Below are 72,089 nucleotides of genomic sequence, written 5' to 3'. Positions count from 1 at the left end.
TAACTTCACTGGGGAAATTGGAGCCCAGCCAGGACAGGTACATTATTGAAGATCACACAGCAAATTAGTGGCAGAATTAGAACTCAAACTCATGTTTCTTCACATCAAAGGCAGATCACATGGCCCCATAAAACAAATTGTAGATCCCTTTCCCTAAGGAAGACTCAAACATGGCTTGGTTGAGTGTGATCATCCCAGTTCTCTAGAGTTCATTTAAATGACCTCAGTGTTTATAGGTCCCCATGAATCACAGGGTTATGGGGAAAATCCATCAGTCAGTTTAAATGGTTCCACCTCATTCAAGCCCAGTATTACAGCTTTGTTATTGAGCGTGGAGACACAGCATTGACTTGATATAGCCTTTGAAAACATAGAATAAGAGAAAGATAGTTGGTTTTGTCACCAAAGAAATGCAACAAAATGTTGCAAAATTATAGATTCAGCTGCAGAGCAAATATATCACAATGTACCTGAATGTATTATTTTGAAGTTGGAATTTCAGTCTTTCAAGGACAGTGACAAGCTAACTTGATGATATGTTTCTGCATTGTCCTAAATATTGATACTGTTGGTACTGGGTGTCTGTCCTATGTCTCCTCCCTTGGGTGACCCCAATTCTATTCAGCACAATTTTTGAGCTGGCAGATAAAGCCCTCTTACAATTTCTATGAAAATGATTGAAAATGATGGAGCTTGAGTGAAACCTAATGGGTCCATTGGGTGATTAATGGACTCAAATGCCACATACTGGAGTTTGACTCCACAACCCTAGTCTCTAGTAGGAAGTTTTCCCTAGCACTACCTGACTCTGAAGTTAATAAAAAAGCTCACATGACTAATTTAGTCACAGTAGCCCATGGAAGCAAATGCATCAATGCAGACAACTCATTAGGCATGGATCAGAATGAGAAGGTTGGAGAATTCTGGGCTTTGTGTTTATGCTGTAAACACAAGCCTGCTATTGCTGCTTTCAGGACCAAGTGGAATAGCTACGCTGCTCCTTTGGAAAGATGAAAAGAGTTCCTTTTTTAGCACTGGGAGAGCTTCCACTAAAGGGACACAAGCCTGGGCAGGTTCTAACAAGTTGGAAAAACATGTAGTACACTTTCCTATAACTGGACATGTGAGTTCCTAAAAACCACTCTGCTATGCAAATTTATGCACTAAAAACCACAGGACTTATGGAGGAAATGGGGCTAAGGGGCACAATGCTCCTGATCAGTGAAATTCTTTTAAAAAGGAACTAATAAAAATGGCAATACAGTTTGTATAGATGCAAATAGTTAAAAAGACATATACTGCAATAAATGATGATGCTGTCAGTGGCCTTGGGTTGCTGTTCAGTCTGCGCTCAGGTTCTCAGAGGGTAAGACTGGCAAAATTGAGGGCCTCAGTGGGCAGTGGTAGGAGATGAGGGATTGGGTAGGGGCAGGTCAGTCTTCCCCAATCCACAGCTCCTACTCTGCCACAAGTTTACTTGTGGAAGTCAGAAGGGTTGCCACTTGTGTATTCTTCTGAAGTGGTATTATCCCACTTTGAGGAACAATGCTCTCGGTGTACTTAGGTTAATTGTTTGAGGTGTGTGCATGGGTGTGCTTTGTGCTTGGATCAGCTGCATACAGTGTTCTGTTTCTCACGGATGAAAGCAAACATAAATAAAAGCAAAATATGCTAAAATTGTCCCCTAATATCAGTCACATTGGAAAAAAATGTGCATTTTCAGAGTAAGTGTTACAGCAGACTTGACTACATAGGCCTAGCGATAGGCTTTGTAAGTCTAGGGTCAACAGAACTGAATATAAAACGTATTATTGCCAGAAGGTTAGCCATGAGTTGAATAATCCTGTGGCCTTGGCTACCTGGGAAACAGGAAAGAATGTGAAATGTGCCTCAGTTCTATGTGGCCCCTATACTTTGGTAGCAGCAGTGCCAATGTGGAAGAAAACAGGGGAGAGAATACTAAGACTTTCTTATTCTTGTACTGTATCTATCTATATATGTACATGTGATCTCCCTCAATGGAACATAAGCTTCTTGAGTTTCACTTTGTCTCTGTATCCTCAGCATAGTGCCTGGCACATAGAAAGTACTTAAAAATGTTTATTGATTGATTTGCGAGCTACAAACTTCATTTTTACTGTTAGTACTCCTGATGGACAATCCTTGTTTAGTAGCACAGTACTGGAGCATCTGAACCACATTCACATTGGCATTTCTACCAGAAGACATAAGGAAGTTGGATCTAATTGATTGAAGAATGGCTAAATAAATTATGGTACATAAATATATTGTATTGTACCTCCATCATAAGAAACAATAAATATGAAGACTATAGAGAAACATGAAAAAGCTGGAAATAACTGATGCAAAGTGAAGGAAGCACAATCATGAAAACAATGTAAACAAATGACTACAACAACATATTGGAAAAAAAACAACCAGAATGTGTTGAATGTGAATTATGATACTCAAATAGCTCCTAGAAGAGATATTAGAATGTATCTCCCTTCCTTCTTTATGGTAATAAGGAATTATAGGTGGTGAACCCCGAAAATAATGATGTACTTGATTTATGTGTTGGTTCTTTTTGCTGATGACATGCTACCTGTTTTTTTCTTTCTCACCTTAGTTAAATGAGTATCCAGAGAAGGAACAGACCAAGAAAAGACCTTGTAAATTTCATAAGATTGGAAGATCCATCAGAAAGAGGTAGGTCCCCTCAGCAACCTGTATCGGTAAAGAGACCACTGGAGCTGGTAATGGCAATAACTGCTTCTGATAAGGAGCCAGCCTTGGCAAGTGACCTGCTTGACCTGAGCCCCAAAGTAGATTGATCTGTCAGGCTAGATGTTATGTCCTGCATGGAGATAGTCAGGCTGAGCTAGAGAGTGACTCTTGCATGGGTGATACCATACCAGGTGGAGATTTCATTGATAGGAGAAAAGCACTTCCAGAGCTTTTCCAGAGCAAGGTATCCCTAGGCTCCATATTTTTTCTACATATGTGCTTCAGTACATTTGTGCTTTAATATTGATCCCACTCTGCCCAGGAACCAAGTGCATCACAGTGGATAGTGTGCTCCCAATGGGACTTCTGTCCTTGCTATACCTTCTCAGTAAACTTCTCTTTGTAAAAACTAATTGATGTCACACTGGTGAGAGCTTGAATAAGGATAATTGAAGCCACAATTTACCCTGGGAAACTTGAAGTCAGTCTCCCAGTGGGAACCTAAGTGGCCAATGTGAATGGGGGTTCAGAGAGTGAGCCTAGAATAGGTACTGCTGTAGGTGAAAGCTTTGCCTGGATTAAATTTGGAACCCTTCTCATTCATGGGGACCCACTGGAGAGATTCTCCATACAGGACTCTCACTATTGCATACTCTAGTTTCAAGGATTTGTTACAGGAAAAAAAATGAGCATTTTTCTCTTTTGTTTTAGACCACAGTCAGACAATGTGTTTTCCACTGTGTTCTCTTTACAAGTAGGATCAGTTTCTTTGAGATAATTTTTGATCGTTTGAATGCTTGTGTACTAAAACCTCTTGTATCATTGTACTCATTTGTTTAAGATCACCTGATTATTTAATTGTATATAGTTCATAAATATTCATTTGTTTTCTTTTTTACATGTAAGCAGACATAGATTGCTTGCATTAGTGTAGGATTCTTATGGACTGCAGTTCATTAGAAATATTGAATAATCAACCCTAAGTTCATTATACCTTTTGCAGCCTTATATATGTTTAGGGTTTAACTCATCTTTTTTCTTTCTCGTAAAACTGAACCTGTTTGTCATATTGTTGGGCAAGTGTGGAATTCCATTGGGATGTCTGTGCAGTGGCAGGAATCCATTGAACAAATTTTAGGCACTCTGATACAGGGACCCAGAAGAAATTTTCCCAGATTTTTAAGGGAGGTCACCTGTGGTAGAGGGATTCCTGGAAAATATTTGATGTGTTCTGTGTAGAAAGAGACACCTAGAGATTTTTGTCAGACCACAGTTGGATAGTCCTATGTGTTGAGGGAATCATAGAAGAATTTTTACCCAAGACTGCTTGTTTTGTCATCTGAGGGTAAGGTGCCCCCATCCCTACTTGGTAGATTGCATCAATAGTCTGAACTTGAAAACCACCAAGGAAGAGAAGGAGATTGTCTACCCAAACATTTTGTGTTCATGCCAAATTCTAACTCAGCATTTAATAAGTTGTCAATTCTTTCAACTACTGAACCAACCTGAAGAGAACATCATAAATGTTCTGTACAACCAACCAGGAAGGGTGAATCTGAGAATGCTCTAGGACTGATCCCTCAGTCACCAATTCCTCTTTTATAAGAGATAGCTCTCTGGATGGGGAATGGAAATGATATATTGGGAAATGAATGTGATATAAAAATAAAAGACAGTAGTGAATTTTTTGAAGAATTATATTTTTTTAGAAAGAAGTTGGGACTAAATAGAAAGTGTTCACCATACTCATGGAACATATGCAGAATCCAAATGAAAAAGTCTCTTGGTGCTCCTATTTGCTCATAATATTGTGTTAATTGCATTGAATCTTGGAAAAGTATAAATCCTCCTTGATGAATTTCATAGTGATTTGAAAGGAACAGGCCTAACCATATACACTAAGCAAACTAGGCAGGTGAAGAATATGAATTTTGTAGATTATAGCCTGCAGTTTTCCAGGAAGCCCAAGGAGTTTGTACATCCATCCATACATCTATCTATCTATCTATCTATCTATCTATCTATCTGTCTACCTATCTGTCTATTCATCCATCTATCTGTCTATCTAGCCATTTCTCTCTCTCCATATCTATCTCTCTTTATCTCTATATCTATGTATCTATATTGGACAGCCCTGCAGATGGGTCCAGAAATAAGAAGATCAGGCTAGATTGCTTTGAAGAGATTGTGCGGTGCTCTTCACAAGTCTAAGCGGCCAGCTGCCACTGAACCCATCTTTTAAAGCCAATATTCTCTCTGTGATGCTAGATTGTTGAGAATTACAACTGTAGGTGGTCCAAAGAAGAATGAAATTATTTTAGCAATGGTAACTTTCATGCAGGGAATGGTGTAAAAGACAATGATGAGTACATGTATGACTACAGCTATAGCTAACATTTATATAGCACTTACTACATGCCAGACTCTGTGCCAAGTGCTTTACAATTATAATCTCATTTGATCCTTACAACAACCTGGGGGGTAGGTGCTATAATTATCCCCTTTTTACAGATGTGAAAACTGAGGCAAACAGAGATTAAATTATTTGCCTAGTGTCACACAGCTACTAAGTGTCTGAGGCAGGATTTGAACTCAGATCTTCCTGACTCTAGAGCTAGCACTCTGTCCACTGAACATTTAGCTGCCCCAAAAGGAGGTAGATGGAGCATAGAGTGAGAATGAAGGATAAATGGTGGATTGCTGGAGGGTTCTACTTATAACAATGAAAGATTTGGAGGATCCTTGATAGGATCTTGGTGGCAAGATATGGCATGGGCCCAGAAGGGAAGGAGATACTGGGATGTGCCTCAGTGGTAGAAGTACCCACATTGACAAGAGCCATCTATGACTCCACATATTCCAGGGCCTTGGCACTTACTGCTGGGGGAAACCTCTGAATTCTATTCTGCTTCTGTGTCTTCATTTGTGACTCTTATAAATACTATAAACAACTCCCACTAGAAAGATATTTTTCATGCCCAAAGTAGAAATAATACATGCAATAGTTAATTGTCTATAGTCACCTTGATGAAAAAAAGAAGAAAATATTTTGACTATCAAAAGAGTACTTTAAAGGGTAATCATGGAGCTTAATTAACATTCCTAAAATTACCAGCAGATCCCCAGATGAAAGTGAAGTACAACGTGCAATTCTTTATATTAATGATCCCCATTCTAATGAGGTAATTAAGGGGGTTATCAGCACTCTCTAAATTTATGGTACAATGCATGGATAGGATTTTTAAAGCATATTTAAAAGTACAAGCTATTACCAAGTCTGTTTTCTAATTATGAAATATTTCTATGTCTGATGTCATAGATCATATAATTTACAACTCCTCCAGGATTACTGATTTGGCCTGGAATTTGGTAGAAAACAAGACTTTGACCTCTCTAGATATTGAGCTTCAGATCTTGATTTCATGTTGTCAGTGTAGCTGGTCCTGGATACACCAAGTACATCTCTATCTGAGCTATGAATTTGCTGCAGAAAGATGGCACTGCCTCACCCTGGCACATACAAAACGTCACCACGTTGAAGGAGGAAATAAATCACTTTAATCCTAAATCCTACCAAACATCAAAATTAGAGCTAAAGGACTGATAAAATCTCAGTACTAGAAGGATCCTTAGAAGATCACTGAGTCCTAATTAGGACTCATAATTGAGAGTGGGGGGGGGGAAGAGGAAATGTACATGACTAACTTTAAAACAAAGTATAATGTGAAACTGTATAAGGTAGACATGGTGGCATATGCCTGTAATCCCAGCTGATGATGAAGGTGAAGCAGAATGGATTGCTTGTGCTCTGGAGCTCTGAGCTAAAGTAAAGGTAAAGCTGATCAGATGTTTACACTAAGTCTGGCATGAGTATGGGGAGCCATGGAAGGTGCCAAGGGCAAGGGCTACCAGGCCAGGGAGAGAGAGAGAGAGGGAGAGAGAGAGAGAGAGAGAGAGAGAGAGAGAGAGAGAGGGAGGGAGGGAGAGAGAGAGAGACAGAGAGAGAGAGAGAGAGAGACAGAGAGAGAGAGACAGAGAGAGAGAGGAAGGAAGGAAGGAAGGAAGGAAGGAAGAAAAAAAACTATATGAGATAGACATTTAGATATTGTTATAGGAATTCAAAGAAAGGCAAGACCTTCACAACTTGGGAGGTTGGAGGTGACCAGAGAAGATAACAAAAGGAGTAAGCTTCCGATACGATGTAGTGAAGTCCCTGAGAGCAGGGATAGTTTCATATTTTGTCTTCATTATCTCCCAAGCATAGTGCCTGACACATAGTAAATACTTAATAAATGTTCACTTAATAAATGAATGAATGAATGAGGAGCATGCTTGTAGAATTTCAACTGGTGGAGAGGGAAAGAGAGAAGGGAGGAAATTCCAGCAAAAGCATGAGTCAAGGCAGTGCAGGATATGTTTGCAGATGGCATGTGGCTTGCTTTGATTTGAGTATTGGATATTTGAAGGGGAGTATTGATACATAAGGCTGAAAGGGGAGGTCACAGTCATGGTCACATTGATGGAGGCTTACATTTTGCTAATACTGTGGGAGACAGGGAATAGAAAGAGCTCTGGATCTGCAACTAAAGGATGTGGATTTGAATCCTGTCTGCCATTTACTACTAGTGTGCCTGGACAAGTCATTTGACTTCTCTGGGTTTCAGTTTCTTCCTTGGTAAAGTGAGGGTCTTGGAGCAGATGACCTCTAAGGCTGCTAGCTCCAAAGCTAAGATCTTCTCGTAGTCGTTGGTGAGTTATTGCAGTTTTAAGCAGGAGAAAGATGTAGTCAGCCTTGTACATTAAGCACATTCCTATTCCTCGGTCAGAGAAGGATGGCTGAGGAGAGACTGGAGCGGGGAAAGACTAGAGGCAAGGGGATCTCTCAGCTTGGAAGCTATCGAAGAAATCCAGATGACCCCTACTGAGGACCTAGCATAGGTCTATGAGAGGAAATGGGAAGGGGGTGGGTGACAGAATTTGGTGGCTGAGTGGATGTCGAGAGGTGGCACAGAGACAGAGAACTCAAAGATGTTTTGAGCTGAAAACCTAGGAAAATTACAGTGCACTGCATTGAGATCAAAGGGCTGAAGCAAGTGAAATCTTAGGGGAAAAAGGCATAACTGCAGTTATAGTCAACTCATTAAATGTTTCTACAATGACACACTTTGACAGCTGGATAATTGTAACATATCTTGATTAGAGAGTGAATCTTTGTGCATCTAAATTTTCCGTAATGGTTCTTTCTGTCTGATATTTGTTACAAAACTGAAGGAAAACATGGCATATCTTGTAATAAATGTAGTCTGCTTAATCCCCAGCAATCATACCCTCATCATTAATAAATTAAATAGTGAAGGTATCAGATCATGTTCAATGAATCAAAGAGAATGCTACCTCTTGGCTTACCTAAATAGGCCAGAATGCACGACCCTCGGATAATCTCACAGCCCCAGTATTTTGTTCACTCCAGTAAGATGATAAGAGTTGATATTTTCTACACACCTTTATGGTTTACAAAGTGCTTCACATAGACCGCAAGGTCATAAATTTAGACCTAGAAAGAATCTAAATGGTCATATAGTCCAATGACCCCCATTTTACACATGAAAAAACTAAATCCCAGAGAAATGAAGGGATTTGGTCAAGGACACATAAGTAGTAAAAGACAGAGGCAAGACTGAAACTGAGGCCTTGTGCTTCCAAATCCAGTGCACTTTCCTCTGTATCTTAGAATAACCTCATGAAATAGATACTATGCATCTAGCTATACTCATTTTCCAGGTAAGAAAGCTGAGGCTCAGAAGGTTCAATGACTTACCCAGGGTTGAAGTTCTCAGGTGTCAGTTAGGATTCAAATCCAGCTCTTCCCTGACTCCAAATTCTATGTTCTTTCTTTTATATCATGTGGCTTCCCCAAGAATATTATGGACTCCAGGGCCTCATACATGGCTTCCTGAGGAGCAAGCAGAGCTAACTATAAAGAATAAAAAAGGATCCTCAGGAGTAGAGGAGCAAGCTCTATGGATGTCCTGATTTTTACAAAGATTCTTAAACTAGAAATATCATCAAGGGAGAAACCACATTTAACCACAGTTATATGTTCAAGTATTTGTTGCATTCAGTGATGAAAAAAAGGCAAACTACTTCAATAACAACTGAGTTTTATTTTTTTAAAAATCAGTCATCAGGCTAGTTGGGAAAAAGGGCAGTGTCAGAGAAGTTTTTGCTAAGTCGACTTATTCTTTGACTGAATCAACAGAAAGAGTAGGGTTTTGTCTCCTTTACGGCCAATTTTAACAACCAAACTAGATCAAGCTACTGGCCCAATCCATTTAATGTCAAAATCAGTCATTAAGTTGATAAAAAAATGAGTACCGGATAAGGGTTGGCTATGGTATCGGTTTAAATCCCAACAAATCAAATTCTTCACATGACGAAATAGTTCTTGGAGGTTTTACAGAAAACTATGTTGCCATAATCTGTAATTTAATCAGTGAGTTCTTTCCACCAAAGCAGAGCACAAGTAGTCTATAACATAGTAGGCAAGTCTTAAGAAGTTGTCTGAGGCTCAGAGACGTTAACTGACTTCTCACAGGGTTATACAGCTAGTAAATATCCAAGGTGGGATTTGAATCCAGCTCATCCTAACTCCCAGTCCAGTGCTTTAGTCTCACTGCCTCTTGTGTTTCCAAATACGTTCTAAAAAAAAGGGGTGGGGATAAAGAAGAATATGAACTCTTCTGCAGCAGGAAAGCTCATAGGCAAAAAAGACAACCACAGTAAAATAGAATAAAAAATGTCACTCCAGGGGCTTTTAACAAGCAGAAGAGAATATTAGAAATGAAAAGGTCCTCAAGCCATAGTCGGGCCAATTTTATCAGTGGGCAAACGTGATGTCATTTCAAGAAAGAAAAAGAGAAAAAAAGTCATCTGGGTATTTAGAAATTAATATGGACCTAAGAAAAAAGAGATAAATCAACTTCCAAAGAATAGCCAGTATAAGGAAAAATTAACATTTGCAAATGATAAAGTGTAGGTGATGAATTGCAGTAGCTAACAATTGCTCAAAGACCTGCCAAACACTAGTACACTATTGGTAGAATTGTAAATTTGTCTAGTTGTTCTGGAAGACAGTTTAGAATCCTGGGAGAAATCATTAAATAGTATGCCCTTTGGGACAGAGACCCCACTCCTAGGTGTATATCCAAAGGAGGCCAAAAGCAGACAGAAAGTTCGAATACAGTATTCTCAGCAGCCCTCTGTTGTAGCAAAGAACTGGAAGCAAAACGGTTGCCCATCGATTGGGAAATATCTAAGCAGTAGCACATAAGTGTGGTGGAAGATTATGGTTCTGAAAGAAATGGAGAGTATGAGGAATTAAAAGAAACTTGGGAAGACTTGTATGTAGCAAATAACATAAGTGATGACAATGGTTACAAACAGTTGAATTCTCATGAATTGTTATGAACAATCTCACCTCTGGAGAGCTGATAATGGCAGACACATCCCTACCTTCCTTAGAGGGTTTGAGCGGGGAGTACTATGGATGTGGAATGTGCTATGTATCTTCTGACATGGCTATTATTATTGGTTGACTTTGTTTAAAAGATTCTTTTCTTTATTATAGTGACAAGTTCAATGGGAATGGGGTAGGGTTACAGGAAAATAAGTGGTGTAGAAACCTAAGAAGCCAACGGACATTTAGAAACAGGTAAAAATTGAGCTGTAGTGGGCAGAAGTGTTCAGCATTGCTGTGTCACATCAAGAGCACCAGACTGGGAGTCAAAGTACCTAGATTAGAATCCCATGTTTGACCCAGGCTAGGTATGTGACCTTGGACAAGTCACTTCCCCACTGTAAGCCAAAATTTCTTCATCTGTAAAAATGAGGTTGTTGATCAGTGGGTCACATTCAATGGTCAGCAAACCCGTCGGAGTCGGCATTGATGATCCAAGGAGTTCATGCTAAAAATTCTTTAATGATTCCTTAAGAAGTAAGCAGTTACCCAATTCTGTTACAAATATACCATTCCTCCTTGACTACAAGCATGTGTATGTGTGAAGCATCATGAGTTTGTTTCTCAGTGATTCAAAACCATAATGACCACAAACACAAAGATGTTGGTGCTCAGGCAGCGATCCTATCAATCTCTGAATGCTTCTGGCTAAGAGCAATGTGTCTCTTCAGTTTATCAACCTATCATCAATTGTTTCTCATTTTAAGTCTCATTTTAATTTAATTGAAACCCCCTACAAGGATTCAACATTTCAGCTCAAACTGATGATCAGACACATGTGTGTACCCCCATTTGTGTTCTTTACGCTGTATCAGCATATCTCCTTTTACTCTCTAATGGCACCTCAACAGCTGTGTAATCACATGATCAAGATGTGACAAATAGTTGTATTTTTGCAGAGCAAAGGTCAGGTAGTTTGAAAACAATATCATTGGACACACACCTCACTGGCATCTTGAAACCCTCACCATCATGGACCATCACAAACTTCTGCAGAAAGAAACCTTATATTGCCTCTCATTGCAATAGTAAGGTTATTTGATAAATAACCTTCTGTTTATATTACTATTCTTTTATGGGGTGGATTTTTAAATGAACTTCTGTTTATATTACTCTTCTTTTATGGGGTGGATTTTTAAATGAACTAATTGACAACACTGAGCAGTCATTCAGTAGAATTTCTATGAGGCGAAGCCAGTGTGCCAGTGATAGAAGAGACAGAAGTCATATCTGAAGAATTCTTTACTTGCAAAGATTAGTTTACATATAAATTTTGTTAAAAATTAAGCAATATATGCAATTGAACTTTAAGTACATTTGTCACTTAACATAACGCTCGTCATTACTAAGGAGAGAATAAATATTTTATATTAACTGTTTTTGTCAGTTGGTTAAGTTGCTGAAAATCAAAATAATTAATTACCAACACTCAGCAAGACAGTTTGTAAAATTCTACTATTATACTATTTGCTATAGTAAAATTCTACTATTGTAAGTGAACAGTTTTACTTTTTGGTTTTAAATGAAAATCCAGAAATAAACTTGGTGTGGAATCAGATTTAAGACCACGTTTATCTGGTGTTAGGCCAAAGTATTATACATTTTTGTTCAGATAAAAAGTCCAACATCAAAATTAAATGTATACATGAATATTATATTATGTTAAACATATTTCAAGTTGTAACTTATTTCATCAAAGGTTTCAACAATATTTTTTCAGTGAAATTTTTAGGATAAAGAAATTTAATAGGATGACTTACAGATAATAGATAAGCTTATAAGGTCTCACTGGATTACTTTTAATTCTTACAGAATGTCCCACATAAAATATTTGTGACTATTTTATAATTAGTAATATAATTTTATATTTCATTTTCATAACTATAGTTAGAATAAAAGATTATATTTTATAATTAAATTATATAATATAAATTTTAATTTGGAGCTTTGGCGGGGGGAGGAGTTATCATTGCAATTATTGTAAGTACTTAATGAAAAAATTTAAAAGAATGAGTAACATATTAAATTACCCTGAGGGTTCCCAACACATTTTTTGCTGTTGTTGTTGAAAAGGGTTCTCAGAACAAAAAGCGTTAGGAACCACTGGCCTAGATGATCTCTTATAACTAGTTTCAGGAGATTGTTAGGTATAAGTCCTGCATCATGGATAGCAAACAGGATTCAGAGTCGGGAAGACCTAGGTTCACCTACTGTCTTTGTGACCTTGGGCAAGTGGGTTAACTTCCCAGTGCCCCCAGGGAGCTATCTAAACCTATAAGTTAAAAAATGGTTGCTGATCTGCATTGATATGAAGAGTTTCCATTTGGGGAATTCTGTACACTGATGACATCTCAAGTCTAGGTATAAAAATAATAATATAGAAATAAAAGAGGTATGATAGATTTATGTGAAATTATTAACTCCCAGAGGAGAAAAAGTAACCTGAGAAGAAATTTCATAGTAATTAATTTGACATGCTTAAGATGTTAATAAATGCAAACTTTGTGATTCTCTGGCCTGTAAAAAAACAAAAAGCAAAAAACTTGCAATGATTTAGGAGTTACCAACTGACCTGAGGTTGGACAGGGTGAGGGTGGAGGTCACATAATGAAGTTCCCAGATTATTTGGGTGGGGGCAATAAACCAGAACAAGAAGTGAGAAGTCCCCTAAAGTGTACCTGGTCCCTTTGTCCATGGAGGAAGCCTCTGTCATGGAGTTTGCTCTCCTTGATTCTTCTGACAGTCTCTACAATGTCACTTTCCCTGTATCCCATACTGCCTTTAGCTGTCAGCAGATGTTACTAGGCCATGGCCATTGTAGCCTCCTGTCATGGTCCTTTCCACCCTTCTGTTTTCATTGGGCTCATGGCTCCTGAAGTTGTCCTTAGTTCTCAGAAGATAGCAGTCATTCCCTTTCCCAGGGGATCAGCTCTTACTTTGTACGTAAATTCCCTTAACATAAGGTGTCACACAAAAAGGGTCTTTCAGAGCTGAGAAGGGTTGATTCCCTCATACTTTCATAAATGGGACTTCATTTCACAGTGTAATTTTTCTTAGTCTCACTCTTTTCTCTTGTCTTAATGCCTGGGTGGTGTGCCCTTCAGCACACACATTAACACTTCCAGTGGTTCTAGTAGCTCTCCCTGCCCCAAACTCTCCTCCATAATAAGTTTGTTATTGTTGTTTAGTTGTTTTGATCATGTCTTATTCTTTGTAACCCCATTTGGGATTTTCTTGCCAAAGATACTGAAGTGGTTTGCCATTTTCTTCTCTAGCTCATTTTACAGATGAGAAAACTGAGGCAAACAAGGTTAAGTGACTTGCCAAGGTCACACAGCCCAAGACCATATCTGAGCTCAGGTCTTCCTAACTCCAGGGCTAGTGCTCTATTCACTGTGCCAGAGAGCAGCTGCCATTACCACTTTTTCACCTAGGGCATCTGGGCAGAGTTATTCAAATTGCCCAAGGCTGCTTTCCAGTATATCTAGAGGAAGAGGAGGGAGTTATATATTCCCCAGCATTACTATGTATCAGGGAGAGAGACAACGATGTATAGTCCCCACTGCATGACAATAGCATACATTTCCATAATTCTCTCCAAAGTTTACAAAGTGCTTTGTTTCATTTTGTCTCACAATCACTATGGGAGGGAAGGAATGGAAATATTATTATCCCCACTTGATAGATAAAGAAACTGAGTCTCAGAGAAGTCAACACCTTGCACATGTTCACATAGCTAGTAAATGTAAAAGCCAGGATTCAAATCTCTGTTGTCCTGAAGATTACAGCAGTTCAGAAAAAAACAGAACGAAATAAACCTTGGTGTAGTGTAGCCAAGTGATTTTGGAAAATAACAGGTAATAGAAAACTTGCAAAATGATGCCAGTTCTTACCATCCTGAAGTGTGAGGCTAGTAATTAGCAGGATGACTCCTGTGGCTACTTTTCTTTGTGGAGCTTATCGGAATAAAGCCCTTTCATTTTCTTCAAAGGGTTCTCTGCATTTGGATGAGTTACATGAGTAGTAAGCAAGATGAGAAAGAGGTCTCTTGCATTTATTACAAAAGCTTTTTTTTTTCAAATGGTGAAAGAGCTTTAAGGGTAGTGAGGGAAGAGAAGGCAATAAGTCTATTTGCTGCCTGTCATCATGCGTTGGCTCTAATGTAGGCATTCACAAGACCATTTGGGTCCACATTCCTCCCGAATGATCACGCAGAAGTGGCAAGCATGACATGTTGATCCTAGGCTATCTATCCCTTTTGCCTATACAATAAATTACCAATTCCTTAGGTTAGCGAGCAAAGCGTTCCACAATGTGATGCTAGCCAACCTTATCTCATGCTGTTCCCCCTCAGCCTGTGACAAACTGGAATACTCACCCTTTCCTTAATGCATCCTTCCCTTTCCCACCTTGAGGCATTTCATAACCTCAGTCATTATCCTAGGATGCCCTCCCTGCCGCACCCTCCCCTCTATCTGTTGACCTGTTGATATCCTGCCCATCCTGGCAACCTTCTCTGATTAGGCCCTCTCTCCAGCCATTTAGAAGTGAGCTCTCCCTCCTCCAACCCCTCAGAGCCATTTCTAATTTTCTTATGCAGTTATTTATTTCATATTATACTTGCTTTATGGATACATATTTGATTTCATATTATGATTATGTTATAGGTTATGAGCCTGTTGAAAGTAGGGCCTATGTCTTTCTTTGTAGCTCTCCCTGCATATAGCAGTGTCTCGTACATAGTAGGTTCTCAAAAAACATCTCTTGAATCAAGGTGAATTGCTATTAATGAACCAGAGGAAGCATATGGACTCTTCAAGGGGCAGCACTTTGTGAGGTAAGGACAGCTAGGTGGCAGAGCTGGATAAAGTGGTAGCACAGTGGATAGACTACTTGGTCTGGAGTCAGGGAGACTCATCTTCCCTAGTTCAAATCCAGCCTCAGACATTTTCGAGCTGTATGACCCTGGGCAAGTCACTTCACCCTGTTTGCCTCAGTTTCCTTATCTCTCAAATGAGCTGGAGAAGGAAATGAAATGGCAAACCACTCCAGTATCTTTTCCAGGAAAACCCCAAAGGTGGTCACAGAGAGTCAGACAGGACCAAAACGAATGAAGAACAGCAACAACATTGGGAGGTGGCTCAATCAAGGAAGGCCTAAACATTGGAGAAATAAATAAAATCATCTATAAATGCACTAGAAAAGGACCATCAGCTACTATTCTCAGGGAAGTACTAGAAACAAAAGAAACAATTCAGGTCTTTAGTGATTGGTGTCATAGTTCCATGGCACTGTTCAAAAAGTAGGGTGTCTGTTTTCTAAAGATATATCACTTGTGACCAGGCTTGAAGTAGGCTCTATGGAACTGACATACCAGGCCTAAGCCAGAGAGCCTGAGGCTGCTAGATGGTACACTGGACAGAGCCCTGGGCCTGGATTCAGGAAGACCCAAGCTGAAATATGTCCTCAGAAGTTTACTAGCTGTATCACCCTGGATAAGTCACTTCTCTCTCCCTCAGTTTCCTGAACTGTAAAATGAGGATAATAATAGCAGTCTCCCTCTCACTGTTGTGAGGATTAAATAACATAATATTTGTAAAGTGCTTAGCAAAGTACCTGGCACCTAGTAGACACTTAAAAAATGCTTATTTCCTTCGTCCTTCCATCCTTCCTTCCTTCTTTTATTCCTTTCTTCCTCCCACCCTGCCTTTCTTCCTTCCTTCCTTCTTGCTTCCCTTCCTCCCTTCCTTTTTCCCTTCCTCCTTCCCTTTCTTCCTTCCATCCATCCATCCTTCCTTTCTTCTCATATATTGTATACCATCCCTATGTTCCCGTGACCTTTCCACATATCTATCAAAGTGTCCTGTGTCCCTTGTTCAAAATTCAGCAAACACATATTAACTTCCTTCTATGGGCTAAGCATCGACCCAGGCCCCAGGAGACACAGGCAAAGATCAAACAATCCCTGACTTCAAGGAGATTGCATTCTACTGAAATAAAATAAGAGTACATAAGTAAGTGAACATGAAATACAATAAATGCAAAGTAATCTTTCCTTACTGTGCACTGCCTCCTTGTCCCCCATTCACTCCTTCGTTTATACTTAACAGTGAGCTATTGAGATTCTTCTGTTTTAAGATATGGTTTCCAAAAGTTTTGTTTGAACCAAGACAACTCCCATGTCCACAACATTCCTCACAAACTGTATTAAGTATGCTCCAGTGGGGGGCCATTTCTCTCCAAAATGACGGGATTGACTAGCATTCACGCTAGCTGAATAAGCCACGTCAGGGTGAGCTGGGCAAAACCTGTAGTGATCCATAATATAAAAACCTCTGGGGGAAAAATGGACAAAACCGAGGAGAAAAAGTATTTGGAAATCGCTCCTGAGGCCTGTGGGCTCTTCATTGGACTCCTCATTCATTATAGTGCTGTCTACAAATTTAGAGAAAAGTAGCCCCAGTCAGGGAAGCCAAATATCGTAGCATATGGCTGGTGTCAGGAGATGGAAAATTCCACTAGGAAGGCTGTTCGTTGTGAAGATAACCGGGCACAAAGGGATATGGTCCAAATTGCATAATACCTGCTCCTTACAATCTACAAATTGGGACCTACTGGGACAGGGATAGAAGTTGATTCAGTCCAGCAGCCAGTTGCTTTGTCTGTACAAATTCCAAGCAGCCGGTTTGGCTGCTGTTGTCCCTGAAATGACAAGGCTGTCAGCCCAGTAGAGCATCCCTACACATCGGATTTCCCTAAAAACTAGTGAGAGGAATGTTTCCACCAGGACCACTGTTGAGGACAAAAATGATGGTCTGATCTAAAGGTGAATATTTGATAGGGAGCAGGGGACCTGAGAGAAATTGGAATTTGTCTGAGTCCAGGGAGTTCTCTATGTGTGCATCAATCACTTATGTTTCTATATGACTTCACAGTTTTTAAGGTACTTACACTTACTTCTCATGTGACTCTCAGAGGAGATTTTCTTTTCTCAAGAAGCATTTATTAAGCACTTACTATGTGTCACCCACTGTGCAAAGAAAAAAGTAAGAGTTGCTCTCCTCAAAGGAGAGAAATCTAGCTGGGGGAGGGGAGCAGAAGTATGCATTTAGAGCATTTAGTACATTATTTTGTATGTAAGTAGGTACTCTGTAAAGATCTATTCAGTTGAAATGAATCCCTACTATGGCACAAGAAACATTTATAGGTATAAACAAAATAGATACAGGATCATTTGGGGAGAGGAAGACACATTCCCAGCTTGTTGTGGGGAGGGCACATCCAATGGAGGCAAGAATGAATGAAAGCAAAATCCGTTATAATGGGTGCCTTTATTAGGTGTTTAAGGTGTGCCAAGCACTGGTGAGAGTTGTACAGTCGGGGAATTATGGGATCATAGACAGAGAGCTGGACAAGATCTTAAAAGCTATCAATTCTTAGCCTCAGAGGGGTTAGGTGACATGCTCAGTGGGATACAGCTGGTTGGTCACCTGCTGACTAGCTCCCACCAGCAGGCCCTGAGAGTGGCAGCCTCCACCCCCCAGTCATGCTTTAAGCTCATTTCTAACAACTATCATCTGGGGGAGCAACTCCATTGGGAAAGGGGGCAGCCATCTTCACCAAATGCCCCACACAGTGCAGGCAAGCTAGCCTGCTGGAAGGGAGAGATAGGAGGTAGCAAGTACCAGGCAAGGCAAACCACCACCATCACTTGACCACTATTTCTCCTCAGCCTCTGATGGGGATGGGCCAGGACCCTGACCCCAGGAGCCTTGGCACTAATGATAGTTCCATCCTGGTGTCCCTAGACACCATCTTGAGAAGCAACCCCTAGGGAGATGCAGCCTGGCAGCTTTTCCTGAAGAGGCTAAAACCACAGCTAATGAAGACCCAGCAAAGAAAGGTCTTGCCACCAAAATGCTTGGCACGGTCAATTGGTTCAGTCTCAGAAACTGAAATGATTAGGGAAAGTGACATTAAGGAAGAGGTATTGCCATCTGCTTTGCTAAGGCACCCTAAGGACCATAGGACATTTCCGACTCATTTGCCCCTAAAATACTTCATGTGTGTTGTGTCCCATGTTGGAATGTGAGCTCCTTGAGGGCAAAGACTGTCTGACTTTTCTTTTCGTATCTCCAGTGATTATCATAGTGCTTTGCATACAGTAAGTGCTTAATAAATGCTTCATTCATTCAAAGTGTCAGAGACAGAATTCCTACACAGGTCTTCCTGATTCTAATTTCAGCCCTCTTATCCACTACACCATAGGATAGACAGGTTGGGATCTGTCCCACTGGAAAGAGAACACCCACACCAATGAGATCACAGGTTCCTCTGAGTGTACAAGTATTGCCTATCAAAGAAAATACAACCTCCTTGGGCTGGGGGGGTAGTCAGAGCAGGTAGTATTATCCTGCATTTTGTAGGTGAGGAAACCGAGGTTCAGAGAAGCAGTAGTGTATCATGGGAAGAGTTCTGCCTAGGAGTGAGAAGGCGTGACTGAATTCCAGCTCCATCATTTACTAGCATGTCAGTCACCTCCTCCTCTCTCAGCTTCAGTTTTCTTATCTGTGAAATGGGGATCATAATATTTGCACAGCTTTTGCTGTGCACTGGCTTTTGTGAGCACCCTATAAATGTGAGCTGTCATTAAGAAGCAAGTGGCTAGGCTAGGATTCAAACCCATATCTTGGCACTCTTTCAGCTCAACATGTTTCCCATCCACTTATTCACATTTTCTTTTTGTAGCCCTGGTAGGGAGAAAAAGTAAGACGTGAGAGAAAGTTTCCTCTTCCCTCTATCCTACTCTCTCTCTGCCAGTGCCATGGGATAGAGAAAGGAGTTATTGTTGTTTACTCGTTTTTTAGTCATTTTTGACTCATTGTGACCCCACTTGGGGTTTTCTTGGAGTGATGCTGGAGTGATTTGCTGTTTCCTTTTCTAGCTCATTTTACAGATGAGGAAACTGAGTCAAACAAGGTTAAGTGGCTTGCCAGGGTCACACAGCTAGTAAGTGTCGAAGGCTAGATTTGTGCCCCAGAAGATGCGTCTTCCTTACTTCAGCCACAGTGCTCTGTCCACCTTGCCACCTAGCTGCATTGAGAAAGGAATTAACTTTGCAGTGAGCTCATTTGGCCTGCAAGTGTGATATTATTGTGTCCTAGGCCCTCAGAGGTTCAGTCTCTGCTTGGTGAGAAGATAGCCAAATTGTAGGTGTTGCCAGGATGTATGAAATGTGTCCAGGAGTGAGAGCTGGAAAAAGGCATCCCTCCTGAACAGCAAAACCATCACGCTGGAATGTCTCAGGTTGCGATGGAAATTCAGAAATGGTTTTTAGTGTGTCAAAGTCACAGGCTGGGGGTGGTTGGGGGCAAGGAAATGCCAGTAGGGAGGGTGTGTGACTCAGTGTGCTCACTCTTTCACCCAGTTAGGAAAAGACAGAAACAATATTTTCTCTGCTAGATCAAGGCGTTTGATGACAGTCCCTTCCGACATCATTTATTTCACCATATTTACAACTACATTTTCCATTTCCTTTTACTTGCCTTAACCTTTTTTTTTCCTCTCCTCCCAATAAAAAATGCATAGAATGCCCTTTGGTTTTCTTCCCTGTCTTGTGAGTGAGTTGTGTCTGTAATGTTTTCCTGGCTTGAATTGGATGATAATGTTGGCACTTGGAAATGCTATTCATGTTTACCTCCCTGGCTAGCCTGCAGAGTTTGTAGCACTATCGAAGGCTACTGGAGAGGAGATGTTGATTAAAAAACCATCTTGGCCCTGCTGCTGGTGAGCATAGGGACAGTTCAATAGCCCAGGAAGCGAAGGAGGCCAGGCAGTCTCCCTGGTGACTGGATAATGTCTTCATGATGAAGCTCATTGTCAGTTTTCATCAAAATGAAGAAAAGGCCCCTTCCGTAATAATGATCAATGGATTCTTAAATATATAGCTTGTGTAATAGTGTGGTTCAGCAGTAAAATGAAGAGCCATTTCTGAAGAGTCTACAATGTATCAGATATGTGTAGGGGGCAGCTTGGAATAGTGGAGAGAGAGCTGACATCAGAGCCAGGAAGGCCTGGATTCAAGTGTGGCCTCTGGCACACGGTGCTTTTGTGAATCTGGGCAAATTGCTTAACCTCGCAGTGATCCGGACAACTTTCGCAGACCCAAAGTTGCAGAGAAGGTGCCAACTTGCAATTGTAGAAGGAGTTTTCTCAACTGGAACTTCTCTAGACCAGTGAAATCACAGTCTAATAATCCCTGTCCCCAGTCCCTCTTCCACAATGTGTATGGCACATAGCGGTAACTAGGCATTTTTGTACCTAGACAAGTAGCATAGCCCAAAATGCTCTCAGGTCAAGTGGCACAGGAGGAGCCCTCAGATGCTTCTGGGTAGACTGCCAATAGGCTAGAGGGAAATTCACTTGAGACTTGGATGCTGATGGGCATGCCATCTGGTAGCATCCTGTTTTAACAAATTATTCTTACTAACCAGGTGCTAAACTCAGTTGTTTCTATGCTTATCAGAGACTTTAAGTGTTTTTGGCCCTTCCTAAATTTTGGTGCCCTGGGGCAAAGCTATCCTTACCCCACCCTAGTTACAGCTCTCTCTAGGTGCTTGTGAGAAGAAGATAAACCTGAAATGGTCTCTGCTCTCAAGCTTCCAGCCTTCCTAGGGAAGAGGAAAAATGCCATTCCATCACGAACCAGACTCTTCTCGGGAAGAATAGAAAGGACATTCCATCAAGTATCCAGCCTAGTCTCCTGCCCTGGGAGAAGGGTAATAAAACCATTCCTTTAGCTCCAAGTACCTGTCTCCTGACCTGAACTACCTAAGGCCCTGGCTAAGGTCAAACCCCTATGGATAATGAACCCCTTCCCGCTCCCCTACTACCCAGTCCCTTATTTCCATTCCACTTTACTCACCTCCTCTCCATATCCCTCTCTAAAGCTACTCATTCTTTCCACTGTGTTCTCTAAAGTGCCTGCTCCATAAACAATAAACTTGCTTTCATTTTAAATCTTTACCTTTCCCACTCCTTCCATCTTCTGGCCTTCACTGAGACAGGGCTCTTTCTTGATCACATGGTATCCCTGCCCCCTTTCCCGCTCTGGCTACACCTTCATTCATTTCCCCCAACTCACAGGTAGAGGTGAGGGAGTTGAAATACCCCTTGTTCCCTATAGCAACTTCTAGATTCTCCCTCTACCCCTTACACTAAGTAACCTTTCTTTTGAGGTTCTCTCAATTCATATCTACCGATCAGAATTCTGGTAGCTGTCTACTACCCTCTAAGATGCTCTCCTTCTTTCTTTAATGAGTTAGAACCTAGCTCATAGTCTTCCTCTCCTCCTCAACTCCTGACTTTATATTAGGGGACTTCAACACACACACACACACACACTGATACTACTTCAAACATCTTAACCACCTAGTACCTCATCTTATTAATTTCTTATGATATATTCATTTACCCTACCTCAGACACACAGAGGGATAACCTTATCCTTGATCTTGCCCTCACCCATAAATGTACCGCTTTGATTTCATGAACTCTGAATCTGACCACACTCTGTTATCATTCCACCTCTTCCTTTGCCTTGTAACCCCAAATCCTATTTTCTTTCACACCATGATGTCCAACCCCTCAGTTCTTTCCTAGGTCATTATACCCACATTAGCTACACTCTCCTCCCTTCCTCATCTTGACCCTTTGGTCACCTAGTTCAATTCTCCACTGGCCTCTTCTCTTGAATCCCTTGCCACTTTATCATATCAATTAGCTTGTCCTTCAGAATCTCAGCCTTGGATCATTGCCACCATCTGTTGCCTTCATGCCTACACTGTGCTGCTGAATGAAATTGGAGAAAATCACAAAACTGTACTGACTGGGGCCACTGCAAATTTCTGTTCCACAACCTCAACTGGATCATTTTTGCAGGAAGATATCCTTTTCCACCTCCTTAATAACTCATTTTCCCACTCACCACAGTGACTCTTCCAAACCTTTTCATCCTTCCTTAGATCTCCATGTCTCAACCTCCCCTCACCCTCATATTTAAATGAAAAAAGTGAGGCCATTTGTGGAGGCCCCCTTTTTTGCTTTCTTTCATTTCCCATCACCCGTAATTTATCCTCTCTACTAGACTGTAAGCTCATTGAGAGTAGGGATTGTGTTTTGTTCATTTTTTCATCTCATATGGGCCCTTAGCCTTATACATACATAGTAGCAGTAGGAAAAACTCTTTGTTGAAAAATAAATATAAAAGAGCTTGCTACTCCCTTTCAATATTTGCATTTGATTCATAGAGTCACGGTATCCTTGGTCAGTGCCTTCATTCCCAGCCCATTTCTTCCCACTACATTTCTATAGTTTTCCTGTCTTTTCTTCCTTCCTCTTCTCTAACCCTCCCTGTTCAGAGCTACTGTAGTATACCACCCCTCCTCCATGTCCATTCTCAACTCCGTCTGGACCTCTACCTCATTGCCTGCTCATAGTTTCTTCCCTTTCTCATTCCTTCCCTTGTTCTTTTCAATTCTCTCCTTCCCTCTTTCTCCTGTTCATCTTCCTTCCTTCTGAATTTCCCTCTTGTTCCTTCTTTGATTCCTCCCGGTCTGTCTGTCTGTTTCTAACTCCCTCCCCATCTTTCCCTCTTCCTCACTCTATTTTCACTTACTAGCTTCAAGGTTTTCAGCAAAGTCACCCCTCAGTGCTCCCTCTTAGTCAGGGGGAAGGCCAGTCTGAATGAATAACAAGGCTGAGCAATAGACCAGTTCTGAAGGAATGCAGCCTTTTTTAAACATTTTTTGGCAGGGGGAAGGCAGGGCAATTGGAGTTAAGTGACTCACCCAAGGTCACTCAGCTAGTAAGTGTGTCAAATGTCTGAGGTTGGATTTGAACTCAGGTCCTCCTGACTCCAGGGCTGGTGCTCTACTCACTGCGCCACCTAGCTGCCCCAATGCAGCTTTTTTTTAATCTCCAAATGACTGCACCCGCTACGTTTATGGATAGGGAGTAAAGTGCAGGGCTGCCTAGCCTAGAGGATGCTTATATATTCTAACAAATACTATAGAGATGGTTCTGAAGATGCTTCAGCTGTAGGTCTTCACTTATGATTACTATTTCCCTGGTTCCCATCATTAATTTGCTTAGCAAACCTTTTTGAATAGATACAGATCAAATCCAATTAGATGGTAAATGGTAATAGCTTTGTTTTCTTCCCTCCAGGAAAACCCACCTAAATTCCTAAGCCATAGGGAGATTCAGGGGCTCAGCCTAGTTAAGAGGCATGGCTGCAGGATTCAGAGTCATGAGGTCTGTGTTTGAGGCCACTTACTAACCAGGTCACCTTCCCCTCTCTGCTCCTCAGTCTCTTGTTCTGTAAAATAAGGGGGTTGGACTGAGTACTCTCTTAGGTCCATTCTCTCTATAAATCAATGAGAACATTCCTCTTAAGGAAGCATTGAGAGGCCTTCTCTTTTCTTACTAATTTACTGCAACAAATGCTGGGGTATTCATCCCTTTCTCTCCTTCTCTCATTGGGATATCTGGGAAAAAGAAACTATGTCTGCCTTGTTAATGGCAACAGGTGGGGCCGGTAACAGGGAGAGACTGAAGAATGGAGAAGAAAGGGAGAGCAGAACCAGAATGGGGCAGGGTTCGGGAAAGGGGCAGTGGCAACCCATTCAAGAAGATGACTGAGAGTTTTCCCTTTGTCTTGTGCCTTTGTAAGATGGCATTGAACAAAGGAAAGAGAACGGGGAAGGGAGCAAGCATTTATTAAGTGCCTAATATATGCCTGGCAGTATGCAAAGCACTTTACAAACAATCAGAGGGCTCTTGAGATGGGCCTTCACCAGACTTGAAAAACCAGTGGACCCAGTTGCCATCCTGTAGAACCATTAGGAAAGGCAGAAAGTTGGAGGGAAAGTATGATGCCCTTTGTCCCCCTCTCCATTTTGAGAGGTGAGGGGCAATGGGGCAGACATACCTAAGTATGTGTATGTATATACACACACATATATACGCACATGGGTTATATATATGGTTTTGTATGTGTGTGTATGTGTGTATACACATATCAATGTAATTGCACCTCCTTGAGAGCAGGGCCAGTCTGTGGCCTTGATTTGTATCCCTAGCACTTAGCACAGTGCCTGGCGCTTACTAAATGTTTATTGACTGATCAATGTACTGAGTACTGATGGTAAAATCTGCCTCTTCCTCTCAGTAGAGAGGTGGTGGACCATAGGTATAATATGAGACATACATTGCTAGACACATTCAATGTGTTACTTTGTTTTGCTTAAATGTACTTCTTACCAGAAAAGGTTTTACATGAATGAGGGGAGGCTTTGGGAATCACAAATGTCATTTTAGAAAGCATCAATAAACTGTTCTTTAAAGGAAAGAAGAAAGAGGCAGAAAAAAGATAAAATATTTTGAATGGCTTTGAAGTGGAGTGAGGATTAGTTTGCATTGCCCCCTAAAACTCATTGACTAGGCAGTTACCTACTTCACTGTTGCCTTAAGCTATTTCCTTAGAGATGAAAGGTTTAGGGGTCTTGCAAATGCCTGCCCTGCCTCTCCAATTGACTTTAAATGACTTACCCAGGTTCACACAATAAGTGTCAAGTGTCTGAGGCAGGATTTGAACTCAGGTCCTCCTGACTCCAGGGCCAGTGCTCTATTCACTGTGCCACCTATCTGCCCCTTCCTTTCTCTTAAGAGGCCATCTTTCCACTGGTCTACTCAAGTCCAATCTTTAGGACCACCCAACTAGAGAAGAGGGCTTGTGCTGTTCCTACTAGCAATACTAACCTTTGAGCTATAATTTTCCAAAACCCATTGCAGCTGATTCCCCTCCACACACACTGTCCCCCACTTCCTCTTCCCCTGTTTCTATATCCCCTTAGACTCTAAGGCAAACAGGGGCTCAATCAAGTATAGGTATATTCAAAATCTGAGGCTCCTTCGTGGAAAAAACAGTGAAAGCTGTAGTAAACCTAGCCTTTACATAGCGGAGAGAGACACAACTGCTCCCCCTTTATTGAGAAAGAAGAAAAAACACAGAAAGGATTCAGTGAAAAGGAAGAAGAAATGTATTATTGCAAAAACCAGGGGCCAGGAAACACTGGGAAAAAAGACCCCTATGAGTAATCAGGTTGAGGGTGAAGAGATTTTGTCTTGAATGGAATTATCAAGAGCTGTGAGAAAGGGAAGGAGGAAGGGGGGAGAGAGACAGAGGACAGAGAGAGAGAGAGAGAGAGAGAGAGAGAGAGAGAGAGAGAGAGAGATGCATTCCTTTCATCAGGAAATGCCTATAAGCTCATCCATGGCAAAGAATTAAAAAAACACAAATCACAGCAAACAAAAGCTTGCCTTGTGCTTAGCAGAATGTTACCCACCAATAAAAGTGGGAGTGAAGCATCACCTTGTACTTTCAAGGTTTGAAAAACAATAACCCCCAAACTACCTTAAGGGCCCCTTTGGCAAGAAGGAAACATGAACTCCCAAGTTTGATAGAAAAAATTACGGACTCTAGACCCTTGCAATTCAACATCTGGACAATCACTTCAGTCAATCATCCAGATGGTTTGCCTATAAGAATGCCAAATATGTGGGTTGATTGAAATTTTGTCTGAATTGGGTGCAGGAGAATGACAGAATTCTCAAAAGGTCCTTAGAGATCATCTAGTCCACCTCCCTCTTACATTTGGCACAGGAAGAAACTGAGGCCCAGAAAGCAAAATGGATGTTTGCAGGGTCATGCAGTGATAGAGGCTGGGCTAAGGCTCTGGGTATCTACCAGATGAACACATAGATGCCTGGGGGCAGGGGAGAAGTCCTCAATTTAATAGCCACTTTAACTGTCCAAAGAAAGTTTAGTATAGTATTAGGAACTGTTTCAGGCTTGGTCGTTGTCAGCAGCATTCCTCTTTCCTTGGCAAACTGTTCTATGCTACTCCCAGCTCCATCTAGATCAGCTAAACAGAAGTAGGCAAAGAAAAGGGAAGCCAGGATACAAGCCCTGGACCAGTAGATCCTGAAGAAGGAGTGAGTGAACGGAGCACTCTGGGAGCATTCAGTAAGAAAACAAGAGGCCTACCCGAAGGTGCACTGGCCATGGAGGAATGGACAAAGGTCCAGCGATCGATGCCTCTGGGAACAGTCCATGGTATCTGCTTCCGGCAGTGTGCCCCTGCTCTTGTCCATCCAAGCAGTATTCTTAAGGGAGTCTGTCATGCTTTTCTAAAACTTCTAACACAAAGGCAACCTTGAATCACTTCTAATTCTTTTGAACTAATCTTTGGCAGTGGCTGCTTGGGAATAGAAAAGTGTTCCTCTGTTAATGCCCCTCTCTGTTGGTGTTTATTAATCATTCTTCTGGTCTTAGGTGATTGGCATGTCAGTGAACTGAGAGCTGTTTGTCCCTTGCTATGTACTGTTACCTCCATGTATGATGTTCTTAGCTATTTTGGATAGGTTAAAAGGCATGACCTATGGAAGAGAGGTCCATACCAGAGCATGGGATGTGAAATACCTAGGAAAACCACCACAAAATGTATTTCTATTGTGCCTTTGGTACAAAGGCCATGACATGTTTTGCCAGCCTTTCTGGGTGACATGGTAACTTTTATTTCACAAAGCATTGACCTATATTACATCTGAGCATATGTGTGCCGAGTGGGATGCGAAAGTCAGTTTGATTTGAATGGCAGAGCCAAAAGAGCACTGGAAAGCTAGAATACATGTGAGGTGTCTTGCTGTACCAGGAACTACTAGATAGCAAGATTCAGTGCATGCTGGCTTGGGTAGGCTAGGCTCCAAACTCCCAGACTCTAGCTTCTTGGACTCGTTCTTTGCCTGACATTCCTCAACCCTGAGGTCCAGAAGCAGGTATAAATTCCTCACATGGTGGTACAGTATAAAGAATGCTCAGTTTGGAGTTGGAGAACTGAGGTTCAAATCCCAACTCTGTTTTGGACATGGTAGCATATGCCTATGATTTCTGATACTTAGGGAGGCTAAAGCTGGCAGGTCTACTGAGCTTGGGAGTTCTGAGCTGCAGTGGAGCTAAAGCTGGTCAGTGGTCTGTGCTGAGTCTGGGGAGGGGGGAGGTTGGGACTAGGATTCCAAAGGATGGATCGGGTCCAAGCTTCCTTGCTTGTCAATGGTAGGATCAACCTTATGTATGGTCACTGCAATTCTAGCCAAGGTAAGATAGGGAGACTCAGTCTCCAAAAAATTTCCAACTCTTCCACCTGAGTCACCTTGGGTAAAGCATACTTTCTTGGGTTTCCTCATCTACAACATGAATTAAAAAAAAAAAAAAACATTTATTGAGTAATATGTGCAAAAAACTGCACTAAGTCCTAGGGAGTCAAAGAAAAAGCAAGTTAGCCCCTAACATTACAGCTAGAAATCAGATAGGAAGGCCCAGTGTTCTCCACAGTGCAGTGGCAAAGCAGATAGTAATGCATCTTGGTGTCATTTCAATTTATTAAATCATACCAGTTTCTGAAGTTGAACCATTTGATGATGCCAGGGATTTTGGTGGTGAGACCTCTTGGGGGAGGTCTTCAGTAGCTCTGGTTGCTAAGAAGGGAAGAAGCACAGCTCCTGCAGACACAGTTGCCAGGTCACAGCTCCATAAAGTTGGCACACCTGAATGATAGCTATGAGGACTCAACTGGTAGTAGGGTTGGTTGTCTGGGCTGTGACTATAGGCTTTCTAAGGTCCCTTCCAGCTCTAAGTTTATGATTCTACTTCTTTCCTCTCAGAGCTCAGATTTGTAGGTCCAACTTCCTACAAAGATATAGTTCTGGTTAAACTTCTCTTGGGGTCACACCAAACTCTGTCCTGACTCAGAATGTTCACCTTGGATCTCTGTCTTCTTTATTTCTGAATCCTCAACCTCAGGTCTGAACATTATGCTTGATTAAGTCTCAATATCTTGGACCTAATGCTGACTTCATGCCTGATCTGATTCTGAGTATCTAGCCTGTCTGCTGTTCTAATTCCTTCCTTCGTCTCCCTGGCTTAGAGGACTGATGCAGATGCCAGTCCTACTGGCTTCTGCGCCTAGTGTCATGTGTGCTAATATAGATCTTGAATTTTGTGTGAGAGGGATTATTACCCAAAGTCTAATTTGATCTCTAACCAAAGATTCAGCATGAGTCTTGATCATTGTTCAGAATCTCTGGGCTTAGGCAGTTTCCAGTATAAGTTGTAAAGGTAGTTGTCTATGAGGTGAAAAGCACCTGGAAACCTCATGAGTGTCTTCTTTATGACTGGAAACAATGCCTTTTAGTCTGCTGTTAGAGATGAATCATTTGGCAACATGGACTACAGATGTCCCTTATCCAAATGCAAATACTTCTGGATTAATGAATACATTGTGAAGGTACTGGGCGTTGAATTCAACCCACTTTTCTTGCAAACTCAAAAAATCTGAGTTGGAAAGGAATTCAGAGGCCCTTCAGGCCAACACGTGGCTGCACATGAATTAAATTCTACATTATAAGTGAGGAGTAGTCATCCAACTTTTGCTTGAGGACTGTCATTGAGCGGAGCCTACTACCTCCCACAGCATCCCATCCTACCATTGGATAACTCTAATAGTTAGAAAGGTCTTCAATTATATCAAGCCTAGGAGCATTCCACTGGTAATTCCTACCATTGTCTCTGTTATATCCACTGGGACAAAGTAGAACAAGTCTATTTCTTCCATATGATAGCCTTTTAAATACTTAAAGATAGCAACTGTGTCTGCTTTCTCTGAGTCTCCTGTTCTTCAGACTGAACATTCCTGGGTCTTGCAACTAATTATCTTTTGGTATGGACTCATATGACATGTATTCAAAGCCCTTCAGTATCTTAGCTTCCCTCTTCTGGATTCTCTCTAGCTTATCAATGTCCTTCCTAAAATGTGTTGTTGTTGTTGAGTCATTTTCAGTGGTGTCTGACTCTTCGTGACCTCATTTGAGGTTTTATTGGCAAAGATACTGGAATGGTTTCACATTTCCTTCTCCAGCTCATTTTACAGATGAGGAAACTGAGGCAAACAGGGTTAAATGACTTGCCTAGGGTCACATGACTTGTATCTGAGGTCGGACTTGAACCCAGGAAGATGCGCCTTCCTGATTCTAGGCCCAGCACTCTATCCATTGCAGCACCACCTAGGTATGATCAGTGAGTCTATTCCCTCCTCATTCCAGGACACTGTAACACAGCTTAGTGTAGTTTAAGGCCCCATTAGCTTTCTTACTTGTCATATCTCACTGTTGACTCATTGAGTGTATGTCCCACCAAAACTCGCAAATGTTTTTTTATACCAACTGCTATGTAACCACGCCTCCATGTCACATTTAACCCAATCTTTATTCAATTAGTCTGATGAACTCTTTAGAGCTTCACTCTAAAGAGTCTTCCAATGTTAACTATCCTGTTTAGTTCTGTGTCAATTGAAACTTTGATCTGTACCTTCTATCTAGCTATACCTTAATCCAATCCACTGAAAAAATGTTAAACATCACAAGGCTAGGAGCAGCTCTCCATGACACTCCATTAGCTATACCCCTCCATAATAACACAGAACAATTAATACCACTTTTGTGGCTTCATGAGAATGGAAGAGCTAGGATGATTCAGGAGATTTCAAGCCTGAGTGCTTGGGCAGATGCTGCTGCTGTCATAAGTAGAAGAAAAGGGCAGGTTCTTGGGACAAGTATTGGGTGGAAGAGTCCAGTTTTAGGTACCAACTTTGAAGTGCAGGAGGGAAATCCGGGTAAAGGTGGCCAGCAAGCACTTGGCAGTGCAGGACTGGCATGTTGGAAGAGATTCTGATTTGGGAGTATTTTTTTTCCTTAGAGGTGATCATTGAGGCTATGAACACAGCTGAGATTACCATTGAGGAAATCTAGGCCCAGAGATGTTAAGTGACCCACCTAAAGGCACATGACTAGTAAAATACTGTAGCCAAATCAAGGAAGGGGAGGATAGAACAAAAAGGCCATTGGATTTGGTGATACGAAGATCATTAGCAACCTTAGAGAAAGCAAATTCAGTAAATTAGTATCGGGAGAGACCATATTATAAGGCAGGGCTGTCCAGCCTTAGGTTTTTATTGAAACAATAGACAATATTTTTTGATTTGCCATTTTAGTGAGAGCTCTGTGGTAGCTCGGCTTTGTTTACTAAAGCATTTATGGAAATTTCTATGCTTGTAGGCAGGCAGCATAAATCGCGCTGCTGGCGGCATGGGGCTCCCGGGCCACATTTTGGACAGCCCTGTTATAAGGGATGAGGACAGCATAGTGTGTGGAAAGGACTGAGGACCTGAAGTCAAAAGAACTCATTCCATGTCCCAAAGTTTTGGTTCCTGGGTAGCTTTGGGGGAATCACTTTGGTTCTTTGGTTCTCAGTTTCCTTATCTCTAAAATAAGCAAATTGAACTAGATGAACTTCTCAGGTCCCTTCTAGCTCAGTGATTTGATTCTGTGGGTTTAGGAATGGGTATTTTGATGGGGAATGAAGGCAACAATTTTAGATTCCTCTTTCTCAAAGTTTGGCAGCAAAGATAAGGAAGAGAGGCTATAATAGACTGAAATATTAGCAGTTTCAAAGGAAAGAGATTTTTTTTTAAGTGCTAGAGTACCTCTTGGGGCCAAGGGGAAGGGAACAGTAGAGGGAAAGATTGGGGATTTGTGAGAGAGGGGATGATTGATAGAACAAAGTCATGGATAGATGAAAAAATAGATATGATCATGGACTTAAGTACAGAGGTTAACCATAGCAAGGAGGAATGCTACCTCATCCTCTGAACGGGGAAGATCGTTAACACTGTAATGTTAAAAAAATGAGAGAAGTAGAAGTATTGGTCAGGAGGAGAAAGAAGAATAACCTTAGAGTATGGGATTCTGCTCTCCTCTGGGCCAGGTACTGGGTGGGGGGGTAAGCTCACCTTGGGCTGCCATGGTCCTAATGTTACGAAAAATGAATCTGAATGGCAGGGTATTGAAGACAAAACACCTAAATTTGGGAAGCATTTTAACAAACTGCAACTAAACAGACTTACCAAGGCTTTCCTTCAAGTCTGCCTCCAGATAGAGAGGACAGCCCTTATTATAAAGTTATTTATTCATTTGACAATTTAGTATGAAAATGGATTATAAAGGATACAAATTTGTGAATTAGGACTTGAAATATAATTATTGGTACATAAAGACAGTCTGTGAATGAAAAGCTAAATTATTCTGGGTGCATCACTTGTAAATACTGTATATCTGGCTATTTCTGAAAGTAAAGTTTACTTGTTCTCTCTGTCTTTCTCTCTCCCTCTGCCCAAGAAAATCATTTGACTATATAGAGGGGAATTCAGTTCAAAATTAGAGAGAGAAATTTCTGTCCATAATTAGTAGTTGGGTTTTTTTTTGATTGTTCAGAAATAGTCTGGTGGGCCATAGACTGGAACCAGAGCCTCTGTGCTACATTAGATTCTCCTATAAATGAGGAAAATTGTGGAACTAGAGTCTCAGTTTAAATTACAGTAGAAGGGTATTACAAGAAACTAACCTTTAGATTACATTTGCCAGGCTCACGAAATAACTTCATATTTTCAATCCTGGATTCCCACAACAAATGCCAGAATGTCTTATCATTTCGGGTATGAAATTGTTACTAGACTGCCATCTTCAGTGCAGTATACAAAGTAGATTTTTCCCCTTTATAGAGTTGTTCACACATCAAAGAGTATTCTTTAGGGGAGGCTGATAGTCAAAAAGAAAATATTAAGAATCAAGGAAAGTAAGATTCCATCTGATTGTGTTTCATGTGCCTAACAACTGGCTAAACTGACTTGTTACTGAAATGATACTCTGGTGTCACACAGATGGAATCTATATATAATTGAACTATCACATATCAAGTGACTAAGCTTCAGGAAAAAAATCTCCTGTATAAAATAATGAATCTTTTTGTACAGGTTCTAGTTGAAATTAATTATAGCCTCTTGGAGTTGGAAGGGACCTTCAAGGTCATTTAGAGCAACCTTTCTTCCACATCAGGAAAACTCTACAACATTCACAGAAGTAAATCTAGCCTCTGATGGAATATTTTGAGTGACAGGAAGCTCATTACTCACATGAGATAGCCTGTACCATTATTTGAAAGTTCTACTTTATATGGACTCCAAATATGTCTCTTTATTTTTGGTAAACTTATTGTGCCCCTTGAACCTCAGAGAATGTCTCCTTTTGACATGATAGCCTTTCAGCTATTTGAAGAGAGAGACCCAAGAGAATATTTTTAGGTTGTCCCTGCTCGTGTCATCTTTAGAAAGAGACCTGTATCTTTAGATACAGATGGGCTTGGCGCATTTCGACTAGCACGTTGGAAACTGAAGGCTTGTTTCCCATATGTGTTAATTACTGTTGGTATCCAAGTGAACAGCTGGATGTGTGTATATACACATACGTGCATGGATGCATGCATGTGTGTGTGTGTGTGTGGTGTATGTGACAATTTGTGATTCAACAGCTATGATAGTGCTTCCATATTTGGAGCTTCAGTAAACCCAGTGAGCCTGAGCCCAAATGATGCACAGAAAATGGATGTGCTGTATGAGCAGGGAGTTCCACTTCCCTCCAAATACTGACATCCAAGCCTATGATAAGAGAAAGGGAAGTTCAATACTTCAATCCTTTCTGTTGTTTGAAAGGCTTTTGTCCTTTGAGAGGCTGCACTGGTGTTTCTGTGAACCCTGATGACTTGATCCAATGCACAGTGAATCTTTCTGAGTTCTACATTAGAAAATCAGTCTTTTGAATTTCCATTTTTGAGAATTTCTACGACAGCATTTCAGTAGTTTCAGGTCTGTGCCAAATGGGAGCCAATGAATATTTGATACAAGGGGAGCCCTTCTCAGAAAGGATTGTACAGCTAGAAAACTAACAACATGGTTTATGGTAACACATGGCAAAGCTTACCATCTGTCAACAAGCATACATTTCTTTAGTTATTGCAATGAATCCAAAGCTAAAAGCCCATTTCCTCTGCTAAGTTACACATGCTAAAACTTGGCATTCTATGTAAAGGAAATCTTAAGTACCATAAGAAATAGCTCCCCAACCTTGATGTTGTTTCTAATGATTTCACTACCGTCTTGTCCTATTTCGGGGTAGGCATGGCTTCCTTTGGCACTTCTTTCTAATGTTGCCTTTTCCATTGCCGTTGGTTACCTAGAAGTCATAGAAGGAATTGGGCGGGTATAACAGATGCCTTCACTATATAAATAGCCAAGAGTTTCCAAATGATCTTTCCAGAACTGGATCCACCCTTTGTAGGAGGGCAAAGAATAAGGTTCTCCATTGACTAATAAATATTCAAATAGGCAAAGATAGAGGTGCAACATGGGAGTAATGATCTTTTCAGAACTGGATCCACCCTTTGTAGGAGGGCACAGAATTAGGCTCTCCATTGACTAATAAATATTCAAATAGGAAAAGATAAAGGTACAACATGGGAGTAATGGAAAGTGAACTAGCTAGATATGGAGCCAAAAGAACCTGGCTCTACTAATTAAATACTAAATAACCCAGAGTAAGTGGCTTAACCTCTTTCAGTCTCAACTGGCTCATATAGAAAATGGGGATGCTCTTCCTTTCCCCTACCTAACTCAGAGGGTTCCTATGAGGAACCTAAGATCAAATGAGGTAATGCATGCATAGGAGTTTGTAAAGGCTTTCCTAACTATGGAAACATACCCAGAACTGGGCTAGGTCTTTTTAGATAATGGAAGTGATCAAGTTGGACTATGCTTTCTGACTTTGCTTTTTTCCTACTGCAACAGACTGAAAAATATCCATATTCTACCTGGTACCATAGGTTGTATCTGCTGTTTATAAACAGCAGAAGAGAAGAATTTCCAGCAGTGAGGACTTGGCAAGCCTGAGTCATCCTGCTATGGAACAAGGGAATCTGTGGCAAAGTACATTTGTTTCCTGGGGTTCTTCACATGAATTGGCCTCGCCAATATATCCTTGGTAATTTTCATTGATATGAAGCTTCTGAAAATTAACAGCAGCCAACAACAACAAAACAATTGTCTGAGAACCTATTGTCCCATGTTTTAGAATTCTAATATCTGTTCCAGTTTCTCTGCAGTTCCCCATCAAAATGAAATCTATGCATGATGGTCAAAGTTTCATTCTTCTATTCCCCACCCCCTAGAAAAGAACAATACTTACCCATTTCAGGACTAAGGTTCTATCCAGACCCCAAAGACAGAGGCCTTTTGAGCAATTCTACCCATCAAGCAGTTAATTCCTCAGCCACTGAGTAACGGCTTCTGCCAAAACAGCCAGACTGGTCCCTTTGTGTGGCTACAGCCCTAATTTCATCTCAGTTTAAGAAAAATAGAAGATTTGGTCATGATCCAAATTCAGCAATTGTTTCATCTGACAAGTAGACATTTTCTCTTAAGTCTCTTTAGCCATCTACTTCCCTGATCTTACACTAACACATTACTCTGCACACAGTAGGAATCTAATAAATGTAGCTGACTAACCACTTTTTAAAAAGGGAGTCTTCCATGCTGTGACTTAATACTAGTTCTCACTTTGGGGCTCTTCGGCTGAGATTGAGATGTCCTCATAAGCCTCCCCTGAATAAAGTCAACCCACACTCTCTGGTTGCCCAGGGATTGCATTAAACACTCAATTTTGTAAGCTTCTCAACATTGAATTGGAGCATGTCAGAACTAGCAGAACCTCAGAGAGATCATTTAGTTCCTAGGTGTCTAACATGTAGTCCTCAGGCCAAATGTAGCCTTCCAGACCCCAGGAAGTGTAATGGATGGAGATCAGTTACCTAGTTAGCTGGCATCCACCTGTCCATCACCAACTTTGCTTAATGGACCGCTGCTAGCTGGCAGGTTAATAGGACCAATTTGTAATTGTGAATGTGACAGCTTGGTGTGGTCTGCATGTATCTGGATGTCTGATCACATTCCTGTCACTGAAAAAGCTTGGATGGCACTGATCTGGTTCTATTCCCTCACAGATGAAGATAGAGAGGTGCATATATGACAAGTGACTTGCCCAAGGTCACACGGATGAGCAACAGAGCTGGGAGTAGAACCCCCCCGTCCTGACTTGTAGGCCAGAACTCTTATATGCTGACACCATCAATGATGATGCTAGCTGGCATTTATATAACACGGTTAGATGTGCAAATCATTTTATATATATTAGCTCATTGATCCTACTAGGACACTGAGGGTGCAGCTCATATGTGAGGAGGAACAAAACCATAGCCTAGGAGAAGAAGGAATTAATGTAAATCAAGGAAGGCCCAAGGGGCACACAGGGCCTCATTTGTATTGCATGTAAGATAGTGGCCTAGCTTAAATTAGAAAGTAAAATGGCACACAGAGGCAGGCAAATATAATTCAGGCTGAAGCATGCACTTTTGTTGGAAACTGAGGCAAAAAAAATATCACTCTTTGATCTAGATGACTTCTTTAGCACCCTAAATCATCATGCCCTTCTGTCTGGGCAGGTATAGTCCTAGATTTTTTGAATCCAAACCCAACAGAAGTTCTCCTGCACTGAGCTTCTAAATTCAAAGGTGTAGATAATTAATGAATAAATACATTCAATTGGCTATCAATGTGACCTTTATTGCCATAAACAGCATTGAGTATTGAATGGTCATTCTAGAATTCTTTCACTGAAACCCAGTATATACTATATGCTCCTCTATACAGAGCCTTAGAACTTCATTTTCAAACAAGTCCCATAAGAGGCACATGAACAATGAGCTTGCCCTAGGCTGTTAGGCCTCAGCCTGTGTGAAAGGGCTAATATGGGGAGGAATGATCCTGGAGAGGGGGTGTGGTTTCATAGATGGAGAAAAAAAAATGTAATTCCATATGTTGCAGTGAACCTTTCTCAGAGGTAATTGATATTGAAAGTGACATGATCTGTACATTCATTATATTTTCATTTGATGGAAGAGACCATGCAAGGACCATTTCAGAGTCTATATGATTAAACAAAGCAATTTTACATGTATGATATGGACTAGGATTATAAGAATGCTAAATTCATTGTATTTCTATAATTCGGCCATTTTTTACTAAGGGAAACTGCCATAGAATGTTGAGAGATTATCTGGTGAATTGGGACTGTATAGACAATTAAACTGGAATTTGGCCTTCAGAAATGTTTTTCAATAGTTTTTTTTTTTAATTGGGAGGGAATGGGGAGAGGAGAGGGACAGGTCAGGCAGAAGGTAGGGAGGGAGAAGGGCAAATGTTTTCCAAATATTCCACTTCTTTGTTTTTGCCCCTGACACCAGAATAACCAATGAAAATTGTTTCCCTCCTCAAAAAGTGGAAGTCAAGCTAGTTATTTGGTTTTAGGCACATGCACGCACACACACATGCACACACACATACACACACACAAACAATCATACACACACATACACACACACACACCAAAAAAAAAACCCACAGATTGTTTTTGTTAAATCAACATTTTCCAATGTAGTTCAAACATATTGTGCACACAAGCATAATTAACACTTAAAAAGAAATGACATTGAAACCTAGATAAAGTACAATTCTGTACAGTTAAAACAATCCTTCTAGACACTCCACATAACCTATTGTGTGTTTTGCATGAAGGCTAGGTCTACATGAGTGTGGCAGAATGGAGAACTAAAACATTACTCCGATAATTAAAGGTTAAAAAAAACTTGAATGCCTATATAATGGAGGAAAGACCATTTTGGGGGACTTATGTGCATGCTTGCAACAATTCTCCACTTGATTTCACAAATATAGACCTAGCCATAGAGTAGCTAGTTAATTCTGTTCTACACAGCCAATCTGAAATGGAAGGTGGGGCAGTTATCCAGGTGAAGCAAGCCAAATCAATTATGGTCTGACCACGGTGAATTTAATCCTTTCTGAAAATAGGACTGTCCTCCCTTCCCCACTCTCCCTTCCCAACTATATAACTGGACAGTAGGGAAACAGAGAGCCAGTACCTCAGCAACTGCTTCTTCAGGAAAGCCAGGAAGAGCAGGGAAAGCCTACAAGCCTGTGACTGAGCCGCTTGTGGCTTAAAAACATAAAGCAACAAAAAAAACTGCGACATGTTGGCTCAACCTACCCAGATTGACTCTCTCTGCTGTTTGAACTCATGATAATTGCATGACCTTTTCCTTTACGGTGGTTGTGTAGATCAGATCCCACAGTAATGCACTTTTTTCATTTCTATTTTCTTTCAGGTAATGTCCTGTACACAAATACATTCAGTTAATATCTCATGATTAATACAGATGGTTCACATTCATTCTTAGTTTCAAATGACACTGATCAACCAAGATTGAATCAGTTCATCATTTTTTCCCCCTACATTATCACCACAGTGAACTGATGGACTGGTTATCTGGATAATCTTTTCAAAACCAAATTGTATAGACAGCATTGCCATTGCTGGGTAATTGGGCTATAAAGAGTCAAGCTGGAGGCTTGTAATAAACTCAGCTAAACTCTATGATACAGTATCTGACTATATTTTTTATGTCAAATAACAATATTTGCCAATCAGCAATGATGCCAGATGTAAACCAATGGCTCCTAACCCCATCTGACAATTCTCCAAGGGGACTGCTGGTTGGTGAGAATGCAAATTGAAAATATGGTTGAAAATAAAACATTTCTTAACATAGGTTTAAGAATAAAATTGAATAAATACAGTATCTTAAGCAACATATTTTTATCCTCAAACCTCAGAGAAATAGCAATATTTTTTATAATTGCTTGATTTCTTCTGATAATGAATGGAAGGATAAATATATTTAATAAACTTTAGCTTCAAAACTGAGTGTACCAAACAATTTTATTAATTTCCCATACAAAATGGCATTTAGTAAATTCTGTCTAATACCTTGATGTTGCTGAAAGCAAACAGAGGTCATTAAAACATTTTCTTTTCAGTGACCAAATAGCATTAACTGTATTCTGTACTATAAACTAATCTAAAAATATTAATGATCAAAGCAGGGTAAAAACAATACAATTGTTTCTTTAGTTTATTTCAAAATAGTGATTATAAATACATTCTTATTATATTTCCTCCCCCAGCTCTTTGGATGCAACGACAGTAATGACAAAAAAAACCTCACTGTGCTCATTTCATACAATATCAATGTACAAATCATGCAAAAGATAAGATAGATTAATAATATCACCACCATAAATTTCTAGATGTGATGTTATATCTGAAATATCTGATAACATTAGTCATGAGGCCATGCCCTTTATAATGTATGCATCCTTATGGCTTTTAAAACAAGAGAAAAAATAAAAGGAAAAGAAGAAACAAATCTAATTAAACTGGCTTTAAATGATTTTCTGATTAAGATTTTTATTCTGTTTAATATTCAGCAAGAAAAGCTAAATTTTGACTACACATCAGCTTACACTGTACTTGAACCACTGTACTTAAATAGCTGCTTTCTGATGAAATTACACAAAAATGTACTCTTTCAAAGAAACGATTAATCTTTATTAATTTTCATAAAAAAATAATTTAAGACTTACTTGAGAATACATGGACACAATATATTTTCATAACCCTTCCATTACTGCTTATAGCGGCTCATTTCCCTTGCAACAGTTCTAAAAGAATCCATTCAAATGTTTACAGAACCAAGAAGGCCATGATTTGTCCAGCTATTCTGACAAGCTGTGGTTCTTGGGTTTTCTCCATTTGAATGCAAGTTCTACTAGAAATGTTGAACCAAAATATATGAACTACCCCTCCAAGGATTAAACTAACATCAAGATTGTATTTATACTGACAAAATATGGAGATATAGTATCTTGACAGCTTTTGCACTCAACCCAAAACTTACACCTAAGTACAATACTGTAAAATTTTCAAAAAGAACTGTGGACGGACCTGTGCAAAATAGTATACACTATATAATGTAGGCACAATGAATTTGGTTAAGGATAGCATCTCAGCCTTAACTACTAGCCTTCTAACCACCATTCAGTTACAGTCAGTACCTCCAAATAACCATGCTTCTGGAATTTCCTTTTTTATTGAATATTTTTGTTTTTGTTTTTTTAATGTCTCTCAAGAGACCAAGATACAGACAGTATGCTAGCTAGTTACAGAGAGTCTTCAGACTGTGGCAGGAAGTCTTCTCACTGCCGATCTTCTGGCAACCTTTTAGCCTGCCCGCACTGGATAAAAGGTATCATCATAAAGGCCCAGCACCCCCGAATCGCCGATGAAACTAAATTATTAGTGTTCATCATTGAAGCGTCCACTTCAGATTTCACAATCCATACTTCATCAATGATAGCATCAACTAAAACACTTCCGAGGTTTTGTTCGTTTTTGTCCCGTAAGATCTTTATGCATTTAGGAAGCCTTGACTCCATGGATGCATACATGTTTGGTAATGACATCATAAAATTTCAGATGGCATCGTGGTTGAACACCGTCTGTCACACATGTAACTTAATGCCAATTTTCAACCTTGGAATTCAATAGCTGTTTCAGGCTTTTTGTAAATGTGTATAAATTTTTCACACAAACTTTGTGTCAAGGAAACCACACACCTTAAAGTTCTAAGAGCACCACCAGCAAGGAGATGTGAAAACGGAGGAGAGGATTCTTTTCGCTCTCCTGTAAAAGATTTTTAAAACCAATTATATATATGCATATATATGTACATATATATATATACATAAATATATTTTAAATCTAGGTTGTATGCCAAACATCCTCCCAGAGCAAATGCAGAAGGCCCTGGAAATGAAGAGTTTATCGCCAAGATTGTTGTTAGAACTTCTGCCACAGTGTCATCTCAGAAGTACCACTTGAAAATCATGAAGAAAATCTGTTTACTTTCCTTGTCACTGGATTGATCAATGTATTGATTTAACAGAAGGTGGCAGAGGGCAACATTATGGAGGCAGGTCAAAGCAGAATGGCTTTCCCATTGGTACTTTGCCAAGAGGGAGAGAGTCTCTGTATCTTGCAAACACCTTCGATGAATGGGTGTTTGAGTATCTTGATCCGTTTGACTCCCACCTTATCTGCCAAAACAACCACAATGGTGTCATTTGGGGAGTCATGGGACTATAAAATACTGTGAACTGAACTGAGACCAATAAATGCATTTTATAATGTGGCCTCTACCAGCCAAGATTACCATGTTTACCGTTCCACTTGATTATCTGACATTGTTCAGAGATTGAAGGAACAGTATCCTGGTGCATATTAAGATGAAGCTATAACCTTACTCTTTACTTTTTTTGTAAATACTTGTAGTGAAAACTATTTAGATTAAGCTGTAGAACCCTGAAAAGCAAGACAACTGATGGCAAATACCAACTGTCCGAGAGATACGATACTATAAAACTAATGAATCTATTTGAAAATGCACATTTGGTAACAAATCTGAAGATAATATGCTAATTTCACAAGAATAGCACAGAACACCTTTTGTTTGTTTGTTTGTTTAAAATTATACCTGACCACATTATCCAGGATAGTTCTGTACACCTCATCTCTTACTTTCAGGTTGGTATATTTTCTCTGTTTTAATTTCTATTGAATGATAGATGCTCTGTGATCAGGAAAACAAGTCAGGCATATTAAATACATATTAAGGAGTACATATTTTGCTATTTAGTGTACAAGGTATTTCATAAATATGAATTATATTACAAAAATAGTTTCTGGTGCGCTCACATGGTAAGCATTTGGCTAATTTTGGCCAACCTTAGAGGATTGTAGCTATTTCACGTAACTGAGGACAAACTCTAGTCATAGTTTGAATTTTGAGTTGTATTTAATTCTGCATTAACATCAATGATTTCTTCAGGTCACCACAAATGCTGTATAAATCACATTGATTTTTTTCTCTTTTAAATTTTATGTATAGACAGGTATGCTTAAAGTGTTCAAATTTATTTTCATCGGTATGTAATGCATGGTATATTTTAAACAAATGTTTGCACAATTTAACATCAGTAAATCCAGTGATTTCAAGATGCAGGCCATAAAGGTTACCAATTTACAAATACTACCGAATGTTCTCTCTTTGCATGCTTTTAAAAAAACTTTTCAGAGAATCTTTAAACAGAGTTGTTACAATGCCACAAATCAAAGGATTACTCCAGTTCCACCACCACCTTAATCCACGTGCAAGATGAAGGACCCAGCTGAGGTACAAACACTGCTACCAGTTTGCTTGTGTTTGCTTTAACAAATCACAAGGAGGCGAAGGTTTTGCAATGGGGGAGGGGGTACAAAACCAATTTGCCCCTTGTTGTTAAATTCAGCGTAATATGTATATAAAGCATCCCTTTGGCAATAGAGTTTGCAGTATCCCCACAGGATTCCACAGTCTAAGTTTTATGGAGTGAAATCCATTGAAGGTCAAAATCCTTCTCTATTTGACAACTCATATGTGACTACAGTTAATCTGACACCCTTGGAAACACCTGCCTCTATGCCTATTGATAATATAGAATTTGGAAGTTAGAAGTCAACAAAAGGCACTTTCATCATTAAATAAATGTCCTCTGTAGGAAATAAGACTGCATGACCTATATTTTGTTCAAAGCTGTTTGCTCTTCAAGGACTTGTAGGTAGTCAGGAGAACTCTGAAGTTTTGCTTTTAGTTCAAAATATTCACTCTTTCTCTGCTCTACAACAATTTTACTATGATTACCTCCTATTAGTGATTTCTTATTTTTCTTGTCTTGTTGCTTTTCTGGATAGCGGATCTCAAAGCCACTGACCCCGATGCTGTTGTACTCCTTTTTGCTTTCCAGAAAATTCTGAATGAATACATTTGAATCTCGGCCAGGGAATAATTCATCCAACTCATCAATTGTGCTCAGTCTTTTCCTGGTATCCACATGGACAAGATCTTTGTCCTTCTCAGGAGCATTTCTCAGGATGACTTTCTGTCCTGGTGGCTCAGAAAACATGAAGCTTGCTTCAGACTCTTTCAAGCCACACGTGTGGCTCTTGCTCATCTGCTCAATGGTCTGCGGGATGAAGGCTTCTGCTGCAAGCCCATCCTTCTTGTTGGTCTTGTGCTCATGCTTCCTCAGCTGCAGCTGCATGGAGCTGCATTCTGGGTTTCCGAGGCCTTCGTGTTTCACGATCGGCTTCTTGTTGCGCCGGAGCACAAAGACTAGGAGGCAGAAAGCAACAAACACAGTTAAAATCAAGACCACCAGAATGCTTAAGATTAAAATGGACAAAGGGACCGGGCCTCCAGGAGGACTTCGGATGGGCCCCATTGGTGTCGTGAGGGTAATGGCAGGTATGGGGCTAGTGAAGGGAGAAGAAGGCCTGTTGAGCAGCTTTGGACACAGAATTTCATTTTTGAGGGACTTTAGCTCAATGCTGGCAAACTGTACAGGCGTTTCACATTTCAGTTCCTTCATCACAATGTCATCTTTTAGTTTCTCCAGCCACAGCTTTAGGGCCACCAAGTCACAAGTGCAGTCCCATGGGTTGCCCTCAAGGTCTATCTGGGTAAGGGACTGGAGCTGATCGAGAACCCCACTCACAGGCAGGTACATGAATTTGTTGTTCCTCAGGTTCAGCCGAGCGAGAGGAGCACCTGCAAAGATGTAAACTGGCAGGCTCTTTAAGAGGTTATTGTTCAAATACAGCAGCTGCAGGTTGGGCATGGAGTCAAAGGTGCCAGCTAAGATTTCTATGATCCAGTTGTACTCCAGATAGAGATACTGCAGGTTATACAGACCTGCAAACATTTCAGGGTACAGCCGTTCTAGCTGATTGCCATTGAGATAGAGTCTGCGGAGATTGGTGAGATTCCGGAACACCTCTCCCTTAATTGCTGTAATTTGATTGCTGCCTAAGTGGAGCAGATCTAGACCTTCAAATTCAGTGAAATCTGAGGTGTCCACATCTTTAATCTGATTGCCATTGACATGCAGCTTCTTGGCATTTAAGGGTTTGGGCATCAACTCAGCCATTGACTGTATATTTTTTTCTTGGCAATTGACACTTAAGCCTAAATCAGAAGGGTGAGTTTTACAAAAACAAGGGATTGGGCAAGGTGTCAGTGGTGGTACCCTAGTTTGATAAGATACAATTTGACTCAGATTGCGATTTGAGAGTGCTTTGCCTGCAACGATGCTAGAGATCTTTGAAGGATTGGTTGTTTTGGGGGGCTTCGTCACTAATCTTTGTAATGAGGTTTGAGTTGTATGGCCATTGGGTGTGGTATAGCCATTTTCCAGCTGAGAGGGTGGTAGGATCCGCACATCAAAATCACTCCCAGTTCCCATGGAACATAATTCTTGTTTATTGGTTTCCTTCAGAAGCCTCCCATACAAGTCACTGGGCGTTTCACAGATAGCTTCTCCTATGTAAATGTTGTATGGCATGTTCTCCAGCCATGCTTTCAAAGGCAGCAAATCACAACTGCAATTCCAAGGGTTATCTTCGAGCTGTAATTCAACGACACGGCCAATGTGTTCCAGTACACCAATGTAGGGCAGCTTCTGTATTCGATTCCCACGGATATCCAGATGGGTCAAAGATGCGAATCGGAAAATATTATCGGGAAGGAATGAAATCAGATTGTCGTTCAGAATGAGCACTTTCAGTTTATGGAGTTTATTGAAGGCTCCCCGTTCAATATACTTGATTAAATTGTAGTCGGCCTGGAGATACTCCAAGTTCTCTATGCCAAGGAAAGTGTCAGCTCTGAGAACCTTTAATTCATTGTTATTCAAGTGCAACTGTTTTAATGCACTGAGCCCCAGGAAGGCTCCTCCCTCAATGTTCTGCAATTTATTATTTCCCAGCTGCAGGGAGACTGCATGTGAAAAATTTAGAAATGTATTGGGATAGAGGACAATTAACAAATTATTTTGAAAATTGAGGTGGTAAAAATTTGACCAGGGTGGTTTCAATTGATTTGGTCTGAAGACAGAAACCTTTTCACAGTTGACATAGAGCACGTTCTCCACCGACACACAGGAGCACACATTGCAAATTTCCACCGAGGGGTCAGACTCTGCATTTGTCGAAGCAGAAATGGGGGTAGACAAAACCAGAAAGAGCCAAAGTAACATCTTCTTGCATTCAGCAAACAACTTTATGCTTCTGAATAAAGATAAAGAATCTAAAAAAAAAAGAAAACATTTTTTTCAATGGTCATTCTCTTGAAAATTCATCTGGATAGAAACTAAACCCTAGTGAATTATTAGGCAATATATGTGTGTGTATAGACACATATATGTATGTGTGTGTGTGTGTGTGTATATATACACATCTATCTACATATAGATATGTGTATGAATGCATATATATATATATAGACCCATACACACATCATATATAAAATACATATTTGAACCACAGAAATTCAATATATACTAAAAACTGACAGTGATCCCACCCAGAAAACCCAATCCAAACACCATGCATCTCTTTGACTTTCATCCTAATGATTTGTATGGAATGTACATAATGCTGTAGGGTAAAAACAGCAAATAGAAGGAAAGATTTCTAATTATGGCAAAAGCCTGGCCATTCTGTAAATATTTCCTCTCCTCGGCTTGTGCCAAAGCCTTCCTTAGCACTGACACCCGTAAAGGTCCCTAGTCTTTGAATGCTCAAGTCCAGAACCAGAACCACAAAGGAGTTCCAATCTGCGAATTTCAATCCTCTAGGTGTTAGCATGATTAGAGAGGTAGAACAGAAGGCAGAATAGTATAAGGCTTGACTGAGGGACAAAATAAAAAGGGCTAGGTTAGTGTGGAGCCCAGGGAGTTGAGAGACAGAAGTAGCAAGGGGCACAGGGCAAAGATACAAGAGCAGCAGCAACAATACCTTTCTATTTGTACAGCAGTTTAAAGTATGCAAATTGCTGTTGTATCCACCATCTATTTTGAGCCTGGCAGTATCCCTGTAATGTAGATAAGGTAGGCAGCATTGTCTCCCTTTTTACAGCCAAGGAAACCAAATTTTAGAGACAAAAAGTGAGTTGCCCAAGGTCACTCAGCTTCTCCCTCCAACTTCCATGTGGTCTTTCAACCACACCAATATGGTTTAGCTTAAGTCTAGAGTTGGGCTTAATTCTACTGAATATTTCACTCCCATGCTTTTCAATCTAAGAGAAGACAGGTGTTGATATAGGAAGAGGAAAAATAACCTTGGGTGGGGGGGCAAAAGGGGAAAGATTTGTTATCTGGAAGATTTCTCTTGCTACAAGACAGTCACACACACACACACACACACACACACACACACTAGCCATAAGCAACCACAACAAAACTTGTCCTGAGGGAGTCCACAGAAAGGAATTTTCTGTTTGAATGCAGAGATGAATAGCTGATATATCTTGGCATCACAGAGACTGTTGCCTCACTTTACTTCAAGTCTCTCTTCCCTTTCCTTTTTAGCTTCAGTCCATATGTTGGCTGCTACTTAGTCCAAACTCCGGCTCCAGCCTCCTTTTACCACTGTCTACCACTGCCTGGGATATGGAGTTCACACAGCGACATTCCTATGTGGCTCTAGCTGGGGAGCTAGATATACTCTGTAGTCACAGCAGATTCTTGTCTTAAATTAATCAGTTCCCAGCTGTTCCCCCCTTCCCCCCACACCCTTCTTACCCCTGATCTCTAAGCAAATAGAATAACATTTGTTGGTAGAGTTTAATGCTTAGCAAATTAGTCCATTTGCTCCAACTCTTCACATATTAAAGCACACATACACGAATTTCTACAAGACAGATTTCCATAAACATATAAAGCATGCATTTCCTTTTTATTTATGCAGGTTTAGCCATGTCATTTCTTTTCATGGTAAATAGCCAGAAAGCTGCTATTTTAAACTGGTTACCTTCCTACCATAATGAAAATCTATAAATTACCTAGGAACACACAAGAGGAAAATGATGCAGTGAAAGACACATCCTATAGACACCCCTTTGTTTATTTTGCCCAAGAGGAATGTCTATAATAATAACATATCACATCTATAAAATAGACAAGCCATTATGCACGACCTACAGAGATCTGTAGTTTTAAGGTGGGCCAAACAGAAACACAGAACTACGCTGCCAGAATGCTAATTGGATGCTGTAAAGACATACATTGACCCCGGTTGGTGTGACGGCATGACTGGTAGTGCAAAAGAAGTCACAATTCATAAGAATGACATCACCAAAATCTCAAAACAACTCTCATTGTCAAATCGAGATTTTTCGGGGACCATTTGCCTTGACATGACCATGGATCTCCAGCTACCCATGTCCAGTTCAGCCATTTCTAGACACTTTTCTTCCTCAGGTATAAACCTAAATCTTAACCAGAAACAAACAAACAAAAAAGCAGCACTAACAGAGAGCCTCAATTGAAAAGGGGGATCCCTTCCCCCTCTAGGTTTCTACTGTGGGTAACAAAAAGGGGGGGGCAGGGAAGAGCTAGGAGGAAGTTAAAAAAAAGGCAGCTCCCTTCGAAAAGGAGGAAACAAGAGCCAGCTGGAATGGGAGAGAATAGGAAAAGAGGGAGTTCCAAGGAGAAGAGAATGACAAGAAGGAGCCAGAAAGAGGACAGAAGGGATTAAGAGAAACTAGAAAGAGGGCAGAGGGGATGGAGAAGAATGAAAACAGGGCAGAGGGTAAACGGACAAAGTCAAAGAATTGCAGCAGCTAAACAAACATTTAGCAAATGGTAGCAAAATAATGCACTACTTAGAGCACTCCTGGGATGCTGCTAGGCACCTCTCCAGCCTTCCCAAGTGTCCTGCGGGGTGCTTTGTCAGCCAGATGCCCCTCTCGAGCTCCCGGGGACAGGCATGTACACACATAGGAAGTCTTAGCAAAAATCATTCACCCACTCTGCGAGCGTATGATCGCATCTCATGCCCGGAGAGGGTGGGGGAGGGAAAGGGGAGGGGGAACGGGGGAGCAGAACAAGCACAGGGCTAGTGGGAAGATGGCAAATGAAGCAGCCGCTTGCCTGCCAAGTGAAAGACAGAGGGAGTAGAGATGCTGCCGCTCCGAGCTCCGAAAGGAGTCCCGAGGTGGCCGATGGCAGCGAAAGCGAGTACCGCATTGCCGCAACCCCGTGCCCAGGGCCGGGGCTGAAGCCGGCCGGGCTGCTTCCCTGGGTGTCCCCCTTCGGCTGCCCAGGCTGAGCGACTGGCACAGGGGCAGTCCTATCCCAACCAACCGAGGGTAGCAGCTGGAGTTTCCCAGACGCCTCTTTAAAGCCACGGAGACATGGGCGGGGGGGGGAGGGGACAGGGTTGAGGATGCCAAGCTTCGAAGGCTGGAGTCTCTCCGCAATCCCCCTTTCCTCCCCTCCCCCCGTCGAAAGTGCCTTGCTCTCTCCCCCCACTCTCAGTCCGTGCCAGCCTAACATGGACCAAGGCAGAAGGGGAGCGGTATTCAGGAAGCTCCATCCTTTCTGCGATCAGAACATCCCCCAGACCCGGCCAGAACCCCGACCTTTCAAAGTCCCTTTTCCCGTCTCCACCCCGGTTTCGGCTCCTCAGTGCGGGAGCCCCCTGCTTACCCACCAGATCGTGCTAGCTGCAGCATCTCGTTAAGGTCCCGGGCAAGTGCCGAGCCCTGGCCCGACGAAGTGGTTGCAAAGGGTCAAAGGCGCCGAGAGAGAGGAGCCCTGTGGGCTAGCTGGCGGGTAGCGAGAGTCCGAGCCAGGGGGCAACTAGGTCCCCTTTAGGCGCCCGATCCCAGGGCTGCCGCTAACACCCACCGCTGGGGAGGATTTCCCGGGTACCCGAGCCCAGGCAACAAGGAGGCGGCGACCGCACGCCCTGCGCTCCGAGGGCACCCAGAGAACTCGGGATGCTCCCCCACCCCCAATCACCTCGCCGCCTCCCCAGTGTGCCTGGGTGGGAGGGCGGGCCAGGGTGGGGGATGGAGCGCCCAGCCTGCCTCCCACTGGCCGGGCACCTACCTCTCCTCTCCTCTCCGCTCAGCTCCGCTCTTCTCCCCTACTCTGCTTAGCTTCTCTGCTTTGGTTGGGCTGCTCGCCTCCCCTCCGCTCGCCTCTGGTCCCCTCCCCTCTGCTCAGCTCTGCTCTCCTCTCCGATCCGGACACATCTAAGCCTGCCCGGCTGCTCCTGCCTGCCTGCCTCCCTCCACCCCTCCTCCTCCCTCCCTCCCTTTCTCCCTCCCTCCTTCTCTTCTTCCCTGCCTCCCTCCCTCCCTCCCTCCCTGCTTGCCTTCCTATCTGCTCTGCAGTTTTTGCGATTGTCTGTCTCTACGTGATCTGGACTTCTGCTCCTCCGCACACTCTCACTCCTCGCGCGCGCACACACGCGCACACACACACATCTACACAGAGATAGGGACTCACAGACAGGAACACACACACACACTCACAGCCGCGCGCACTTGGGTGCGGATAGACGGACCGACACACACACACTCACACCGATTCCTCTGACAGCCAGGCTGCACCTCTATATACACTCACAGAAGTCTTTCCTCTCCTCTCCTGTCCCTGCGCGAGCGCGCGTGCACACACACACACACACACACGGACATTCACATATAACCCCCCCACAGCACTGCCTCTCCCCAAGCACATTTCTGGTCCCCTACCTCGGCCACGGTGCCCCAGTCCCGGGCGCGCGCGCACACGCACACAGACATAGACACACGCACGCACACACACACACACACACACACATAGACACACACGCGCGCACACACACACACACACATATATACACACACACACCACAGAGCCCACTTTTTTCTGTCCTCCCCCACTGCATACTTTCCCCAGTGAGGCAGCCCCCAGACTCCGGGGACCCCCTAGTTGAGCGAAGGTCCCCGCCCCCCCCCCCCAAGTCTTTGCTCCCACCCCCGTCCATCCTAGCGGGAGCGCGCGCGCACACATGCACACACACATACACACACACACACACACACAGGCGCACACTCACAATCAATGGATCAATCGATCGATCGATCAACAAGCAAAGATGTCTCTGGGGGCATTCCTGGGGGACAGCAAGCAGGCACTCACAGCTGGGGAAGGACCCCCTTCCAGGGCGGGGGGTGGGGTGGGGGATGGGGGATGGAGGGGGAGGGGTGGGGTGTCACGCAGTCGCTGCCACAGCCGCGGAATTAAGAACTACGAGGCTAGGATGCAGGAGGGGGTGAAGGCATGGCAAACAACGCCAACACTTTGGAATCTAGTTACTGTACCTTGTTCCTTCCTTCCTTCCTTTCTTCAGTCCTTCCGTGACAGCTAGATCGCCCCGCAAGCCAAGGAGAAGCAGCGGCACTTCTGCAGAGCGAGCGGTCCTTAGGTAGGGGCTGAGTTCCGAGGATCCCAGAGGCTTCGCACTCGCCCAGCCTACCTGTGTCCGGGGCCGGGGGCTGGAGCCTGGAGTGAGACTCCAAAGTGGAATGGGGGGAGCGTCACGCGGCTCAATAACCCCCACGCCCACCCCACAAAGCGCACAGCAGCCTCTGGCTGAGATGCGGCAAGGGTTAAGCCTGGGGCAGCCGGGGGCTTGGGCCCGGGCTGGGGCCAGGGAGCCAGCAGAGGTGTGGGACGGGGGACATGCCGCACTTGCGACCACAAACCTGCCTGGGCTACTGAGCATGCCCAGATCCAGGGCTATAGCCCTATAAGAGAAGCATTGTGTGCATTCCACTCCTCCAGGGTTTGGTGGTGGCCAGGAGGGGCTGTGCAGGGACAGGCAGGGGGAGAGGACCCTGCTCGAAGGCGGGGAGGTGGGGGGGGGGGGAAGGGAGAGTAAGCAGCCAGCCAAGGGAAGAACCGGCTAAGGAAAGTCGCCTCTAGCTTGACAGTAGTTCATTGTCATGATCGATATCAGAAAAGCAGGAGCAGTAGGCTCCTGGTTATCCCCGGGTTGAGCCAGGCAATACGTGAATTATCTAGGCCTTTTCCCTGTACCCATTTCGTTTTGATAGCGAGTCCACTAGGGGGTAGGAAGGGTCAGAGAAAAAGAGTAAAATTCAAACAAGTTAATTTTTTTGCCAGTCACTTGCTATGGCAAAAAAAAAAAGGAAAGAAATAAACAGGGAAAAAGGTTTGGTGGGACAGGTGCTTTGTTAAAACCCAGAGTGGTTTGGGGATCTCTGTGGGCATTTCCAGGCTGGCTGCAAAAAGTAAACCTTGACACAAGCCCTTCTTCTATTCTACTCAAGCCCCAGCTGGTGTAGGTGCTTTGCAAACAAAATCAGCTGCCTCTTTTTGTGGGGTATAAGTGAATACCACCTCCACCCCCATTTCTTTTTCTTCCCATGCAACAAATATTTATTGAGGCCTACTCTGTGCAGAGCCTCTTGTAAGGCATTATCATATGTACAGGGGGTGGTAGGGTGGGCAGAGTGCACAGGGATGAATAAAATCGGGTCCTGTTTCTTTTTTGTTGTTGTTGTAGTTGCCCTGTATTTAATCCAGCCTTCTGCCCAATCTACTAAGTGGCTCTAAAAGCAGAATGGGGTCTATCCAGTAGCCGACAATGATTTCTGTTTAAACATCAAAAACCCCTAAAGCTGAAACAAGCAAAGGCTTTTGCAACCAGACTTTGGAGGCTGGCTGAAATCTGGTGGCTGAGCATGAACCGGAACCACTGGTTGTTTAAAAGTCTTCTTTCTCCACATGCAACCCTGATGGGCATACACTTTGTGGAAGCCCAGTCCTACCTCTTTCTAAGGAGCTTATGGACATCTTTCCCTGTGCAAGGGGCTTATCTGTCATTCAGTGCAGCCCTACTGATTTCACTAACTGCATGTATCTCATCCCCGAGTTTGATTTCTTCTACTAGCTTGTGAGGGTAAAGCTACAATCTTTACAAACAGTTAAGTGTTACACCTTGCCAAAAAAACAAAAAAGAGGCTTCCCTGAAGCACCCCTCCCATTCTCTTGCCCTATTAAAAACAACCTAGGGAAGAAATTGAGTGGGCAGCAGTGGTAACATTTGCTGTATGGAATGTGCAATCCATTCTGAAAGAGCCCTGCTTAAAGGAAACACCAAGGGTTTTTTCCCTAACACTATGAGTATTTGTGCAGCTCATCTCTATGAGGTGAGATTCTTCTCCGCCATAGGTAACAGCTGCACCGTGGAAAAATTCCCTCTACTGTGCTCCACTCGAACAAAACAGACTCTGCTAATTAGGAACTCGAAATTTGCATTATATTGCATAATGCAATTGGGAAGTAACAACAGATACCAAAACAATGTGGCATTTCTTCTAACACACTATATACATCTCTAGCTATATATAGCTAGAGATGTATTCATTATCAGGATCCTGGAATTGTTTGTACTTTACCATAAACGTTAAGAGGCTTCAACAGACTATAGGGAAGACCCAGACCTGCAAATAAAAAGCACGGTATGGGGATTGAAGGTATCTGCCAAGACCAGTTTTGGGCAGCAACTAGCAGACAATTTAAGGGCCTATCTCTCTTCAGCTTTGGAAATAGCTAATTGAAGCAATCATGGACCCTTCTCTTTCTTGTGGGTAGGTAGAGACCTGAAAACAACTGTGTGGGGCAATGTCAGTTAAGCTACATAGCATCGTAGTCCTAAGAGGTATTATTTGAGAGATATTATTTGATTCATAAGCAGCCCATTCAGATGAACTGTTGGAAATGGAATCCTGTGCTGCTTCAAGAGAAGATAAACTCTCTCCAAATGAAATCAAAACAGCTCTTATAGGATACACTTACCTTGATCTCAGATGATGGGAACTGCCCATTCTTTAACACCCTCCCCACCCCCACCCCGCCCTGTCTCCTTTTCTGCCTCTTGGAATTGTGAACATGTGGCTATTTCCTGCCAGCAAAGATCCAAGCAAGCCCAAGTTTGACAAAACTGCCACCCACTATCCATGCCTTTCCAAGAAGGCTGAAGGTAGCATACCCACCCACCTCCTCCAGTCCCTCATAGTATGGGGGTTACCTGAGATTGCACTGACATTTTTCCTCTGGGTCATGGATAGGGAAAGTTAGGTCAGTCATAGAGATCTTTCCTTTTCCCTTCTCTGCTAGAGATGGGACCCACAGTGGCATCTAGCCATAACTTGTAACTTGTTCCCTCAGTGGGTGTGTCCCCCTCACCTCCTCCACTTGCAATCATTAGCTCTAGTCCCACTGAGTACACTGGTCCCTTCCTGATTGTCCCTCCCCTAAAACAAGGCATCACTATTCTTTCCCTGTCCTGAAATTCTTCTATGTGAATTTTGTTTTTACTTACCTGAGCATGTGTTATGACCTTACTGAATACCCTCAGTAGAATGTAAGCTCCTTGAGGGTAGAGAATGTTGGACTTTTTTGGTTTTGTCTCTGCATGCACAGTGCTTGGCACATAGAAGGCACTTACTAAATGCTTATTGAATTGAGTCTGAGGTGTTGGAACGGAGGCTGGATGATCTCTTGCTAGGATGTTAAAGAGCAGATCCTTGTTCTGGCAAGAGTTGGGCCACATGACCTCTGAGGTCCCTCCTAGCTCTGACATTCTGAGATGCCTTGAATAGCCTCAATTTGGAGGATGGGGAGCTTTGTTCCCATAGGTAGCCTCCCTGTACATACCCAGCCAGCAGCCAGGGCCCTCCGTTGGCTCAGGAACCCCAAACTTAAATCTCTTAGGACTTTGTGTGGAACACTTAATAAACGAAGAGTCCAAGATTTAAATAAAACCACAACAAATAATATCCCGAACTGGTTTTAGAGTAAGGTAAAAGAAAACCAAGTTGTCATTGTCATGAAGCAGTTGTTTTGAAACTAATCTAGTTCTTGTCTCGAAAGCAGTGTTTTCCTCCACATGGCCCACTCTACTGGAATTTGGCTTTTTAACTGGAGCTATGGATCCTTCCTCTAAGACACATAAACTATCATACCAGAAGTAGAAACAATCCCCCAGACAAGCCCCAGTTTAAAGGCAGTTGCCAATGATTAAAACATGAATGATATCAGTGTCAAACACTGCGAAATGAAAATAATTGTAACAGCAACAAAACTTTGCCATAGCCTCCAGTGGCATTCACTTTCACCTGATTCATTATTTATCTCCGCTCTTTAAAATCATAACAAGTCTAAGATTTGCCATTTACCAGTCAAAGTGAACGCATTTTGTTCTTTAAGAGAGCGTATACTTTGTCACTGTTCAGGTTGTTAAGTGTTCATTTCTACTGGGGCTGGAAGAGATCATAGATTTAGAGCTGGGAAGGATCTCAGGGGTCATTTAGTCTAAGCTTGTCATCTTACAGGTGAGGAAACTGAGGTGGAGAAAGAAGGAATGACTTGCTAAAATTGAAATTCAAGTCTTAAGAACCTGGGATCATAGACTTAAAGCTAGAATGGACCTTAGAGGCTAGCTAGTCCAACTCTCCCAGTTTACAGATGAGGAAGTTAAGTGACTTATCTGGAGTCACACAGCTGGGAGATAACTGAGCCAAGGCTCGATGACTAGAGCCAACATTCTTTCCATTCTATCATGATGTCACACCTCTTACTCCAGATTCAGTATTGTTTCCATGACACCATCCAATCTAGGGAGCATCATCAACTTCCACCTCACTTTACAAAGGAGGAAACTGAGGAACGGTAGGGTTTGGGGCACATTGGAGAAAAAAATGATTTTTGTTTTATGAACAAAGGTAAACATCCAGGGAACCATTTTTCACAGGTATAAAATAGAAATGCTCAAAACAAGATTAAAAGTATAACCAACATGAAAAATCCTGGATATAAAATATTCCTGATGGGGCTACTTTCAATCAGCCAGTCCAAATCTCAGACAGTTATGGGATTTTTCCATGCATATGGCCCATTACAGCCTCTGAGTCTGAACTTACAAAGGTGATTCCACCACTCTCCTTTGTAGCTTTTGCCATTGTACAATGGAGTCCCAGAAAAACATGGCAGGCACATTTGCAGCCTTCTGGAAACACCAAATGATAAAGAACAGTGGAAATTTTCTATGTGCTCTCTGCAGGGCCAAATGAATTGGAAGAAATATGAAATATATACCTATTTGGTTTCATCTCATTTCAAACTAACCTGACATTCCATTTTTTCCCAGCATACCTTTCTAAAAGTCATGGCTAGTAAGTAACCTGTCACCTTTTCCAGAAACCAATGGATCAATTGCGAATACATAAAAAGTCTCCTTCTCTAGGCAGTTTGATTAAAAAAACCTAGATACAATTCACTGATTATTTGAAGGTGTTTGGGTAATAGAGGATTATGGCATTCTTTGAGGGTCCTTGTTATTTCGTTGCCAATGAGTACTTGTCTGGTAAAGCCGGCCTGTACTGCAGATACTTTCTAGAATGTCATTTCACTAAATCATAGCTACCAATGTGACATTGTCAGGGCTGTGGTTTGCTTTTTCTTTCCATGTACTCTGTAACTTGGAGAAATCTCATCTTCCTTGCTTGCTGTCAGAGATTACTGCCCTGAAACAAACTCAACCGCCCTCAGACAACTCAAAGATAATAAAGATTGGGAAATAAAAAATAAGACGTTAATAGCCAAACAATCCACTGTGAGAATTACTCCCAAGGGCAATACAAGCCCTGTAACACCAAGAGAAGCTCAGTCAGAGACAGAGAATGTTTTTCCGTTTTTACCGTGCCCTAGTCTATCTGGGGAACCAGCATGTTGTCTCTGGCTGACAAAACCATTTCTTCTAAAAAAACTATTGAGGGTCTTTCTCTTCAACCCTTCGCTAAATGGATTTTTCATTTTCTTTTTCTTTCTTATGAACAAATAGATACTTCAACCTTTTCTTTCTTTTTTATACACTCAGAATTTCAGAGCTGAAAGGAAACATTGGGATTTATTTCTAAATGTCCTTTTGGAGCAATTAAAAACTTTTATCAAGATTACGTGGGATAGGGAAGCTAAAAAAGGCATAAGAGAAGGATGTTTTCAGATATGATATAACTTTATAGAAACTCCCTTTATCAATACAAATCAGCAACTATTCTGCAACTTATAGTCTTAAAGAGTCTCCTGGGGCACTGAGAGATTAAATAGCTTTGCGCAGGGTTCCATAGTCGATATGTGTCAGAGACAGGGAACTGAACCCATTTCTTCCTAAATCAGAGACTAGCTCCCGATCCACTATACCGGGGGGTGAAGTGAGGGGAACCTGCAGCCTTGAAGCCACATGTGGTCTTCTAGGTCCTTGGGTGCAGCCTTTTGACTGTGTATAAGTTTTACAGAACAAATCCTTTTATTAGGGGGATTTGTTCTGTGAAGTTTGGATTTAGTGTAAGGGCCACACTGGAGGACCTAGAGGTCCACATGTGGCCTCAAGGCCGCAGGTTCCCCACCCCTGCACTATACCATATTGTTTCTCAAAAACGTAGTAATACTCAGAATTACAAGATGTTAGAAGTTACCCACATCTCTATATTTGTAAAGTTGACTAAAAATATGGATAATAAAAGATTCTGTGAAGAATCAAAAATCTTATATTGATTTTTAATTTTTTTTAAAAAAGCATTTGGGTTGGAGAAGATGCTACCATAAGGGCTCATCTCTAATCATGTCTCCTGTGCATATGTTAAAATAATACAATATTCTTTCAAAGATGCAACATGAATGATATCCTTGTTTGATATATTCCCTGATGATTAGTGTCAAAGCACAAGGTAGAGAGACCTGTGCTTGTGAAAGGTGATTGCTGCCATCTCCAGGAACATCCAGCATAGTGTCCCAATGGAAGAAGATTTCCCTATAGATGGTGTGGTTCTTTAAATGTTCCTGTTTGGGATTGTATCAAGTCCTGGAACAATGCAGAACCTACTAAATGATGTTCATGATTACTCAAACCTATTTGGGCTAACTATCCACACAGAAAAAACCAAGTGGATGAAGAATGCTTATTTTTCAGCCTATGATATGGAGTTGGATGAACTGTCCATAAAGCTGGTGAATTAACATATATAGCTTGGAAAGACACTGAGGATATATAATGAACTGGGCTCAGAAACGAAAAGGAGGAGAGCTAACTGAATTGACTTTTGAGAACTACACGGTTCTTTTCATGAATCCAAGTTTCCCTTAGAAACAAAGGCCCCTCTTTTTAACACCAATATTCTTCAGGCTATCCTATATACCTGAGAAGCATGAGACACCTCTGATTCCGGGGGATTAAATGTGCTGGTCACCCAAAGCTCAATGAAGAGATTCATAGTGAGGCTAAATGGGCTGAAGCATATTAATTACACTCTGCTCAGTGCCTTGAACACTCTTGATGCTTGATAAATATTTGATTAATTTCATTGTTGGCATTGGTAGGACTTACCAGAGCTTATACTTTGTTGACATGGGCTTCAAGTATCCCAACTATACACAGAAGAGGTCTATACACACACAAGTTTTGGGGTTTTGAACATTTAATTGTCAAGAGGGGAAGATAACAAAAATCGAGGACGAACTCTTGGATGGGATTGCATTTTTGTTTAATAAGGTTATCAGGAGAATATCAATAAATACTGATCCATATGGCTAGGATCAAATGAGCTCACATATGTAAAGCACCTTGAAAATTTTAAAGCATTATATAAATGTTAGATCAAATCCTACAGTAGGCCTCATCTTTAAAGTCACACAATTGACTGGAAGGTGTAGAGTACAAAATCTTTGTTATTTGTTGACTATTAAAAAACAGATTCAATAGAACAAAATAACACCTTAAAAGACCTCCACCAACAAGGTGTGTCCTGTGCAAATGTCAAAATAATATATGATTCCTCAAAAGATAAAACAACGGAGATAACTCAGTTCCATGGCTCTCTAGTTATTAGTATCAAGCGAGGCATAAAGTAGGGAGACATATGCTCAGGAAAGATGTTTGCCCCTGTAATAGAGTAGGTCTAGAATAGATTCCAAATTGAGGAGGAATTTCCTCTTCATTATGAGGTATGTTTGGTACTTTTGCATTTCTGTTAGATCCACAAACACTCAAAAGAGTTTGGATTAACTATCTACACAGGAAAAACTAAGTGAATGAACTCTGCCTATTCTCCAGACCATGATGAGCAGTTAGCTGGACAGTCCTGAGTACATAAGGACATGTATCTTGGACAAACACTACCAATGGGGTCATGCATTGGGCCTAGAATTGATGACGAGAAGAGCAGGATGGACTCACTTTTGGGGAACTATACAATTCTTTTAAAAATTTTTCTTGTTTATTATGAACTCATCAAACATGGATATTTCGATATACAGGGAACAGAAAAGAGGATTGTATGTGACACTGTGAACCTCAGTTATGAACAGGTTTTTTTACGGCATCCTGAATTTAACATTGTAGTAACAACATTGGCCTACTTGTCTGTTCTCCAAAGTTTTCCCTGAAACAAAGACCCATCATTTTGACATCAATATTTTGTCCAGTGATGTATAAATATAAACCATGACATATCATAATCTCCAAATAACCTGAATTGAATATCACGGAAAAGGAAATGCAGAAGCACATGGGGAACATAAGCTGGTTGGGTCACATTATAAAAGAAGAATTATACAGGAGAAGTGATGTAAAAGATTTAATCATAGAAATATTTGAAAGGAAAGACATGATGGGCCAATCATATTGTGAAAGTGTCGGGTACTCTATGGTCAGCTATATATTCCATTCATATCCATGCAAAGTTAAAAGAATGAAAGGAAGGCACCCAGCAATGTTGTGAATTAATAGGAGGACATGGAGAAGGGTTACAGAGAATAGGCAGGCATGGATGGGTTGCTATCTGCATGATAGGAGGGAATATCTAAACGAAAGATGTCACAGATCCATTGGGATATTATTGTACAATATTTAAAATATTAAATGTATTCAATTCAACAAACATTTATTAAGCATATACTATATGTAAAACACTGTTTTAGGTGTTGGGAGCACAAAGACAAAAGTTGAAACAGTCCCTGCATTCAAATATCTTGTGTTCTACTGTGAGAAACACAATATATACACATAAGTGTCTTATATAAGCTAGGGAGTGATGGGGGCAAAGTAAAGATCTGGGTGAAATGCTTTAGGAAAATTTGAGGAAGGGGAGGAAAGGGAGGAAGACCTCCAGCTAGAGAATATGAGGAAGGATCCTAAAAGACTTCATAGAAGCAACTAAACTAAACCTTGAAGAAAAGTATTCTGAAAAGTAGAGGGAATATATATTAGTCGTGGGGGAGTCTCTCTTTCCCTCTCTCTCTCTCAAACTCCTCTCCTCTTCCTTCTCTTCCTCCTCTTCTCCCCCCTCAATTTATATCTATGTATCTTTGTAAATAGTTATCTAAATTTGTACCTATCTTGATATAAATATCTCCCTCTAGAGAAATTATCTATCTATCATCTATCTATATGAATTTCTGCTGGGCCCAGTGGGGCTGGAGCACTATCCACACTCGTTTCTCCACCAAGGGCCACTTCTGCACCAAACCCATGCCAGGTTCAGTCCTGGGGGAGCCTGACTTCTTAGAATAAGGGTTAGACTTCTTTTCTTGCTTGCTTTAGCTCATTATACCCCCTCTGCTGCCCCATCCAGGTGCCCCAGGGAAGAATCACAGCTTAGTTTTTGGCTTATACCTAGAGTCTCATCAGAAGGAGGAGTAAAAGTACTCAGTATACAATATAAATCTCAGATATGGGACAAATATTTATTTCCTACACTCAAAGGAAATACTAAAAGAGCAGTTAGCAGTGCAGTGCACAAAGCACTGGGTCTGGTGCCAGGAAGACCTGAGTTCAAATTTGGTCTCAGAGGCTTTCTGTGTGACCCAGAGCAAGTCACTTAATCTCTATTTGCCTCATTTTCTTCATCTGTAAAATGGAGATAATGATAGCACCTACCTCCTAGAGTTATTGTGAGGATCAAATATATATATATATATATATATATATATATATATATATACACATATATATACATATATATATATAAATGTTAGCTATTAGCTAAAAAAACCTCACAGTCTTTATTGACAAGACTTAAACAATCAGATGATTGCTTCATCACCTTTAGAGTGTTTCAGTGTTAAATTATACTTGACATCTGGAAGTAGCCAGAGAATTCACTATTCCCAAAGGGCTGAACTAATACATATGGTCAGCTTCAAGCCAGTAAGGAAACTCTGTCCATGTCCTGTTACATATATATGCATTTATATGCATACATATGTCTAAGAATGAACAGTTTTAAGAAGGGGCTGATGAGTTTTTTTTTCTCTTAGGCAGTCCATTTTTGAGTCCTCTCTAGAAAGCTGGGTGCCATAATTTGAATATGGTCTGTTTTTTCTCCTCCAGCATTTCTTTCTTTAGTTACTTTTTTCTGATCTAATTTCATCTACTGTTAGGTTTTCATTCATTTCAACAAATGCCTCTGTAGGGTTGAGCTTCAAAAACTATTTCATTATTTAAAAGAAACAGTCTTCCTTGCCAGACAGGTTTCCCTAAGCTCTCACATACAAGACCATCAAGAAGTCTGAGTTACCACAATTTGAACAAAGTGCCTTATAATCAGCCAACATAAGATAGCAGAGAATTTTTTTTTCTCCTCTGAAGATTGCAATTGAAGAGCTTTCTTAGAAAAACAAACAAAGAAAATTGGTCAATATTTCCTATAGGTTAATAAAACTGTTTACTGTATAGTCCACAAAAGAATTCAAGTAACTCAAAGTTGTAATTTCATCACCCACTGTCTGAAAGTCAGGGTTTTTGTTATTTTATGTTAAAAAGTCCTCTAATCCACCCCCTTGAGGATGAATTAGAGAATGAAGGCCTCTCATAGGCCACTATGTATCCTGAAGCCATAGCCCTGTTTCTTGAGTCTGTCTCAGAAGATTCTTGGAGTGAGAAAGTAAAAAAAACAAAACAAAACAAAAAACAAACAAACCCACCATCACACTGTTAGCACTGCAAGAAAGGCAAGGCTGCTGAGCTGTGACAGAGATGAGGCAATGTTTCAGGCATTTGTGCCAGAAGAGATGCACCAGCATCTCTTCCAGTGGGATTGTCCACAATCAACACTTAGAAGAAACTTACTGATACAGCCAGAGATCATCCCTTGGAATGCTGCTTGTGCAAGTCATTTCTGTGTTAGAGGCGAGAGAGAAAAGACAAGTGGGATTCTTGTCATGGTAGAGCAATGTGGCCATGTGGTTGGATATTCTACAATGTCTTTTCCTGTGTCTGAGTATGTTTCTCTGGTGTCTTCTTTTTTGTGTGGTGTGTTCCCTAGAGGATCATTTTTTTCTGGACGTGATGCTAAACTAGCAATGACCCGAGGTGCAGGGGACAACCAAAAGGTATGACAGTAATAAAATTATGTCACAGAGCTAGTAACAGTTGTGTGTCCTTCATATTAAGTTATTGCCTGTTGTTTAGCATTTTGCATGTTGGTGTAGGATAGGGATGGGGAACCTTCAGTCTCTAGACCACATGTGGCCTTCTAGGTCCCTCAGTGAAGCCTTCTGACTGAGTCCAAGTTCTACAGAACAAATCCTTTTATTAGGGGGATTTGTTCTGTGAAGTTTGGATTCAGTCAAAAGGCCACACTTGAGGACCTAGAGGGCCACAAGTGGCCTCAAGGCTGCAGGTTCCCCACCCCTAGAGAAGTCGAGGGACCCTGATAGTCAATGGTTGTGGGACTCCAACAACAAAATACTTTAAGCTGGGACAGAACTCAGAAAGGTCTCCAAAATGAAGCCATTTACCAGGGAAACTCCATCAACATAACTGAGCCTCCATGGAGAGCTCTTAGTGAGTTTTACCTCAGGAAGATCCTTGCCTTGCCGACTTTGATTTTGGCCCAGTTTCTTGGTTCTAACTCTGTCTACCTACTTTTGACACTCAATCATTTACCTAGCCTACTTCAGCAAGGAGCTCATCCCTGACTCAACTGATCCTCTGGAACCTCAACTTTCCATGAATATAAAATCTCTCTTGCATTTCTGAATAACCAGTCCCACCACCTCACAGCCTGACCCCACTCACCCCATGCAGTCAGGTGGAGCAAGGAAGATATATACTGGTGATGACTTAAATGCTTTAAAGAGTGTTACCTTTTCATTGATAGGATATGTTTTTGCTAACATTGCCAAGTAATATTAGTTAAACAATGCTCAGAGATGCCTTTTAGGCATATCCCAAATAATGTCTACATAGTAATAATAACAAATGGTATTTACATACTACCTTACATAGATTATCTTGTCTGATCATCACACCCATCCTATGAAACAGGTGCTACTGGTATGTTGATCCCTATTTTACAGGTGAAGGAGCTGAGACTCAGAGAGGTTATGACATGCCCTTGGTCACATAGCTAGTAAACAGCAGCGGCAGATGTGAGCACAGGTCTTACTGATTCCAAGGCAATTGTCTTTCCATTAGATCATGCTGCCTCTCAGACTGCTTCAACCTGTATTATCCAATATCTATCAAGAGGAAGTAATGGAGAAAGGCAATTTGCTTTCTGCCAGTTATTTTTATTTTCTTTTAAAAAATCAGTCATTTCAAACGTTGAAGTTAATTACATACTTTCTGACTTCTGTTGGTACCTTCTGTGGATGAAAAAGAAATTTGGGGGTTTAATACTATGGAATCTGGGATACTGTGGTCAGACTTCCTGTAATCATCATTTAAAATGCATCTCCAATAACAGGAAGGCTACTGCTTAATCTTTTAGGAAATCATCCCTCCTCACCATCAGTTATTTTAATATCATAATAGGAGAGGCTTTTAGAAATCTAACTACTTGCCCACTTCTTTGGACAGACGTAAAATTGTTGGGCAATTTACCCCCAAAGTCATTTTCCTGAAATGTAATTTCTTTTTCATTGCCTTAAAAATTGCTGTATGGATGGAAGAAAATTCCAGAAAGCAAGAACTGCCACATCAGGACCGTCAGGAAAATCAGACAGATTTGCCAATAGACCAAGTTCATGGTGGATCTTCTCCATCCTGTCTTCATATACTAAGAAAGGGATGCTCCCTGAGTATAGATGGAGAGAAGAAACTTTATTAAATAAAAATCACAGAATTCCAGTATATCAGAGATGTAAGGGACCTCAGAAGATATCTAGTCTAACGTCCACCTGGACAAGATTCCTTTCTGCAGAATCATTTCTGAGGTGACCATCCAGATTCAGCCTGAAGCCCTCTAGTGATGTGGAGCTTACTCCCTCCAAGAAGGCCCATTTCATTGGAGAATAATTCTCATCGTTAGTATGTTACTCCTCACACCAAGTCTAATTTGTTCACTGTGTATCTTCCATTCATTGCCCCTGGTTCTCCTCTCCTGAGTTATATCCCCTTTCCATATGATAGCCCTTCGCAGAGGACTGATGGCTGTGGTCCAGAACTAGAGGGGCCTCAGTGGACATCAAGGCCAGATCATAACTGAACAAACATCTCCTCTACAAAATTTCTGAGAAATTGTCATTTAACCCTAGCCAGAAAAACACTCTCAGCAAAAACCTAAGAATTCTCCCTCTTTGCTGAGGCTGGTACCAATAAAAGCCCACAAAGCTTTCTATTGCCTTTTTGGTTATTCACCTCCTTGAGATGGCTGTAATATGCACTCATGGTGGAATGACCAAGCAGCACCAATGGCCTCCTAAACCTGTTCCTTGCTGTCTGAAAAGTGGTGTACCAGTCACTGGAAAAGGTCTTCCCCATGATGAGAGATATGCATATCCTCTTCTGCTATGACTAGCGTTGTGGTGTCTCTGAACTATGACTTTTGTAATTGATGGAGGCCAGGCCTATCTTTGCCATTATTTTCCCTGCATGGGGACATTTGTCCTTACAGAGACTGAGTTCCATTAGCTAGTTTGGTAGTCTGTTCTATAATCCTACCCTCGTTGGCCTGTGGGGAGAGGATTGTCTCTCAGAGACAATTGCCCTGGACCTTAGGATCATATGACCATAGTTTTTGAGCCAGAAGAGACCTTAGAGGAAGTAAATTTAAGTTGGCTCATTTTAAAGTTGTGGAAACTGAGGCCCAAGAGGTAAAGGGATTTGCCCAGAGTCACACATTTAGTAAACACCTGGGGCCAGATTTTACCTACAACTTCCTTATTCCAAGTCCGGTGCCCTATCTATTCTACCATACTGCTGCTGTTATCTTTCCTCTAAAAGGGAGTTCCTTCACAACCTGCAGATATGAGCAGTGCGACAATGCAAACAGCATCTCTGCTCTCCAGATGGAGATGAAGCTGTGCCATCTTCTTCTCTGTTCATCCTACCTTTCCAGATTTATCTCATGCTACTCCCCTGCACATATTCTATGCTCCAACAGAACTGGCCTACTTTCTGTTTCTCCCACCACACACCTCGTGCTTTACTACTTCTATGCCTTTGGTCACTTTGTTTCTCATCTCATCTCATCTCATCTGCTCTCCTCTCCTCTCCACCTGGCACTTGTCCACCTGTCCTTTAAATCCCTGTTCAAATGCCACTGCCTCCATGAAGCCTTCCTTCATCTTCTCTGTTGGCAATGCCTTTCTCACTAGGAACTGACTCTGATGTGCTCATGTAATATTGTGTACTTAAGCCATTTGCATCCTACTTTAATGCCTCATCATGGTATGGATATGACTCTGTGTTCTTAGGAATTATACTGGTAGGGTGTAAGGTTGAACTGGTTCTCCTAAATGGGAGAGACTTCCCTTCTATGCCCAGTGATAGACTGTTTCTGTTTTTGCCTTTCTTTGTATCTCCAGAGCTTAGCATAGTGCTTGATACATAGTAAGTACTTAATGAAATGTTGTTGGCTGACTGACATATGAGGACCAGCCTAGTTCCCTATTACCAAAAGTATGGCTGCCATGTAATGAACCTCTTTGTTGCAATGATTCATGATAACCATCTACTTGAGGACTTGCAGTCTCCATTGGTTCAGGGAGTAGTTGCCTCCACACTGAAGTACACGCTGAAGAATATAGTAATTTATGTCTGTGCCATATCCCTGTACTAGTCTGGTGAACTCCATCAAGACAGAAAGAGCTAGTTATAGGTCTTTGTATGTCTTCTATCATGCCCAGAACTTATTAAATATTTGGTGAACTTGAACTTGAATGTAGTCCAAAGGAATCATACAAACAGCAAATATACAGAACTTATAGAAACTTAGGAAGCTTTGCATGGACTGAACCAGAGCGAAGAATGCAGAACCTGTAGACTACAATGCTATAAACGAAAACAACTCTAAAAGTCAGAGGAACTTGAACTGAAAGGCAATGACCAATATTAATTCTGGAGGAGAGATAATGAAATGCACCTCCTTCCTCTTAGTATAGGAGTCTACAGATGCCAAGTGTTGTATATGCTGACAGATAGGTTTACTCTTATCTATTGGTTTTCCTTGACTGTTTCTTCTTTGTTAAAAAGGATGGTTCTATTGAAGGCATCTAGGTAGTGCAGCGGATTGAGTGCCAAGCCTGGAGTCAGGAAGATAAGTCTCAGATACTTACTAGCTGTGTGACCCTGGGTAAGTGTCTTAATCTCATCTATAAATTGAGCTGGAGAAAGAAATGGCCAACTGCTCCAGTATCTTTGCCAAGAAAACCCCAAATGGGGTCACAAAGAGTTGAACATGACTGAAAAAGTGACTGAACAACAATGATGGTTCTATTGTGTGGGATGGGAAGAATGGGTTATATATCAGGAAATTTCTGGGTTGAAAAAATCCCCCAAAGACATCTATAAACTTTTCTTGAAATATAAAAGCAATGAAAATGATGCAGAAAATTGTCACTCTGATAGCTAACATTTAAAAAGATTCTGGAAGATCATAAGACTGGGTGAATGTCTCAAAGTTAGTACTAAGTAGCTAAATTTTCAAGCTTGGATTCATAATGCCTTGGCAAGAGCTTCTCTTTTTTTGTTAATTAACAGTTGTGCAAGGTTAGAGGATTTAAAAAAAGGTGCATCTACAATGGTCTCTTGCTCTAAAAGAAGAAATTAGTTTGGAAAAACTCATGGAAACTCCATAAGGGGAAAATTTCATGTCTAATCTCCATGATAACAAAATACTGGCAAAAACTTGTGATTAAGTGGCTCTTAGCTCAAAAGGTAAATGGTGTTTGGTTCTCTTTTCAGCTCATGATTAAATATTATTATATAAGACATCTCCAACTTATTAGAGATTCTGCTTTTATCATTCATTAAAATTTGTAGCAGCAACAGAATGGAACAAGCCTAGAATGGAAGAATGGGAAAAAAGGGAGAGACTCAGATGACATTTTTAGCATAACATGAATATGGCATTTTATATTACAAATTTTTTTTCATCATTTTAATTTTCATTCAATTCACTACCCACTTATGATGTCAGCTTTTCTTCAACCAACAATTTTATCACTTTTCTTAATGACTAAAACTTCTGTATCAGTTCCATTCCACTCACATCTTTTCTGAGTGAATGTTTTTTTTGTGTTTGATCTGTCAAACCCCTAGACGCAAATTTTGGCTCTCATACTATGTAGGCAATGCAATCCTCAGTTTCATCACCCAAATTCAGAATCAGCCAAAGCAAGGTTGAGCACATGGACACAGTCAAAACTTACAATAAAAAGCAGTATTTTTCTAAGTAATGTTAACTCTGGGAGTGTGAAAAATATCTATTTTTTCAGACTGAAAGAACTGCATCAACTTCAAGAAGAAATTAACTTCAATTTATCAAAAAATTGAAAGTAGGGATTGCTTGACCACAAAGCAGGTCATAATGGCCTAGTAGAAAGTGCCTTGGATTTGGAGTCAAGAGATTTGGTTTTGAGTCCCACTTCAAATATTTCATTCACTCATTCACCAAACATTGATTCCTGTGGTTTTCTATGTAGCAGGCCATGGAGGTACCAAAAAAAAATTCTAAATTGCTCTAGGACTTTACATTCCACTGGATGGTATGTAACATGTATGAGTACATCGAAAGTAATATGTGAAGATATGACTCAGGGTGGAGTATATGAGTGTGTGCATGTGTGTGCTCATGTGTGTGCATATGCACACACATGTGTGCAAGTACACATGTGTGTATGTGTTACCATTGCTATCCTCAATAATTTGAAAGACTGTTATATTCAGGAGAGACTTGTTCCATTTGGCGCCAGAGAACAGAACTAGCAATGGTGGATGAAGGTTGCACAGAGGACAGTTTCAACTTGCTATCAGAAAAAGCTTCCCAAGAATTACAGCTGTCCAAAAGGAGAATGCGTTGCCACAGGAGATGGCAGACCTCCTAGAAGGTCTTCAAGCAGGAGGTAGATGGCCACTTGTCACATATATTACGGAGGGGATTTGAGACGGAAGGTAGCGATGGAATGGATTAGACTAGACTAGTTGTTCTTAACTTTTTTGTGTGTTATGGACACATTTGCCAGTCTATTAAAATCTCTGGACCCCCTTCTGAGAATAATTTTTGTAAGCGTATAAAATAAAATCCCTAGAATTACAAAGGAAACCATAGGTGAGAGAAAGTCAAGATGTCTTTTTTCCCTATCCAACTTTATGGGTCCCCTGAAATCTACACACAGATCCCTTATGATCTGTGGACTCATAATCAACAAGTTAACAAGCATTTATTAAGCACCTACCATTTGCCATGCACTGTGTTAAGTCTGGATGATACAAAAAAGGCAAAAGACAGTCTCTGCTCTCAAGTTTCTGCTCATACTCCACCAAGAGAGACAACATGCAAACAACTGTGTACAAAAATATATATATGCATGATGAATTGGAGGTAGTCTCAAAGGGAAGGCAGTAAAGTTAAGGAGGTTAAGAACCTTTGCACTTACTGGAAAACAATTTGGCAGAAACCAGTTATGGACCAACATTTCACACTGTATACCAAGAGAAGGTCAAAATGGCCACATGATTTAGATGTAAAGTATGAAGTCATAAGAAAATTAGGGGAACCTGAAATAATTTACCTGTCAGATCTATGGATAAAGGAAGAATTTATGACCAAACAAGAGACAGAGACCATTACAAGATATAAAATGGATAATTTTGATTATATTAAATTAAAAAGATTTTGCATAAAAACAAAACTAATGCAGCCAAGATTAGAGGGAAAGCAGAAATCTGGGGAAAAAATTGTTTGCAGCAAGTATCTCTGATAAAGTCTTCATTTATCAAATGCGTAGAGAACTAAGTCAAATTTATGAGAATTCAAGTCATTCCCCAAGGTGACACAGTGGATAGAGTGCTGGGCCTGGAGTTAGAAAGACTCTTCTTCATGAAATCAAATCCAATCTCAGATACTTACTAGCTGTGTGACCTTGGGTAAGTCACTTAACCCTGCTGGCCTCCGTTTTGTCATATGTAAAATGAGCTAGAGAAGGAAATGGTAAACCACTCCTGTTTCTTTGCCAAGAAAACCCCAGATATGGTCACGAAGAGTCAAATATAACTGAAACTACTAAAAAACTACAACTACAAAGGACATGAATAGGGAGTTTTCAGATAAAGAAAGCAGCTATCTATAGTTATATGAAAATGCTCTAAATCACTATTGATTAGAGAAATGCGTATTACAAAAACTCTGAGGTACCACTTCAGATTGGCTAAGTAAAGGAAAATAATCAATGTTGGAGGGGATGTGGGACAATTGGGGCACTACTGCACTGTTGGTAGAGTTGTGAAGTGATGCAACCATTCTGGAGAGCAATTTGGAATTGTGCCCAAAAGACTATGAAACTGTACATATCTGCATACCCTTTGACCTAACAGTACCACTACTAGGTCTATATTCCAAAAAGATTAAAAAAGGGTAAAGCGCCTACATTTTCTTTCACTACATGACTAATATGGAAATATATTTTGTATGATTGCACAGGTATAACCTATAAAAATTGCTTGCCATCTCACGTAGGGGGAGAGGGGAAGGAGGGAGGGAGAGAATTTGGAGCTCAACATTTAAAAAATGAATGCTAAAAAACATTTTTACATATAATTGGAAAAAATGAAATATGATTTTAAAAAGCATCCCTGTACTTGATGGCCACTAAGGTCCCTTTCAACTCTTTCATTCTGTAATATTATGATCATATAATACAAAGTGATTTCAAGAGAGAAAGAGTATTAATAACTAGAGGGACATGGTCAATGCCAAGTCATTTAACCTTTCAGACTCAGTTTTCTGATCTATAGAACAGGGATAATCATGCCTGCATGACCTTCCTCAATGGGTTGTTGTGAAGAAAGTGTTCTTCACACCTTGAAATCCTATACAAATCTGAGCTATGGCCATCAAGAAGAAAGTGTTCTTGACTCCAGAAGTCCTGTGCAAACATTGAGATACAATTTTCATGATATGACAGAAGCTTCAACACAGAACTTTAACAAACTTCTCATTGGTATAAAATCCTGTGAAATCCTATATTTGAAGGCAATAAGGGTAAGCTTTCATGGCACGCATTCAAGGAAATTAAGGAAATAAGAACAGAGCCTTCCACCAAATGTCAAGGTCAACAGCTCATATGTCCTTCTAGAGACGACAAAGTCCAAAACTTTGGTTTTTCTCCAGAAGACATAGTCACAATTTACTATGTGCCAGATATATTTGGAAAGAATTTTAATAGGAAATGTTCTATAAAATAAAAAATGAACTCATTTAGAAGGGCCAGGAATTGGTATAACAACTCTAAGGAAAAAAGCCAGTTTTAACAAAAACAAACAAAAACAACACAGTAAAAGAAATATCCTAGACAATACAGAAATTTGCAACAAGGATCCCCAATTCAAACCTTAGAAAGATGTCAACTGGAAATACAGAGGCCTAGAAGAGAAGGCTCAGGATTAGTTATAAGAGGAAGAGTTATACTCCTATCCAATATTCTCTCCAGAATTAGCTTAATGGTGACACTTCCTGTTTAACAAACGTAAGATCATAGAGGTCTTCAGATAATTATCATCACTGCAGATTTTGAGCTAGAAGGGATCTTAAAAATCATCCAGTCCTGTTCCTTCATTTTCAGAAAAGGAAACTGATCCCCAGTGATGGAAAACTCCTGGCTCAGAATCACCTAAGGAGCTAGTGGCCTTTTACTTGTCAATCCAGAACTCTTTCTACTCACTCACTGCAATTCAAATTGGCCCTAAATTCTCATGGCAGCGCTCTGTCTTAGCTCTCCCCCTACCTGTGTAACTGCTACCACTTAATCTTCTTTGCTGGTTCATTACCATATCTTCCTACTGACTCAGAGTATATGGCGAGACTCCTTCCTGGCCCCTCTTATCTCTGTATATCCTCTTAGCTGATGACCTCATCAGTTCCCAAAGGTTTGATATCTTTCCATGAAGACAACTCCCACATGCATATGTTCTTTCTTTCTCTCCTGAGCTCTTGTCATTCATCTGCAACTACCTGCTAGACATTTCAAAGTGGCTGCTCCATGGCTCTCCAATTCACCTTGTCCAAACTGAAGCCTCTTCCCAAATTCCCTATAATTGTTGATGGCCCCAGCACCCTTTCAGTCAGCTAGTTTCACAGACTCAGTCTCTCTCATTTTGTCCAATAAGTTGCCCCTTTTTTTCATTTCTATCTCCACAACATCTTTCTCATCTGTCTTCTTCTCTCTACTCACACATCTATAACCTTAGTTCAGTCCTTCACCACTTATTACGTGAACTATTTCAATAGTCTCCTAATTAGCATCTTTGCCTCAAGTCTCTCTCCAGCTTCTGAAGTGGAGGATTTTTCTAAAGTACAAATAGAACCAACCGTACCACTCCTCTACTCCTGAAACACCACTGGCTCCCTGTTTCTCTTAGGATCAAATGTTAATGCCACTGTCTTACTTTTTTAATGCCCTTTATGGCCTGGCCCCAGTCTACCCCTCTGCCACTGTGTGGTCCCAGCTCCATGCCTTTGCACTGGCTGGTCCTCATGCCTGGAGTCTGTTCCCTCTTTGCCCACACTTATAATTCCTTGTTTCCTTCAAAATTCAACTCAAGCACTACTCTACATGAAGATCTTCCTGAAACCCCAGCTACTAGTTCCCCCCAAATTACCTTTTGTTTATTTTGTATATCCTTATATATGTCTATGCTGTCTCCCATGATGGAATTAAAGTTTCTTGAGGGCAGGGACTGTTCTGTTTTTGTCTTTGTGTATCAGAGGCCAGCACTATACTTGGCACTTAGTTAATCATTAATAAATGTTTCTTAGTTGGTAGATTATGGGTCTATCAATAGATTGTGGGCCTATTGTCCAAAGATTCCTCTATCTCAACTGACACTGACTCAGCACTAGGGGATAAACCCTTTTGGTCACGGGATATCATGCAGACTACCTAAGTAAAGGCGTGGAGGGAGTGTCCACTATGATGAAATTAATGGTGTTTTCAGTATTAAAGCATGCCCGCGTAAAGTGATGGAGAAACAACCCAATCTCCCCAAATAAGAGTGCTGCAATGCAAGAGATTCCCTTAAGGTTATCGCTTCCTAGGTAGCTGGGTAATGTAATTCATAGGGCCCTGGACTTGGAATCCACAAGAACAGGCTTTGAATCCCACCTCAAAACTGTATGACCCTCTGTAAGTCACTTGACCTTTCTGAACTTCTTTCGTCAAGTGTAAAATGAGAGGGTTGGGTTTGATTGCCTCTCTTCTTCCTTTTACCTCTGAAAATCTTCGATTTCCTGATAATCCCCGTTATCTCTTCTGTAGAATTTTCACTATAGGTAAATGGAAATAGAGCTTTCACAAAATATCTCCTGTCTGGGGGAAACCACCCTCAGCTCATTTTTACCAGGGCCACCAAGTGCATCACTCTTTATTATTGAGATCTTCTTTAGTAGGTCAAACAGACTGCAGATTTCCTCTAGCCAGCTGCTTAGCCTGGGAATTCTTGCCTCTGCCTGACAGTGATGCCTTCTAATAGATGTTTATAGATGCCAAGAGACTTTGCACTTCTTTGGGATTAGCCCAATTCTTCTTCTTCTTCTTTTTCAAACATGGTATGTATCTTTCTCTCCTCTCAGCCCACCATCATTTGAGGGAATTTTGCCCTTGGACTTATGCTTAGCTCATCAACTGGGCTCCATTGCTTCATAGCAACTCCCCCTCCCCCACCATTCTGGACCTTCCCACAATACCCCCATCCCCAATGACAAACAACAGCCACATTTGGTGTTTAACATCTTATACTGAAGCCCCTTTCTGCTGTTCAATCAACTGGATGCTTTTTCATTAAGGAAATAATTTAGGGGAAAAACACATTTGCCACGGCCATACTGTTGTTGGTTTTTTTTGACTGATTTTCCATTTATTAGTCATTCATCTGGATGAGTGCCTGTACATTTTCCAAAAGGTTTAATGTGGAAAATTATATCTTTGACCATATGAAATCCTTGCTCAAAATTACATTTTTGTCCATATCTAAGGAGCTCAGGGTACTCTGCAGATATTTTCTTATTAATGCTCAAAACTCTCTGGTGAGATGTATAGCAACAATTATAGAACCCATTTAGAATGCAAGCAAGAAAAACTAGGGGAGGTTAACTTCTTTAATGTTAAGGTAAGCTACGGAATATGGGAAAAGAGGCTGACTCTCCCCATAACCAGTCAAGAGCAGGAAATTTGCCTTTTTATATTTTAATAATCATAACACCTACCACTACTACTCTGTGTTTATCTTATTGGGACTAATTTATGTATATGCTGTCTCCCCCATTATAATGTAAGTTTCTTGAGGGCAGGATCTTTCTTGTTTTGCTTTTTCTTTGTATCGTGAGCATTTAGTACAGTCCCTTTACACACAGTGA

At 41.2% G+C, this 72,089-nt stretch overlaps 1 protein-coding gene across 1 annotated transcript; it reads right to left on the bottom strand.

The window, feature by feature from the left end:
• Nucleotides 1-41,232: 41,232 nt before the first annotated feature.
• SLITRK4 (SLIT and NTRK like family member 4) lies at nucleotides 41,233-49,927 on the bottom strand. The gene is made up of 2 exons (XM_036739853.1): nucleotides 49,530-49,927; nucleotides 41,233-44,459 (listed from the first exon to the last, which is right to left on the bottom strand). The coding sequence occupies exon 2, from the start codon at nucleotides 44,407-44,409 to the stop codon at nucleotides 41,893-41,895; it is 2,517 nt and encodes an 838-aa protein (XP_036595748.1). The 5' UTR covers nucleotides 44,410-44,459; nucleotides 49,530-49,927; the 3' UTR covers nucleotides 41,233-41,892.
• Nucleotides 49,928-72,089: the final 22,162 nt, after the last annotated feature.

This window comes from Trichosurus vulpecula, chromosome X, assembly GCF_011100635.1.
Source record: "Trichosurus vulpecula isolate mTriVul1 chromosome X, mTriVul1.pri, whole genome shotgun sequence".
NCBI classification, from domain to species: domain Eukaryota; kingdom Metazoa; phylum Chordata; class Mammalia; order Diprotodontia; family Phalangeridae; genus Trichosurus; species Trichosurus vulpecula.
The sequence above is the reverse complement of the archived record's forward strand: the minus strand, read 5'-3'. Positions and strand labels throughout refer to the sequence as shown.

Coding starts and splice junctions, on each gene's coding strand:
- SLITRK4 (XM_036739853.1), bottom strand. CDS start 44,409: ATGTTACTTTGGCTCTTTCTGGTTTTGTCTACCCCCATTTCTGCTTCG.